This window comes from Tachypleus tridentatus, chromosome 13 (assembly GCF_004210375.1).
Source record: "Tachypleus tridentatus isolate NWPU-2018 chromosome 13, ASM421037v1, whole genome shotgun sequence".
Classification (NCBI taxonomy): domain Eukaryota; kingdom Metazoa; phylum Arthropoda; class Merostomata; order Xiphosura; family Limulidae; genus Tachypleus; species Tachypleus tridentatus.
Genome location: NC_134837.1, coordinates 39,499,654 through 39,571,742, shown reverse-complemented (window position 1 = coordinate 39,571,742; position 72,089 = coordinate 39,499,654). Strand labels below are relative to the sequence as shown.

The window sequence follows — 72,089 nt, the reverse complement described above, 5'->3', positions numbered from 1 at the left end:
CCTACTGCCAAACAATGTATCAAAAACATCCTACTGCCAAACAATGTATCAAAAACATCCTACTGCCAAACAATGTATCAAAAACATCCTACTGCCAAACAATGTATCAAAAACATCCTACTGCCAAAAAACGTATCCAAAACATCCTACTGCCAAAATATGTATCCAAAACATCCTACTGCCAATAAATGTATCCAAAACATCCTACTGCCAATAAATGTATCAAAAACTTCCTACTGCCAATAAATGTATCCAAAACATCCTACTGCCAATAAATGTATCAAAAACTTCCTACTGCCAAAAAATGTATCAAAAACATTCTATTGCCAAAAATGTATCAAAAACATTCTATTGCCAAAACATGAATCAAAAACATCCTACTGCGCTAAGAAAAAAGTATGATGGGTTCCAAAAGTGTATTTATTTGTCAGTACCTAACGAGCACCCTTATTCAGATCATCTAAAGAGGTTTCTAGTTTTGTAAATAAAAAAATATCCCATTTAAAGGATGGCAGATAGCGTGTCATGACTTACTAGTTTCACTGGAACTTTACATAAACTTTGAAGTTTTTAAAACTCAACTTATACGCTTCATACAAAGAAAGAAGTTATGGTCTTCAGTCCAAAAATGAAGCTTACTGTTTAAAACATATATTTTAGAATAGTGGTTATCAAATACTTTTCGTCTATGGACAATTTCAGTAGAGGCGAAAGACCCCTTGGAAAACCTCTTCCACCTGCTTTCACTTGCCACAGCAAACAACAACAAATATCAGAGTTAACGATATGATGCGACTTGTGTTTTGGACCAGCCCACTGACCACCTGTAGGATGTTGCGGAACATACCTTGAGAACATACCTTTAGTATGTGTGTTTTCATAGCAAACCCACCTAGAGCTATCTACTGAGTCCACCGAGGGGAATCGAACTCCCTGATTTTAGCATTGTAAGTCCGTAGACTGTTTTAGAGTTATCAGTTTAAATTTGGTTAAAGTCTAGCGTTATAAACCTAATAAATGTTACTGCTATAAAAATCTTTATAGTGTTTCAAAATAACAGGAACTAATAGTATTTTCTAGAGAAAGTCATTTGTTGTGAGTCCAATAATGTGATTTAAACTTTTACGTATTCTGAAAATCTTAATTTATAATAATAAATCTAATTTTGTGCTAGAATTGTATTGAATTTTGTTTCAAAATGTCAAAGTTCGAAAACAATTACTGGTCAAATATTTGGAATTTTGAACGCTAGTTTTCCATAACTACGAACGTTTTGTTAAGCGTCAATTTGATGTAACATGAATTGAAACTAGATGAAGATATGTAATCGATTAACGGTTAATTCTAGTTTTAATAAATAATTTAAATCCTTTCAATTCCTAATATTTGAAATTATGCGCATTAATCCAAACTTCTATAAAGTTCTGATGAATTAAGTTGTATTGTTAAACATTAAAGCTAATTTGTTAAATTAAAAGTCCACGTAGATAGTTATATATGAAATATAGTATTGAATCTTCTGCACCTAACATCTCTATGAAATTTCACTTCAGAATTATTTCTACACTTTTTACGCCACATTCGTAAAACAGTTAAATTTATTCGTAGAGTAAATTGGACATGTTAGTTCACATTTTGTATTTCCAACATCATTCGTCAGTGCTATTTCGTACACATTATAGTATAGTATTTAATGTTTATTTAAAAAAATATTGCAAATAGTTCGTTATGATTTTCTTTACGTGTTATCAAAATATATACATAATCCTGAAAATAAGCTTTCAAATCACTTTAATCACAATTTAAGAAGAACTTCTCACATTTTCGGGACAAATGTACAAATAATAATTTTTTAACATATCAGGGAGTTTCTCATACTCATTGATGATTGAAGAGGCTTCAAAAAGGTTATTTTTATTATGTGCTTTAACAAGTGCTACATGTTACGTAAGCACACGTCAAAGCTCTTTCAAGACTTTCTTTTTATCGCTTCAAGTTCTATAGCGTTGTAATCAAGCTGCTCAGAAATAAAACCTTTAAAAATCAGAAGAAAAATTAATTTGTCGCATATATGCCTCAACAGTAATTACGTCCTTAAAAATCAAGAAAACTTCTATGTACACGTCATCAGAAGCATAAAACCTTATCATTAGTTGGATAATCACTAGTAATAAACTGTCATTTATTTCACCTTACATAATGGACTTATTACTCCTTGATTTATAAAACTACTTTGCTCATATCTCTTTTTAATTATATTTTTTTTTTAGTATATTATTTGATTTTGTTTAAACATAACGAAACGTACCCTTGCGGAGGGTGGATGGTAGAGTACATATAACCCATTGTGGAGCTTTGTGCTCAACTTTAAATAAACAAAACGTATCCTTGCAAATTTCGTTTCTCATTAACTATTTCGCGGACATTTTCAGACTATCGTGCATACTTATATATATACTCCCTCTGGAATTCTTGCAATATTTTACTGGTACGTACACATGTATTAGAAAGAAGAAACTTAATACGATATATATTTGAAAATCGATACAGATGCTTTCCATGTGATGGATAGATAAAGCATTATCATACAAGTATCAGTTTATCTTTCCTATAAAAAATATTCTAATAGTAATGTTACAGAGTTGCGTAAATGGCATTTCTCTCATTTGTTGAGGAAAAAAAACTTTCTATACAAAATTCCATTAGATACAAAATTTGGTGGAAGCAGCAATAGACACGGGTGAATAGCCGTGTAAGGTTTCTTCAACGTCAGCATTGGCGTTTTAATAGAACCCATGCTTAGACTGCATGAGTCGCAGTAGAATAAGTCGAGTTGGGTTTCTGTCGTGAGGGGTTTGGTGATTGATCCGCCCTGTTTTCTTTTTTTCTTCCTGTTATTGCCAAAGGCTTCATTGTGCTTCGGTCATTGTAAAACTGAATTTTCAAATAGCCACTCTGGCAGAAAAAAGTGAAGCTTTAATACGATATAACTTCACATATTAAAGATTAAGGGAGCTATGACATAAAAATCCGTATTGAACAATATTGAAGGAAAAGTGCAAAATACAACAACAAAAAATGTAAATACTGTACCGTTAGTCAGGTTAAAGTATTTATGTCCATGGTTTAAGTGCCGTTATTGAAAATATACATATATATCGCGCACCGCACTTTCAGATGTGGATGCGTTATAAGGGTGACAGTCAAATATTGATATTCTGTTTAATAGGTGAGCAATGTTCACTAGCTGTTTTTCTTCTAGCCTATTAGTTCAAACTTTGAAACGGCGAGCTCAGGCAACCCTCGTGTAACTTTCAGCAAAAGGCAAATAAGAAGTCTCATGATCTTTAGCAAATAGGTTTACCAGGTCTTCGTTTTCCAACGCCCCCAGTGGTACAGCAGTATGTCTGCAAACTAACACCGTTAAAAACCGGATTTCGATAGCCGTGATGGGCAGAGCACAGATAGCCCATTGTGTACCTTTGTGCGTAATTCCAAACAAACTTTTTCCAAAGTCGTGAGAAATTACTTGATGGATAGCCATCACATAGAATATAAATCTTGGAAAAAGTGGATTAGATGACTTAAACGTAGTTTATTTAGCATGAAAACAAAACCTTCATAAACGTGTGACGTCACTGTATGACCCGAATGGGTTTTTGTCCCCTCCCTCAATGGTTAATGATGAGAAGTGTCTTTTAAAGCTAAATTTATCCCATTTAACCACCTGGCGCCGGAAGTAATGTGAGATACTATTTCTGCTTGCCCTCCGTAATTACCATTAACACAAACAATAAACAGTAGAACACTGATGAATATAAAAACTTGTATGATGTTAAAGTTAAAATTCTTGCTTGAAATAGTTCTACACGTTTTTCCCGTTTATTCATAGTCTTCTACAAACGTCCACTCTGACAATCATTATATCGCTACCTTAACTTCCCCTCAACAAGAACGATATATATATACATATATCCGTTGTTTTCTACGCCTCAAACTAAAGAGGTCCGGCATGACCAGGTGGTTTAAAGCGTTCGATTCGTAATCTAAGGGACGCGGGTTCGAATCCCCATCGCCTCAAACATGCTCGCCCTTGCAGCCGTGGGGGCGTTATAATGTGAAATTTCAATCTCACTATTCATTGGTGAAAGAGTAGCTCAAGAGTTGGCAGTGGGTGATGATGACTAGCTGTCTTCCCTCTGGTATTACACTGGTAAATTACGAATGGCTAGTGAAGATAGCCCTCGTTTAGCTTTGTGCGAAATTCCAAACAACAACAACAGTTTCATTAACGCAAAATAATTGACGTTCAGATGTTATTTCTTAACTTGTTGCTAGTGGCCAGTTCTTCCATTATGTAAATATCCTGTTTCTTTTTATCTGACGGGCAGAAGAACTTAAAAAAACGTTTCTTTAAAACTTTAAAAACTAAAAGAACTACACTCATTACATTTGTAAAATTTGCGATTAATTTGCAAAATTAAAAAACAATCAAACTAAAGCGAGCAGTATTGCTCATAAAGTTTATGCGTTTGACGTTTACATAACGTTTTTCGTTTGCAAACCAGACACAATGGTCTTCGTTATGTAAACATGAGATTAACCACATAATATTTTTTGTTTAAGATAACAAGTTGTATCTTCTAATCAGTAGTTAAATAGAAAGTTATATGCGTGGCTCTATACGTATAAAATTTGCATATGTTAAACAAGGGGACTTTCTAGAATATTCCAATATTGCAAAATAACTTTGAAAACGTCATACTTAAGAAAGAACGCTATGCTAATCTATTTAGATATATCGATACTGTTGGTTGTAGGTCCATGTAACTACTTCGCAGGTTTCATTGGGTCCATGAAGAGATAAATAACAAATTTTCAGTTTTGTGTTTTGAAGTTTTTATCGTGTTTTTTTTTCTTTTACAGTTACATATAAGGGAATCAACTTTTCATGTCCAAAAATAATCTTTCAGTAATCATGGATTTACATAACTTTCCTCCAAGATACTCCAGCTAGTGCAGTAATAAGTTGGCTGAAACGAGTTATAAATACAACAAAGTGATTTATTTATGAAGGAGCATATATTGTTTCGAAAGGGCATTGGACTATCTTCTTCATTATGAACTTCATTATGCTTATAAATCGCTGTTTGCCAGAGTTATTCTTGTTTAAAGCGAAAACCTCAACATAATTTGAAAATAAAGTTAATGATAAGAGAAATATTTCTTTATTTAAAACTTAAATGAACAAGAAATGCACTGATATAATAGCTGTAACATATGCATCAATAGTATTTTAGAAATTAGATTCAAACAACAGTGGCGTTAAGACACAGACATAAAAATTACATGACATGAATGTTATCTGTATGTAAGATTAATCTGTTTTCTGTGATTATAAGTGACACTTGTGAGCTATCTATTTGGCGAGCAGTCTCTGCAAGACCTTAAAGAGGATGGTTAATATTCATTTTGTTTGGTTCCTCGAATCAAACAGCCTCCTCTCGTCCACCCAGTGTAAACTTCGAGGACAGCACTCAACCGTGGACCATCTTATTTAACTAGAAACGTCGATCAGAGAAACTTCTCTCAAGTGACAACATCTTGTGTTTGTATTCTTTGATCTGCTTATGATATTACATGGAGATATAATATTTTGGGAGACCTCCACTCATATGGATTGCGTGGTCATTTGCCCATTATTACTAAACATTTTTTGATGAACCGGCAATTTAAAGCTCTTATAGGATCGACACTTTTCTGTTCCTTCCTACAGAAACTTGGACTACCTCAGAGCTGCTATTAATGGCATCACTGGATGACTCCCTTCTGCTGTTGCAAACAGACTCTATGTCGTCGACTTCAATATCTCGTGTCAGTCGTCCAGTATGAGGTTTATTGAGCGGCAGCTACAGACTGCCCTCAGTCGTTTACTAAAATGGACCGCAGCAAATGGTTTTACCTTTTCATTGTCTAAACCCGTTTGTATGCACTTTTGCCGCCAACGGGGTATTCACCCCGATCCTAAACTCCGTGTCGGTAAAGTTGTCCTTCCTACGGTCCCTGAAACGAAGTTCTTGGGGCTTATCGTTGACCATAAGCTATTTATACCACACATCAAGCAGCTACGGGTCAAGTGTACAAGGGTACTGAACCTCGTCCGTGTCCTCTCTTCCACGTCTTGGGAAGAGGATCGATGTTCTAAGCTGAAGATATATCGTGTCCTCATTCGATCCAAATTGGACCATGGGTTTCTTGTCTATAGCTCTGCCAGGACCTAGGCCTTGAAGATGTTGGACCCTGCTCATCATCAGGGGCTTCGGCGCTGCATGGTGGCATTCCACACTATTCCAATCCAAAGTTTTAAACAGATTATCATGAACCTCCTCTACAACCCTGCCGTTTGCATCTGTCTTTATGGTACCCTTCAAAACTTTGATTCTTACGACAGCATCCCACTTGGGATTGTGCTTTCCTTTCTCAATGGGTCAAGCTTTTTTAGAACAGACGATCTGCTATTGTTCATTTTGTCCGTCGTATCCAGGCACAGTTGGATGAATTGGATCTGTCCTCCACTCATAACACTGTTATATCCACTAGTCAGGCCATCTCACCATGGCTTTTTACCATTCCCAAATGTGACCTTTCTTTGAGTCATCTGAAAAAGGCGGATCCTCTCGATTGGACATACCTTTTTCTATTTGCCGAACATCCTCCCATTCACATTTATATGAATAGGTTGACTGTGTGGGCTCTGCAATGGTTTCTTATGGTTGGGCACTGAACACAGAAACGTTAGAGGAGATTCTGTATGCAACTACTGCCATTTCCCGACTTTTACTATTTATACCGACTCGCTTAGCTTCACGTTAGTTCTTGACCTGTTCTCACCGACATTCAAAACCGACTGGCCCATTTCTCTTTAACATCTACTTCTATCTCGTTTTGCTGGATACCAGGCCACATTGATATTTGTAGGAACTAACTCGCTGACACCGCATCTAAGTCTGTCTGCCCTGGCGCTATCACTACCACGTCTGTTCCATACATTAACTATGGTCCTGTATTCAAGACTCGGCTCCGCCCCAGTTGGCAGTCGAGTTGAAGTGAGCAAAGTGATATGAAGCTTTCCCAGATAAAACCTTTTATTGGACTTTGGCTGTCTTGTTTCCATAAGGATCGGAAGGAGGAAGTTGTCCTAACTAGACCACGCATTGATCTGGTCACAGCTCTTTAGCTCATCTTTTACTTTTATCTGGGACTGATGCACCAATGTGTGATCTGTGTGACACTCAAGTCACAACAGTCTACATTTTACTGCCGTGCCGTTGTTACGACTCTGGGCGACAGCACCATTTTAGACATGTTTCGTCCACAGGTTTACCCCTGATGCTGGACAGTATCATTGGTGGTGATAATACTGTCCACCTTACAAATGTTTTTAATTTATTAAGGGTGATTCGCTTTTTAATGCTATTTAAGTTTCTAATTAAGGGTTTCGATAACCCTTTATGCACAACATTGACAATACGCTGTGTAGCTCTTGCTAAACATCAAAACAAAACAAAATCATCAGTGGAATACATGATTACAAAGAATTACCGAGAAAGCGTAAATAAGTTATACAATGTACTAGCAGTAAGCACTAGGTTTCAACAGAGCAATGCATCTTTATTTTATAATCATTGTGTGATTATAAAATATTGTGTGGTCCCTATGGTTCAAGTATCACTTCACCATGTTAACTGCATAATTGGAATCACTGTCTTACTTACAGATTAATACCTGTACCACAAATATTGTTTCTGGGGAAATGGGGCCATGGGTAAGACTGTTTGTAACAGCTACACGTCCATTAATGCTGCTTTATGCTAATATGTATCTTACTGTTCTTGTAACATTTACATCTGTACTTATAGCCATATGATACTGGAAAGATCTCTAACAGACTGTTGTGTGTCTAGTTATCATTCACTGCACACTTGGGATCACTGTCTTGCTGGAAGATAAACCCCTGTCCTGCAGATAATTCTTTTGTGAAATGGATAAGACACTGCTTATATCTCTCTGTGGTCTGACTCTATCTATTTTGTCGTGATCTTCAATACTGTTGGTTGAGATATAACCCACACTTGTAATAGTCCTCCAACAAGTTTCACTGTAAATATTGTGTGTTGACTGTAATAGCGTTCTCCTTTCAGTAATCGAACAAAACTTTGTCGATTGTTGTCACACAATTTGAATTCGAAGTTACCCATAAACAGCATTGTCCCTTAGCTTTGGTAATATCATTGTTTAAGTCTGATATCTATTTCAGCCATTTGGTTTGGTAAATATCACTCCTAAGCAGTAGTTTCAAAACAGCTACACGTCCTTTGAAGCAGTATCATGCTAATGTGTATCTTACTGATCTGTTAATGTTCACATTTATACAGCCATGTCACCAGGAAGATCTCAAATGGATTATTGTGTATCCCTTAATAAGTATACCCTGAGTTACTTAATATCGCTTTTAAATACACTGTTGTTGTTGGGATTTTTTTTTGTTTTTTAATCTCAGCTACTTCTATTGTCAAGAGTACTAGTTTCAAGTACCCCTTTCAGAGCTTCATATAGCTCCTAATGAAATAAAATCCTTCGTTTCAATCTCTTAGATCCAGTCAAAACTAATTTGTACACATTTGTCACCTAGTACTTCTAACATAAATACATTCACGATACCGCTTCAGGAAAAACAGTATGTCTGCCTATACTTTTATAAGCATTATACCGGTGTGGCACATGCTGATTGGTTGGACGATAGCCTGCCACGATTTAAGTTATCAATGTTTGACTGTATTTTGGTGCAGTTTATTGTCATATATTAAAGGAAGCAGCAATCCCAAATACTGAATTTCATACAATTTATTCACTATTTAGACAATTAAATTTCAGTAATATATATTTTGTTTTTCTAATCAACTGTCAAAATGTTTGAATAATAGTTCCATAAATTGCAAAAAGAAATATATATATATATATAATGAAAAATCCCTTTAGTTTAATTTAATGAATCAGAAAAAGGTGTTGGTCATATTGGAAAATTGGGATATGTGTTCTTGAAGAAAGAATAGCAATTATTACTTTTTTCATCAAATAATCCCCGATGGCTCAGCTACAATTATTGGATCAATCAGTGCGAAAGGCGAAGTGCAGATATACAATTGTGTAGCTTCGCACTTGATAACCTATAACAGGAATAACATGGCAGAAGTAAAGTTTCCGGTGTGGCGTGGCTTAGTGGTTAAGTCACGCAACTGGGAATCTATGAGTTGCAGGATGGAAACCCGTCGCCGATTATGTTGGCCCTTTCGTACGTGGTAGGGTCATAATTTGATTTGCTATCAGTTCCTTCAGTCTTTGGTTAAAGAGTAGCCCAGTAATCGATGGTGGGTGGTGTTGAATACCTGCTTCCTGTCTGGACTATCACTTCAAAATTATGCACGACTAGCGGCGATAGTACACGAGTATCTTTGGGAGAAAACTTAAAACATTACAATTTTCATTGAGATGGTCCTGCCATCTATTAAACAATTTTAAAGTACAAGTGTTTCGTATCGATTAGAGACAGAAATTTTATTTAGAATTGTTACGATGCCGTAATTTTATAAAAACTTACTTGTTAGGTGCTGCAGGTGTGTGTTTTCCTCTGGCAAAACCACATCGGGCTATCTGTTGAGCCCACCGAGGAGAAATCGAACGACTGATTTTAGTGTTGTACACTTGCCGCTCTATTCAGCATGGGCAAACAAGTGTATCGTCTGATCAGTGACGCAACTTATAATTTTTTGGCAAGAGCACTGGGTTTTTAGGGTTTCTGTATAACACCTTTCACGTTTCCGTCACGTTTGTTTTAAGTTTCGCGCAAAGCTGCTCGAGGCCTACCTGTACTAGCCCTCCTTAATTTAGCAGTATAAGACTAGAGGGAAGGAAGGTAGTTATATCACCACCACACCGCCAACTCTTGGGCTACTCTTTTACTAAAGAATAGTGGGATTGACCGTAACATTATAATGTCCCCACGGCTGAAAGAGCGAGCATGTTGAGTGCCACTGGGATTCGAACCTGCGACTCTCGGATTACGAGTCGAACGTCTTAACACACTTGGCTATGTTGGACCTTTCCGCTATGTTTAATTTAGTTTGAGTATCTAATACAGAGATTTTCTGTATTAAACTCAAAATAATTTTTGAATATAGATATCAATCGTATTTGTTTGTTATAAGCTATTATTATTTTTTTGTTTACGACTCTAAAGAATTAACTAGTTTAAGATTTATTCATATTTTTTTCTAATTTCTTTAAGCCTTGTGCTTTTTAAAAACTGTTGAAACCGTTTTCAAAAATATCAACAAGTTCTGGTACAACTTACATTAGAACACAAAACTTTAGTAACTGCACATCAACCGTGAATTTCAACATACTAGGTTTGTAGTGAGTTAGAGAGACCGTTGCTAAGTGAATCTACCAAAAAGGAGTGGTTATTTTTTGTTTGTTTGTTGTTGTTTTTTGTATTGTACACTTTTCTAAATTATTGTATATAAGCTAATATTTGATGTTGGTGTTTTTTTTATGTTATAATATACATCTATAAAAGTACAAAACAGCAGACGTGTTTTTATTTACGAATTATACTATAAGGAGTCGTAACAAAATATATTTAACGCTTTTCGATTTTTTACTGCACACTAATACAATAAAATTTGTATCTATAATTAATTTTTCATATATCTTTCAACAGTTCCCTTGGAGATTATTGAGATTGTTTCATTAATGGGTCTGCTCATTTCAAGTTTTTATGTTATTCTCATAACAAATACTCCCAGGGGAAAGAAGAAACCCGTATTTATGAAATTGACGAAATAATTGTACATGGGTACATATCTTTTTTTTTTTGTTTAGAATTTTCGCGCAAAGCTACTCGAGGGCTACCTGTACTAACCATCCATAATTTAGCAGTGTAAGACTAGAAGGAAGGCATCTAGTCATCACCATCCACCGCCAACTCTTGGACTACTCTTTTACCAACGAATAATGGGAATGACTATCACATTATAACGCCCCCACGGTTGAAACGAACGTCTTACGAGTCGAACGTCTTAACACACTTGGCCATGCCGGGCCAGGATACATATCTACTTTGCAGATTTTCGAAGTTAAATAGGAAGGAAAGAAGTAAAAAAAAAAAGACTCTTCAACAGCAGTATTTGAATTATTATTAATTGTAATTTGATCAAAAAAATATAAAAATATACAACCCAAAACACATAAATATATTTTCCATTCTTTCATTTTTTAAGTAGAAATCGGACAAATGAAAACAACAACTAAAAAAGTGCCACATCCTACTTTACGGCACAAAGAAAGTGGATCTGCAAAAGCAACGTTAAACAAGTAAGAATAGCAAGACAGAATAAAAATCTACAGTCCATTCACACTATAGTAACAACGACGAAAAATGCTGGTGACTTCGACTTTTTATTGGAACGAACATGGAAAAGATTGCACTGACGAAAATGAGCTAGGACAGGCTACAACGCGTCGAAAGTAACTTGTCAGAAGTAATATAAGTCATAAAGGTAAGTGCATCATTCACGGATATGTTTATGAAACACCATTTTGGAGGTGGGGAGAAAAAGGAAGAACGGAAAAGTAACAGGATATTCCAAAAGGCATGTCGGGAATGTCAACTGGAGCGATACACTGTCATGACTACTCAAATATTTAAGAAGTAACTAGCATACGAAAATATGTCAAAAACCTGTCATTCCATTTCCATGAATAAAGAAACTACCTAAAATATTTTTCAGAGGTTTTACAACATAGAATGAAAGAAATGTACAAGACTTGCATAACCCCGAAAAGAATGTGTGCCCTCGAGATTACCTTATTCCTCATGATGATATTAGGCCCATTTTCCCAATCATAAGTTAAACAATATAAAACCTGAGTAAAGCCAGAAAGGATTATTCCTTGCCTTAAAATGCAGAATCGAGTCCCTCAAAAATTTTTTGATTCCAAGTATTTTCCCCATTTGTTCTAACAAAATAAGAAGGCGGCGGCTGGTTCAAACGCTTGGCTCATTTTGCTTACTGTTACACAACCAGTAAAATGTCAAAGAAACGTAAGTCTACAGTTTAAACATTTACCTCAGAATTTTTTCTGAAATCTATTAATTACCTTTCTCTTTCGAAACTTTTGTAATTTGCTATAAACAAAGAAGCCAACCAAGAATCCTTAGTGACCCCTTAACTGTATGATTTTAAATTTACGCAATTCCGTCTTTGTAATCAAACATTCAGACAAAATAAGTATCATACACGAGATAAAATCCTGAAAAGCTATCCTCAGTAATCTAAATAAAAGTAACAGCTAGACCTTCTCTCAAGTTGTTCCAAGCCGTAAGTGATTCAAATCATGTTTTGTCTCGAATGTATGAATTTGCAAACAAACTTTTCATAAACTGCACAATGTGCCTCTACTGATGACGTTCCTCTTTGGATATATTGAGCATTTGAATTGTTTGTTCTCTTATCAATGTTATTTTGGTCTGTTTTAAGACAAGAAATAAGAGGTTTCTCCAGCTGATTTCATTTTTTTCTTTTTTTTTTCCGATTTCATAAGACGTAACGAGTACAAAATATAAGAAAGAGATTAGGAATATAAAATCATAACGCAACGTTCTGCAATTTTCGTAAATCTCCAAAATGAACTCCGATCCCCAACAAACTTACTTTCTGAGCTGCATTTGATACACGATAAACAAACATCCCTTGCGACGCCCATGATGATGGACATTCATAACAGAAACAAAATTTGTGAGAGTAAAAAGACACACGAGAATGTTAGTGGTGATAACAGTTCAACTAAAGTATCCCTGCTAGTTGTGACATCACAAATAATTTATTCTCTAGTTTTGGTTTCCTATAGTAAAACTTGAAACGGCTGTCAGACTCGGACCGTTTATCCAATTACTTATTACAGTGTTGCTGGTCCCACTTTATAAAGATATTCTGCTTCAGTTAGTTGCGAACTACCGTCATACACTATATATACTTACGTGGACATGAATGGGCGTCAGAAAATATTTGAATATGGGGGTAAACATCGACGACTGTGGCACCTTATTTACCATTTTAACCAAGCTGTTGCATTAAAACATGAACGGCGACTTCCAATGATAGTTATACACAAACATCTATTCCCCCACTCAAAAGGGCACTTCATTGCTACATCAAAATTGGGGTCATGGGCACCCAGTGCCATCCGGCTCCGCCGCCTATGTGCCATTATTTGTTAGCAGGTGATACACATTCACATTCTGTAGAGAACGTTAAACGAGTAAAATTACATTATTTTCAGTTGTAATACTAAACACTAAACTTTGACGTATGTTAAAATTTACCATTGATCTAACCTTTCTTCTTTTTATCGAAAAAAATTTTCATTCACTTAAAACCGAGACGTTACAAAAGAAAATAAGAACAATATTTCGTTGAAAATCATGCTGTGATTGAACATAAAGGCAGTGAAAACTCACTACTGATCACCTCCTTGCAAATCATCCAAATTAAAACGGGGAATCGATTCCCTGTTATTGCTGTTACTGCGCATTTATTATCTTTCGCGTAAGTTAACGTTAACTACACTAATGGATGGTGTCACGTCCTTACAAATATATATATATATATATATCGTCTAATTAACCACGAGAAAGACATTAATAAGAGATGAGTGTTGAAAATGGCTAATAGAAAGTGCATAAGTGCCATTATTTTGTCACTACATACATTTTCCTACAAATCCACACTGACCATTGCACAATATATACTTTAAGTATATACATATCGATTTTTTTAAAGCTTATACAAAACCTTTGGTTTGTTTTGAATTTCGCGAAAAGCTACACGAGGGCTATCTGCGCTAGCCGTCCCTAATTTAACAGTGCAAGACTAGAAGGAAGACAGCTAGTCATCACCACCCACCGCCAACCCTTGGGCTACCCTTTTGCCAACGAATAGTGGGATTGATCGTTACATTATAACGCTCCTACGACTGAAAGGTCGAGTACATTTGATGCGACGGGGATTTGAACCCGCGACTCTCAGATTACGAGTTGCACGTCTTAACCCACCTGGCCATGCCTGGCCTTCTCACCTAAGTAATCAAAATACACAACGTGAAAATTTACTTAGGAGTAAAAAGTTTACATTTTATAAAATTTATCTCAATTTACACAAATAAGCTTACAAAAATTTAAAATGTTCCTATTATAATTTTTATAAAACTTTCTAAAGATTATTTCTTAGTAGTAATGATTTTTGTAAGTTAATTCAAGCTCCACGAAAGCACACTAGATGTTTAAGTTACATCATTTCCCTTATTCTACGTTTGCCTAAAAGTGAAAATAAAATCAACAGAACTAATATCAATTAACATAAGTGCACCAGTTTATAACCAACAACATTCTGTAAACAGTTTCATGATCAATAAGCATAAGACCATTTAGAACAAAGTTTATAGAACATTTGGTGGTAGTTGTAATGATTGATTAATTAACAGTTTTAAAACCATTGATAATATAAGTGGACTCGCAGTCCACGAGATTTAGAAGAGACAAAATATGCTGATGTCCATGTACAAGATAAACGAGCTTTATTGTAAAGATATATAAAATAAATGTATAAAACAAGGTTTCACTTAGGATATTCCATGCAAGAATCAATGTTAAGAGATATTAGCTATTTATATTTACCAGTTTCATATTTAGTTTTCCATTCAATGTCATAAAATCTGAATGCACTTTTTGAATATGTGGTAGTTTCTCTGAAACTAATTTCTAATTTTCAATTAATGTCAATCCTTCATAAATTACACAATTCTGTGCATTATTTATTAATGAAAAACTGCAGACGTAATCATGAAGATAAAGACAGTTGATGATATATAAAACATTTTATTTACAAGTTTCAAATGTTTCAGAATAACTTACTCCATCTTCATCGAAATTTGTTTTACTAAAATTATACCATAATTATCAGCTTACTTAGTTGCTAAAAAATTGGTAAATAAATGAATAAATCAATGTTAATGTATGTATAATAAAATAAACTGCATGTAATCTTGATTAGAGAAATAGCTGTACAGCCATTATTCAACATATTTGTGTAGAAGGATAATTTCTTTATGCAAAACCAAATAATTGAAACAAACATGAAAAATTCTGTTTAACAATATGACCAGATTATGTTTGAAGAAGTTAGGGATAAAACTATTTAAATTTGTGTAGAAGTCAGCAAAGGTTTTGTGATAAACAGAGGTATAAAAGTGTTCAGCTTGTTTGGTAACCCTGACATCTGGTAAAAATGTTCGGTAAAGAATCATTTTCTTTGAGTTTGACGTGAATTTGACAATGGTGTGTTGGGAATTAAGATAAGAAAAGACCTTGAAAACATGCCTTGATTGTCAAAACAAAATGTGACATCAATACAGCATTTGTTAAAGACACCTTTGAATTTGTATGGGCAGTTTTCTGCAATAATAATTTTTATAAAAATGATTCTGATTTCACCAAAGATGAAATAAGTTATTCCACAACATTATGTTTTATCAATTCTCTTGATCTTCATCATTTAACATGCAGAACATAATGTTTAACTCTTTAATGAGTCTTACTAAGACTCCTACAAAATTTTATTCAAGCTATAACATATTAGGTATAAATCCTTAACTGAGAACTTTTTCTACACTTCTAAGTGGAAAGAAGAATGCTTAATCAATTTTTTTTCACTAAAATGTTTGCAATATTGTTGCCCTTATTTGCCCTATTTGCTGACCTAATCCAGGTATTTAAGGATTCCAGAAACTATAAATCCATCAGAGCAGTCACTCTTATAAACTTAAACAGTGTTTGTGCATTTTCTTATAGAAAAGCCACATCAGGCTATCTGCTGAGTTCATCAAGGGGAATCAAACCACTGATTTTAGCATTGTAAATCTGTAGACTTACTGCTGTACCAGCAGAATGAAAAAGAAACAAAAAACAACCTGGAATTATACAGACAGACAGTGTTTATAACTCAAGAGATTTGTTTTGAGATATAAATGAAGATAACCCATCGAATTCTCAGTTTGTTGGGCATGAAAATGTTCTTGAAAATGAAATGAACTAATCAAATTTACAGTGCAAAATTTTGAAAGAGTTAAAAAATGCTGAAACTTATTATGTTGATACCTTTGCATTTCTTTGTCATATCTCTATCAGTTGACTACTACAAAAATCACTGTGGCATCCATAAACAAATTTATTATTTTTTTATGAACACAATTAAACTTCTAAACAATATCACAGAAAAAATAATGAAAAGCATGTGTTAAAATATACCCTTGAAAATTAATATTCAATAACTTAAAATGGTATTCATTCATTTAAGAAGTTTTTAAGACACTTGTGTCAAAAATCTTAAGTTTCAATAAACTACCAGAATAGATTCAACAATATGTTTAAGTTGCCTTCAATAATGTTAGAAGAATTTATGGTAATTAGCAGGCTAAATTTCATCTCTATGTAATGTTTGGTGGAATTATTATAAGTACACAGTTTTGCCGTTTCTAACAAAGTTTAATAACCATTACCAAATCCTTCTACACAAGAAACCATTCACTCATAGCAAATAATCCCTCACAGACAGCAATTTGTACATATTTTGAAAACATACACCATTTTTATCCACAATCCATTTGACTTTTGTTATAGATATTCTTAAGTATAACATCATTATTAAAAAATTCAAACTAAAAAGTCACAAAAAACTCAACAAAATTTATGAAATGAAATAGTTTTAAAATATTTGGTTTGGATTTTTTTTCAATTTCCTGCAAAGCTACACATTTCAATCTGTACTCATGTTTATTTAATATACTGAATTATTTATCCTCTAGCAGTGAAAGCTGAACAATCAAACATACCAACAAAGATTTCTTTTTGGAAAGCCCACTGAGATTTTATTATTCTGTAAAGCCTCTTAAACACTAACAGTTATTAAATGAAAGGACCTACTGACTATTCTGTTGGCAGGAGTGACAGATTCTATGTTGATTAAACATTGTCAAATACTTTCCAATTTACACAACTTCAAAAAACTATCACTTGTTTTTGAATGTGGAAAAAATTCAGGTTTTGCAAAATTACTTTCATTATCACGTGTTTGTTTTTGAATTTTTGCACACAGCTATACAATGATTATCTGCACTAGCCATTCCTAATTTAGCAGAAACAGGCTAGAGGGAAGGCAGCTAATCAATACCAACCACTGACAACCCTTATGCTACTCTTTTACCAATAAATAGTGAGAATGCCATTCACAATATAATGTCTCCACAGCTGAATGGGTAAGCTTGTTCAGTTATGAGGAAGGTATTGGGTTACATGAGAAATTTCAATATACTAGAAGTCAAAACAAAAGAAAACTGATGGTTTTATAATTCATATTTTTTCTTATACATGAAATGTTACATCAACACATGCTGAGCAATACAACACAATTCTATTTCACATAAACATTATTTTAACATTCTTCCCAGATACATACTACTTGTTTTAAAGCACTAAAAACAAAACCAGCTGTATTTTGTGAAACACAGTTAAGGATGAGATTAAATATATTCATTATTGTAATTCTTTATCGAAATGCATATATATTCATAATATATATTATATATATATAACATTCACATTTTTTTAATAAGCCATCTTCCAGCAATCATAAATCTTTCTTTTCTTGTGCTGTTACTTCTCCATTACTCAACAGCCCATTCTCTTTGACCTATTATTTAGAAAAATAAATAAATATGAACATAGTTATACAAAAATATGTACTCATAATATCCGAATCTCTCTGAAGAACTGAGTAACACTGGGCACACAGCCAGTCATTAAAAACCAGCATTATGGTAATGTATGGTAATCAAAGTTTTTTTCCTGTCTATTAATAATTTTAAATTGGTTTTCTTGCTAAGTGACAAGAACTTATAGAATCTATAATAGAAGCTATTTCATCTCAGTCAATCTTGTAGTCTACTAACTTCTCAATCTATGTCCATCATTTACAAGGTTGAAAGTAGCAAACATTCAATGAATTATTTCTTTTGAAGTGTGGTATAAAAGCACGACTTGTGTCTTCTATCTTTTTGTATTAATAAAGGAATGTTTCAAAATTTGTTATCCATGTTGTTTCCCTAACACATTGGTCCCTAAGTTTGTTTTTCTCTAGCTACCTACAACAGCACCTTTAATTTTTCCATGGGAAAGATAGCTGCTAGTTGTAGTTAGTTATCTTTGCTACTGGTAGTCAGATGACCTCTTGAATTAATTTACCCCTTATATTTCATTAAAAATGATCAGTCACATAGTTATCACTAATCACTTTCAGTTTGACATTAATAAATTAAGTAGACAACACACAATTTTAGGTGATACAGTTTGACAGAAAAGCAACTGAATTAGTCCTATCCACAGTCTCAACATCACAGTCTGTGCAACTGGACTGTGGAAATACACCCAAGAACTGTCCTCATACATAAGATTGAATATTTTTGGAAAGCATACATGGAAGAATGGTATGTTTCAGATATAACAGCATTACAAAAGAGCCTTTTTCCAATGTAAGCTGCACTTAAAGTTATTGTCAAAATGCATGGCCATCAGATACAGCATGACCGTACAAGGACTGTAACAAAAAGACGAGGCTTCAATATCACTTTAATATAATGTACTAAAACTTCTATAGATCTTTCTAATACAACTGCACACTCAGGCAATTTCTATGCTACAGTTAATATAATTTAAATTAAGAATAATTCCTACAGGCCTGTGTTTTTCTAACACTTTTGAAAATGCAATAATTTTTAGGCAGTTGAAACACTGGACATCACAGATCCAAACATTTTACATAAAAACATACAAGTGAATAGGAGAATACAAAACTTCTTGCATTTTTTGTTGTTATGATTGTCTGTATGAACTATTTGCACTCTTTACTAAATACATTTTTTTAAATTTAGATATTTCTATTGTTTGGCAAGAGGAAGTTTAAGTTACGTTATTGGCATGACTTAACTAGGAATTTGAAATTCAGAAAATGAGTTGATAATGCTGTAGCAATTTGCTGATCTTGTTTACATTCATTTCTATCTTTTCATTAAAGACACAACTGGAACAAAATCTCTTTTGTCATAAACAAAAGCAATAAATTATATTTAAATGTATTTTATTTGTGAGGCATGATTATTCAGAGACTGATGCCTAACAGTTTTTCTAGGTAACTAAATTTCTTTATATACCAAAGAGCTAACAGAATAAATGTAAAATCAATATGTTTCAAAATGTGACTGTGTTCAAATACTGTAAAATATGCATTACTTCCACTCTTTCATTGATTGGTTTAGTGTTTATTAGCACAAAGCAACTGCCTATTTGCACCAAACAATCAGTAAAATGGTAAAAAGTAGACCCCTTAAAATATGTAAAAAGGAATTATGCTAACATGAAACAGTACAATTTTCAAATTAAAATCTTAGAGTTAAAAAGACCAGTGGCCCTTAAAAACTTAAAAACACAACTGAGGTGGACAGTGCCACCATTACCAATGACACTGTCCAAACCATGCTAAAATATGTTTAAAATGGTGCCATCACTCTCAATCATAATGAAAGCATAACAGCAAAACCTTGGCTCATGTCAGTGAGCTTGTTCACGCAAATACCAGCATGGACTGGTATCCAGAAAAACTGGATAGAAGTAGATGCCAAAGAGAAATGGACCAGTCAGTTTTGAATATCAACAAAAAAAGAGCAAGGTCTAATGTGTAGGGATTCCAGGACCAATAAAGAGCTAAGTGAGACAGTATAAGTAGTACAGTTCATATAATGCATAGCTTCTATATAATCCAGGGCAAAAGAAATGGCATACATTTTGGCTATGAATACATAAACTGCAGAGGGGATTCTATGTGTAACAACTGAATTACAAAAAACCATGGCAGAGCTTACAGAGTCACCTGATTTTGAACCATCAGTATAAATGGAAATGGAAGGATGGTTTGAAAGACGTTCAGCAAATAGAAATCAATACTTCCAATTGGGAGTATCCACCTTTTTCAGATGACTTAAAAAAAGGTCATATTTGGGGATGGTAATTAGCCATGGCAGCATTGGCTGATCAACAGATACAGCTATGTCATCCAAGAACAGATCCAATTCATCCAACTGCACCTGGATACAAAGGCCAAAAAGAACAATGGCAAACTATCTATTCTGAATAGGCATGCCCCACTGAGAAAGAAAAACCCAACCCAGGTAGGATGCTGTGGTAAGGATCAAAGTTCTGAAGTGTACAATAAAAACAGTTGCAAATAGGGAAAGTATAAAGGAAGTTCATGACACTCAATATATAAACTTTGGACTGGAGAAGTGCAGAAGACACCTGTGCAGAGCTAAAGCCCCTGATGGTAGAAAGGATCCAATATCTTCAAGTATAAGGTTATGGCAGAGTCACAGACCAGATCCATTAGTCTAGTTTTGATCGAATTAGGGCACAACAGATTTTTAGCAAAGAACATTGATCCGCTCCCAAAGAGAGGACACGGACAAGCTTCATTGCCCTTGTACACTTAAAACTTAGCTATGTGTGGAATAAAGGTCAGCTTATGGTCAAAGATAAGCCCCAAGAACTTTGCCTCAGGGACCATGGAAAGCATTACTTTTCTGAGACTGAGCTCAGGATCTGGATGAATACCTTGTTAGTAGCAGAAGTGCATGCAAGCACTTTGTAGCAAGATGCCATACCTCCGAGATGTATCGTAAGCTTTCTCAAGGTCAAAAACTACAGAAACAAGATATCACTTGAGAAAGACTTCCCTGATTGACACTTCAAGTTGAATCAGGTGGTCCATGGTGGAGCTCTGTCATCGGTACCCACTGAGTGAGAGGGAGGATGTTGTTTGATTCAAGGGACCAGACAAAATGAGCATTAACCATCCTTTCTGAGATCTTACAGAAATAGCTCATCAAAACAACTGAACAGTAGTTTGAAGGAATCTTGGGATTCTTCCCAGGCTTAGTAAAAGGATGTACAATAGCATGGCACCAAGCATCAGGAGAAACATTCTGCTGCCAGATTAAATACAAACAGAATACTAGTAAGAGAGGCAAAAGAGTTGGTTGGTTGGTTTGGTGTTTTATGGCACAAAGCTACTGGGCTATCTGCACCAAACATCTGGTAAAATGTTAAAATTAAAGTTTGTAAAAAGGAGTCATAGTAAAACAAAACAAAGTTTAATTTTTCAATTAAAAAAACAAATATCATTAAAATCAATTTTACTTCTAGTCTACAGCAGTAAGAGAAAAACCACAGTAATACAAGCTGTAAAGGACTAACAGCCGCATAACCGAAATTGTCATAACCCACCAGGAAGACTAACAGATAAGTTCAAAAACCACCGTTAGTCACCTGAAGTTGGCCTTTCCAGTCCTGATTCTGAGTTATTTGATGTTGTGGCCATTTTTGGAAAGTAAAGTAATAAAAGTTTTAAAAGACTTGGAGTAAAAATTTAATTATAACTCGCCAGGATGGGTAGTTCAAACAGTAGTGTTAGTCACCTGAAGTTGATCTTTCCAGTGCTGGTTTTCAGTTACTTGATGTTACGGTCATTTTCTAATTTCAAATCAAACTAGATGTACTTTGATTCTTAAAAGGGAATCACATTAAGAAAGTCTGATGTATAAATTAAAAAACTTAAATAGCATTAAAAAGATTAATGGCCTTTAAAAATCTAAAAACATTTCTAAAATTGGCAGTTTCACCATCACCAATAACAGTCTAACGTTATGGATAAACCTTGGGACAGAACATGTTTAAAATGGTGCCGTCGTTGATAGTCATAATGACTGCAAGAAGTAAAATGTGGCTTATTGTGACTTGAGTGGTAAACAGACAATACATTGGTACATCAGTCCCAGATAAAAGAAAATGAGTTAAAAAACTGTGACCAATATGTAGTCTAGTTACAACAATTTCCTTTTTCCAACCCTAATGGAAGCAAGACAGCCAAAGTCCAATATAGGGTTTTATTTGGAAAAGCTGTTTTCACGTTGCTCACTGCAGATGGCATGGAGCCAAGCCTCAAATACACGACCATAGTCATGTATGGAACAGGCACAGCAGTGATATTGCCAGAGCAAATAGATTTCTTTGTAGTGTCAGCGAGCTCATTCTCGCAAATACCAATGTGGCCCGGTATCCAGAAAAACTGGATAGAAGTTGATGTTAAAGAGAAATAGACCAGTTAGTTTTAAATATCAGTGAGAACAGGGTGTGAATTAACATGAAGGGATTCCAGGGCCAGTAAAGAACTAAGCAAGTCAGTATAAATAGTGCAGTTTGAGTACTGCTTAGCTTCTACATGATCCAGGGCAAGAGAAATGGCATATAGTTTAGCGTATAGTACAGTTTACAGAAGCTGTAGAGGGGATTCTGAACACAACCATGAACCACAACAAACCATGGAAGAGCCCACACAGTCACCTGATTTCAAACCATCTATATAAATAGGAATGGGAAAATGGTTTGAAAGATGTTCAACAAATAACAGACAGTATTTCAATTGGGAGTGTCTGCTTTTCTCAGATGATGGGATGGGCTGACCAGTGGATAAAGCAATGTTATTCAAAAACAGACCCAATTCATCCAACTGCACCTGGATACGAAGGCCAAAAGGACAAAGAGCAGATAGTCTGTTCTGAAAAAGTATGACCCACTGAGGAAGGAAAATATAACCCCAAGTGGGATGCTTTGGTAAGAAACGAAGTTTTGAAGCATATAATAAAGACAGTTACAAACAGTGGAGGTGCAAAGAAGGTTCATGAGACTGTGTACAAACTTTGGGCTGGGGAAGTGTCCAATTCTTGATGGCTAATAAGATGGAGAAATAAGTAGAAGTGCTAGATACCCTGCAAAAGCTTTCACCAAAAGTATCAGTGATACTCAGAGTATCAGCTACTTCCTGGCCACCAGAGAGCAAGATCGAGAGGGGGACAATTATACTGCCCACTGACCTTTCAAATCTTTTTTAATCATGGAGGTCAAAAGACTTTTCATTTGATTTGAGAATGATTCTTTTGAAGGCAGAGAGATGTCCATTTTCACTCCCCCATAGTAGTGAAATGAAGTGCAGCACCATACATCCAAGATGAAGTGGTGGACAGCAACTTTTGAGCCCCATTGTAAGTAATGTTTTGAATAGTTTTGAAATGCTGCACCTTTTTTCTTCCAACCATTTAGAACAAGAACAAAAGTAGAATGGGTGAGAGCCATTGCAATTGACACAATGAGGGCCTGTTTCACACTCATAGGCATCGTGGTCCTTGCCACCTCAACAAGCACACGTCAAGGAACCACGACGTCTTCAAGTTACCAAACCCTGATACTGGAAACACCCGAGAGGGTTTGAAATGTATGGCCATACCCTGCAATTAAGATAACCTGCTTTGATGGTGGCAGGTGGATGTGGTGATGTAACTGTCAGAATGAGGGCATTGTTTGGCATCATAATTCCATCTTTGCAAGTGGAGATACACCGTACTGCAGAAACTCCTTGGGTGGAGAAACCAGCAAGAATCTCTGACTCTGGGATGTTCTTCAAATCCCTCTCAACAATAACTCCTCATAATGAAATCAAAGTAGCATGAGGTGTAACCTCAAAAGATATATTTCCAATTGCCCTTGAATGCAAGAGGAGTTCACTGTGTTGAGATGTGGATGTTTCCACCAATATGTCACCAGAGCAAAACTTCTTTACTGACTTTGGAGAGCCAGCAAGTCCCTCTAGTCCCTCCTTAATGAAAAAAGGGAGGTATCTACCCTAAAGGTTTGTTTGAAAGAGAATGCAGTATGAGAAAATAAAGTGCAACAGGTATTACAGATGTTGAAGATTGCTGCTCAAAATCTTCAAGACACGGCCATTTACCTATGGATTGTTTTTTCCTATTTTATTAAGATTTTTAATAAAAGTATTCATAATAAAAAATGGAATATTTTGGTGCCCAATGACCCCCACCCACCATGGACCCCTATGAGGGGATGCACTACAGTGCCAAACAAGGACACTGCAGCAACGCCAAGGTTTCGTGAGCACTACTCAAACACTAGCATCAGATACAATTTCCACAACACCTGCTGAGAACATCCAACACTGGTACTTGGTTGACCCTAGCCCAAATGAACCAGCTGACTGACCCAAGAGGGCCACCCTAAGGCCAAAGTGGTGTGTTAGTGTTGGACCCCTCAACTGCCAGGATCCTCTCCTCCCCTTCACGGGTCACCATGCATGTCAACACATGGGTTGATGTTTAGATCCCAGAGAAGGTAAACTGAAAGAACAAAACCTTCCCTGGGAGGTCCCCTCACCACATACAGAAATCCACACCGAGGGGAGAGGCAGAAGAGAGATGATGCAGCATCTTGTAATAAACATTATCAGGTCATACTGATGTTCTGCCAGACTGATAAAAAGCAAGCTTGGGTTCCATCAAGGTAAAAGGGAAATTACAGTCATAGAGATGATCAGCCCAAAAGAAAGAGATGATCACTCTGGCTGTGTCTTGATGGCTAAGGAAGTGGAGGATGAAGCAGAAGTGCTAGATGCACAAGAAAAGCTTTTGCTGAGAGTACTGGCAATTCTCCATGCATCAGCAACTTCCTGGTCATCAGAGAGCAAGAATGAAAGGGAAGAAAATGTATACTATCCACTAACCTTTCAAATTTGGTCTTATGTGACTTTGGAACTGCTGGTGGAAGACATGTTAGAGGTGTATTTAATCCAAGATTCCTTCTGGTTTTGATGACTGACTCATTGAGCATGCGTACAGGCCCACTGAAATGCAATGTGATTTAAAAGTGTGGAATATACCATGTGGCAGGCAGGATCCACAAAGGATGAAAATGCTGTGGGAAACACACTTGAGGTTTCAGGAACACACTGAGCAGCTGCCTGGACAATACAGTCAGTCATTGCTGCGATACATTCATCTATCAGTGGTTTACAGACAATAACAGGATTAAATTCTTAGAGAGCAGTGAAAGAGGGCAAATTGGTCCAGTCCAACTTCCATCCAGGCACACAGGTCAGGTGGCTTCAACTACAGCCAGTCTATCTCAAAATGATAGGAAAATGATCACTGCCCTGTGAGTTATTGTCAGCCCTTCAAAAAAGTAAGAAAAAAGTGAAGGGAAGCAGACAGAAAGATCAATAGCAGTAAAAGACTGACTAGATGCATGAAAATAAGTATAAGAACCAGTATTGAAGAGAGACAGGTTATGATCCAAGAGTATATGCTCTAAGGAGTGACACATACCATCAATATCAGCATCACCCCAGAGGGATTATGTCCATTAAAATCCCACAGGAGTAAACAGAAATATGCTAACTGCTCAATGAGGGCATCAAAGACTAACTGATCACAGAGCTCTTCAGGAGCCAGGTAGAGAGAACAAATAGTGATGGTACAACCCAAGGAAGAATGGATGGCTCAAGCCTCCAAGGGTGTATTAAGTGGCAAAGACAGGGTGGGCACATGCTGATCAACTAGCAGAACCACCCCATCATGCACTTGTCCAATCACATAACCTGTCATTTCTGTACAAAGAAAACTGCCAAAGGGTGACTGCAACAGCAGTTTCAGAAACATTTCCTGTAAGGAGACAAAAGGGATGGTAAGAATCAATCAAATCCTCAATGTCATTTATATTTGAATGAAAACCCTGACAGTTCCACTGGATCAGAGTGGCCTGTTTTATTTATGTGGAGGAGAACATGGCATGTACCCCTTTTCTTTTCAACCATGTTCTTTTTCTTTATTAGACAAAGTTCTATCAACCTCTATGGATCCTGCCCATGGTTGAGTAACCAGGTTTTTGTCTGTGGACAAAGATTTTAGTGACTGAGAGTATGAATGAATGGTCATTTTACTTCTCAGGGCTGTAAAAGAGGATGGACTCATGGAAACACCTGAACCCAAAGCCAAAGGAAGTGGAACGAAGCAGTTACAGGAAGGAGTGGCAGGGACAGAGATGGAAGTGGACATATGTTCATCAACTCTTAATTATGAAGAGCAAGAGTTTCTTCAGATGTTCAGCAAATGACTCTGTTAGAGATATGTAGAGGTCTGTCTGCACTCCCATTGTGGCAAAGGAATGGAGTACAGCAGCATATATCCGAGATGGAATTGGAGAAAATAATTTCCAAGCCTCTGGGTAGGAGATATTATTTATAGTCTTCAAGCATTGGACCTCTTTCTCTTACACCTACATATGGCAAGAAATAGAGTAAGAGGGGTGTGGACCACTACAGTTAACACATTGTGGTTCTAGTTTGCACTCATATGCATCATGGTCTCTGCCACAACAACAAGCCCATGTTAAAGAGCCACAACATGATGTTTTTGAGTGACCAAACCATTGATACTGGAAACATCTAAGAAGGCTGAGAATGTACAGCCATACCTTACAGTTCAGATAACCTGCTTTGACTGTGGCAGGAGGATGTGGTGATTTGAACTTTAATATCACAACATTAATAGGCACCATAATTCTGTCTTCACAAGTGGAGATTCAGCATACCACAGAAACTCCTTAGCTGAAGAAACCAGTGAGGATCTCAGACTCGGGAATGTTCTTTAAATCACTCTCAGCTATAACTCCTCTGAAAGAATTCAAAGTTGTATGAGGAGTAACCTCAATGGGTATATCCCCAATGGCCTTCAATTTCAAAAGGAGTTGGGTATGTTGCAGGTGAAGATGTCTTCACCAAAATGTCTTCAGAGCACACTTCTTTACTAATTAGGGGAGCCAGCAAGCCTCTCTAATCATTTTGAATAAAAAAGGAGGACATCAGCTCTAAGGATATCTTGGATAAAGAGTGGATAATTAGAAATCAAGCTACAGAATCTGACTCTTATGGTGACTGTACAACAGAGTTGTCCATGTGTGCTTGTTTTCATTTTATTCATTTTTTCATAAGTAGGGGTATCTATAATAAAGATGCTATATTTCAGTGCCCCCTGACCCCACCCACCACAGAGCCATAGAAGGGGACACAGTATGATGCCAAACAAGGACACTGCAGCAACACCAGGGTTTCATGAGCACTAGACCTGAACAACAGTATCAGACAGTATGTCCACAACACCTATTGAGGATATCCAACACTAATAATCAATTGACCCTGGCCCAAGTGGAACAATAACCCTTGGGGGGTCACCCCAAGGCTGTCCACCTACAGGAATTCAAGGTTAAAATGGTGTTGAAGTTGGATTGTCTTCTCCCCTTCACAGGCTGCCATGCACAGCAAACACGTGGGTGGATATCTATATCTCAGAGAAGGTAAATAATGTACAGAACCTTCTCTAGGAGGTCCCCTCCACACGTACAGGAATCCACCTCAAGGGGTTCCACTCTTCTTTTTTAGTTATTAATAAGATTCTAATAAAGCTCTTTAACAAAAGTAGATGTTTTCTTATCTGAATCTTATGAAATACATGAAAACTACAGAAATTCAAAAAATTATCACAATCAACAATGCATTATAACTTTTGGTATAAAAAATATTACAAAACTTAACAGGAAAGTTTTAAAATTCTTTCAATAACTACAAGACACTAAAAACTAAAACTTGGGGAAATCCAACCAAACACTTGCAATGTCCTAATTTGTTTCTTTTTTAAGAAACTTACATCTATACTTTAGTAACAGCATATGTACTATGGAAAGGATATCCACTTGTTTATGGGGGCACATTTTGGAAATGGTAACCAAAATTAATCAGCCATAATCACTAGTATTATATGTCACTGTAAATTATTATAATATTTAAATTTTTAATTTGCATTTGTCAGGATTTTTACAACAATTCAGAAGCTAAAACCAGGAAGAAGGGAGGGGCACAATCTAAACTGGGCAGGCAACCCCCCCCATTACCATGATGCCACCCCTACTGCATTATATTATCTGTTAATACAAGTCCAGCAAAATAGTTACCACTTTCAGATACTGAACTTTATATTTAAATAAACAATACTAACCTCCTCTTTTTTTTCAGTTGCAACTGGACACTGGAGTTCTGCTTTAGGCTTACGTACAAGTTTACAGCCTTCTGGAGTGCATTCAATAGTTGCATCAGCTACTTTAGGGTTCCAGTATTTGGCTATAATAGGCTGAATAAAGCGATACCATACCCACAACAAGATTGGTGCTAAAATACATGGCACACACACCATCTCTTCAAATTCAAAAAATACTTTCTACTTTTCAGATCTGAAAAGATATACTTGAATAAGTACATTGTTCACATTGTAACCTTGTTATATAAAAATCAGTCTGTTTCACTATAAAGCTACGAGTAATGTTCTATGATAATCTTTTCATAAACAGCTACACATAAAACTTCCTCCTCTAAATTTTAAATATTTCAACAACACAATTAAAGATGACTGTATTTTAAAGTACAGATAAACATATGCCAGGTCTAGATTCAACACGAGTTGTCACAGTTACTCAACAAAACAAAAAGTATATACATTTTATTTCTTTTGTTACTTCCACCTCTGAAACATCACCATGTTTTACAATAATCAAGAACACTGAAAACATTTCAGAGAACTCAGCTAGGTTCTAAGGTTTTCACTTTAACCACATCTGCCCAGTCATGTATTCAAATCCTACTTTTGTAAAGGATATTGATAATGTGATACAGTTCAAATTACAATTCCAAACCACTTGTGCAAGACACAAGATTAATGTTCACTTTATTTTCTATAGGTAATACATAAAATGCTCAAAAGCTCATAATAAACATGCTTATATTACAAAACCAATGACAATGTAGATAACTCTAGTTATAATGAATAAAAATAGGAAGAAATTGTGATTCAAGCACAAAGTTAAATCCCTGGGATTTGATTTCAATCTATTATGGCAATGCATTGTCAATAGTTTATACACACATTGATTATAATTTGAAAAAAAATATATTTATATACAATTCTCTGTATGTAGTATAACTAGTTTGAGCTCCTTTTGGACAGTTTTGGTTTCCTTATCTAAAAAACGATATATATTAAATAGAAAAGTTTCACAGCTGATTTACTAGGAAAAAGATTACTGTAAATGGGATAGGTTAAAAGCTCTTATTTTCTCTAGAAAAAGAACAAGGATAATGAGACTATCTTCTTGAACACTGCACAATTATCCAAGTGGTCAAAAGGATGCAGATTTCCAACTTCTTTAACCTAAAGCCAACAGAAAGAAATGTCACCTGTTTAAGATTTGATAAAAAGATAGGCTAGACTCCAGTTAAGAATTTAACTTTTCTAACCAGCTGATTGGCTTATGGAACAAGTTGCCATTGGCAGTGATGATAAAATAAATATTAAAAAGGTGTGGATTTAAGTGTTTAATTTTTCTCTAGGGTAGGTATAAATATAGGTAGGTAGGTATTTCATGTTTATTGGCACAAAGCTACTAGGCTATCTGTGCCAAACAAGATGTACTTGTATATGCCATTATATACTATAATGGTATATGGAAATGATGGTAAAAATACATAAAATATGTAAAATTAAGACCTGCCAGGAAGACTGAAGCATTAAGTTCAAACTTGCTGTCAGTCACCTAAATTTGGCCTTTCCAGTCCTGGGTTCAGGTCAAAATAAAACTAAAATGTGTAAAAGAAATCATGCTTAAACAGTGAATATATTCCAATAAAAACCTTAAGTTAAAAAACTCAATGGCTCTTAAAAATGTAAAAACATGAGTGAAACAGCCAGTATCACCTACGACAATGGCAAACCTACCTTAAAAATATGTTTAAAATGGCATCGTCATTCTTGGTTGTAATGACAGCATGATAATACAATATGTGTAATTGTGACCTGAGTGCCACACAGACCACACATTGGTGCATCAGTACCAGATAAAAGGAAGTGGTAAGTTAAGAAACTGTGACCAATGTATAGCCTAGCCAAAACAACTTCCTCCCTTCAATCTTTACAGAAACAAGATGGCCAAAGAGCTAAATAGGGCTTGAATTGAAAAAGGTCATTATTTTGTTGCTCAATCCAGGTCAACTGCCAACTGATGTATAGTCGAGGTTTGATAACTGGACCATAGTCCATGTATGGATCAGGTACAGTGGTGATAAAGCCAGAGCAGATGAACTTTGCCCATCTGTCAGTTAGCTCATTCCCATGAATACCAACATGACCTGGTATCCAAAAAACTGGACAGAGATAGATAATAGAGAGAGTTGGGCCAGTTTGTTTTGGATATTGATAATAATAAAATAGTAACTAGCATGGTATGATGTCAGGGCCAATAGACAGCTGAGTGAATCAGTATAGATCATACAATTCGTATATTGCATAGTTTAAATATAATTCAGGGCAAGAGAAATGGCATACAATTTGGCAGTGAACACAGAAACTGTAGAGGGGATTCTGTGTGCTACAACCAAACTGTAACAAACCATGGCAGAACCTACAAAGTCACCTGATTTTGAACCATCTGTATATATGAGAATGGATAGATCATTTAAAAGATGTTGAGCAAATAAAGAACGATATTTCCAATCTGGAGTACCGACCTTCCTCAGATGACTCAAAGATAGGTCACAGTTGGAGATAGTAATTAGGCATGGTGGAAGAGGCTGAACTGTTGATACTGCTATGTTTTTCAAAAATATGTCCAATTTTTCTGATTGGGCCCAAAAATGAAGACTAAAAGGAACAATAACAAATTTTATTATTGAAAAGTGTGGCCCACTGAAGATGGAAAACACAACCCCAAGTAGGATGCTGTGGTAAAGAGCGAAGCTTGGAAGCATACATAAGACAGTTGCAAACAGCGAATATAAAGAGGGGGTTCATGGGACTCCACATACAAACTTTGGACTGGATAAGTACGAAAGGCCCCAGTGAAAAGCCGTGCAGCATTTTTAGAGCTGAGGTTCTGGCAGAAACGTAAACCATAGACCCATAGTCAAGTTTGGATCAGATAAGGGCACAATAAATTTTAAGCATGCAGTATCGATCCACTCCCCAAGATGTAGAAGAGAGAACACAGAAGATGTTCAGTGCTCTTATACATTTGACACAAAGGTGCTTGATATATGAAATAAAGTTAATTTACAGTAGAATATTAGACCTAAGAACTTTGCCTCAGGGACAACAGAAAATACAACATCATCAATACGAAGTTCTGGATCCAGATGAATACCCCGCTGGCAACAGAAATGTATAAAAACAGTTTTAGAGAAAGTTGAAAACCACTTGATGTGGTACACTTAAGTATATGATTAATTGCAGTTTGTAGCTGCAGCTCAATAAACCTCATGTTTGATGATTGACATGAGATGTGAAGGTCATCAACAAAAAGGCTGTTTGCAACTGTAGGGGGTAGTTGTTCACTGATGGCATTAATCTTTATAATGAAAAGTGTGGCACTCGGAACACAGCCCTGAGGGACTCCAAGTTCCTGTGGGAATAAACAGGAAAGTGTTGAGCCCACACAGACCTGGAATCAGCAGTTAATTAAAAAATGCTTAACAAAAAGTGGCAAATTGCCATGCAATCTCTGCAAGTGAAGGTCTCATAAAATGCCATATCTCCATGTTGCATCACAAGCTTTCTCTAAATAAATAAAAATAGAAACAAGATGTTGCGTCAAAAAGGCTTCTCTAAATGTTGTTTCAAGGTAAATTAAGTGGTCTATCATGGAGCATTGTCTTCAAAACCCACACTGAGTGGGTGAGAGAAGGTTGATTCAAGGAAACAAACAAGACGAGCACTAATCATCCACTCTAAGATCTTACTGAGACAACTCATCAAAGCAATTTGAAGGAATCTTTGGATCCTTCCCAGGTTTAAGAATAGGGGGTACAATAACTTGGCACCAAGCATCATGAAAGACATTCTCTTGCCATATCCAGTTAAAGACAGCCAGGAGAATAGTAAGAGAAGCAGGAGAAAGGTGGCATAGTATCTCAATGCATATCATCAGTTCCAACTTATGTATTACCAGACCAATGAAGTGCAAGTATTTCCACCAGTGTAAGAGGGCAATTGTAGTCATAAGGATGATCAGTCGAAAAAGAAAGAGGCAGATGTTCAACTCATCTTTTAACAGCTAAGAAGAAAGCAGATGTGTTTGAAGAACTAGATACATGTGAGAAACATCCACCAAAAGTATTAGCAATGCTCTGAGCATCAGCAACTTTATGACCATTGAATATTAAGATAGATAGGAGGGCAGAAGTATACTCTCCACTCACCTTACAGATCTTGTCCCATATGACTTTTGAACTGGTGGTTGAAGAAATACTGGAGGTATATTTAATCCAAAATTCCTTCTGGCTTTGACATCTAGCTCGCTGAGCCTGTGCATAGGCTTGCTGACATGCAATGCAGTTTGTAAGCATGAGATATCTACAAAATTTATCCCAAGCATGTTTCTCAGCTTTTAGTGTTATAGAACATGCAGAATTCCACCAAGGGCAGAGATGCCGTGGGAAAGATGTTAAGGTTTTGCGGATGCATTGAGCAGTCAGTTACTGCTGCTACACAGTCATCTATCAATGATTTACATATGATGGCAGGATCAAGTCCCAAGAGAGCAGTGAAAGAGGGCCAGTTGGCTTGGTCCAACTTTCACTGAGGCACATGGGTCAGGTGGCACTGACCACAGCCAATCTCTCTTAATATGATGGGAAAATTATCACTATCCCATGGATTGATGCCAACCTCCCAGGAAAAGCAAGTGAAAAGCAAAGGGGAGCAGATAGAAAGATCTATAGCAGTAAATGACTGACTGGGTGCATGAAAATAAGTGTTAGAGCCAGTATTGAAAAAGACAGGTTGTAATTCAGGAGCACATGCACTATAACACGACCCCTCACATCAATACTAGAACCACCCCAGAAGGGATTATGCCCATCAAGATCTCCCAAAAATAAAAAGGGAGTTGACTGCTGCCCAATAAGGGCATCAAGCTCTGAAGGATGATAATTTTTTCCTGGGGTAAGGTACAGAGAGGAAACAGTGATGGTACAACACAAGAAAATATGGATGGCCACAGCCTCCAAAGGCATATTCCATGATAAGGACCTGCTGGGCATATACTGATCAACCAGCAGTGTTACTCCTCTATGTCCTTGTCCTACACATGACCTGTCATTTCAGGATAAGAAGTATTGTTGAATTGTGTCTGTACTAGTAAGTTTTCAAAATGTTTCCTGTAAAGAAAGACACTTGGGATGATAAAAGTCAATCAAATTCTTGATGTAATTCACATCTGATTGGAAATCTCGACAGTTCAATTGGATTAGTGTGATCATTTTTATTTATTTTGGAAGAGAATATGGCATGGAGACCTTCTGCTTGCAACCACATTTTTTTCTTTATTGGATGTCAGTCGGTCACTCTCTAATGATCCTGCTCTGCATCAATTAGACAGGTCAGAGTTTGTAGACATACATTCCAATGACTGAGGATGTGAATGAATGGGTTGTTTAATTTTTGGGATGTCAAGAGAAGAAGACCCCATGGAAACACCTGGGCTTGAACAAGATGAAGTTGGGCAATGACTGGAAGATGTGGTAGGGACAGAGAGAGAAGTAGATACTGATTTGTTAACATTGTTCATTTTAGAGGGTACTAGATTAAGATGCGCTGTTAAGGATTCTGTAGGAGGCACGGAAAGGTCTGTCTGGACTTCGACTGTAGTAGTGGAATGGATTACAGCAGCATAAGTCCGAGATGGAATTGGGAATAGTAATTTCCAAGCCTCTGTACAAATAATATTATGAACTGTCTTGAGACATACTTCTTTCTCTTCGACCCATTTAGGGCAAGAAGTAAAACAGGAAGGATCTGGGGCATTACAGTCAACACAATGTGGTTCTAGTTGGCATTCAAAAGCATTATGGTCTTTACCAGCACAATGTGCATATGTTAAGGAACTAAGGCAAGATATTTTCAAGTGACCAAATCATTGACAAATAAAACATCTAATAGGGTTAGGAATATAAGGTCGTACCTTAGAATTCAGATACCCTGCCTTGATTGTGGTAGGAGAACGTGATGTTGTAAATGTTAATATTAGAACATTTGTTGGCTCCATATTCCCATCTCTACAATTAAACACCTGGCACACAACTGTAACACCTTGGCTTGTGAAACCTGTGAGGATCTCTTACTTTGGAATGGTCTTTATATCCCTCTCAACTGTAACTCCTCTGGAAGAATTCAAAGTTGAATGAAGAGTATATCCCCAATGGCCTTTGACTTCAAGAGGAGTTTGGAATGATTGATTGATTGATTTAGTGTTTTATGGCACAAAGCAGCTAAGCTATCTGCACCAAACATCCAGTAAAAAGGTAAAAATAAATCAAATGTAGTAAAATACATAAAAGGGAATGAAGGTAAAACAAAACATCATTGAAAAACAGAAAAAGCATAAAATCAATGTTGATACCTAGTCTACAATGTTAGGAGAGAAAAAAGAGTAAGAGAAGTTGTAAAGGACTTTCTCAAGCAAAATGGTAATGATTATAACCCGCCAGGAAGACTAACGGGTAAGTACAAGAACCACCGTCAGTCACTTGAAGTTGGTCTTTCCCGTCCTGGTTCCGGGTTATGTTGTCATAACAGCCAGTATCAAAAGGTAAAATAAGAAAAGTGTTAAAAGACATGTAGCAAAATTGTAATAAAAATTAGCCAAATGTCTTGTAAAAAGATAAAAGTAAATGTAGTAAAATTCATAAAAGGAAACAAAGGTATAAACAAAAAAGCAATTAAAACATAAAATGGCATAAAACCAATGTTGACATCCAGTCTATAAAGTTGTAAAGGACTTCCTGTAGCAGAATGGTAATGATTATAACCCACCAGGAAGACTAACAGGTTAGTACAAAAACCACCATCAGTCACCTGAAGTTGGTTTTTCCAGTCCTGGTTCTGGGTTATGTGTCATTATGGCCAGTAGTAAAAGGTAAAGTAATAAAAGTGTGAAATGACATGCAGCAAAAGTGTAACAACAACTCGCCAGGATGACTAATGGGTAGTTCAAATAGCAGCATTAGTCACCTGAAGTTGGCCTTTCCAGTCCTGGTGTAGAGTTATTTAATATTCTGGCCATTTTACAATTTCAAATTGAACTACAGAGATTGAGATTGAAAAGGGAACAACAATTAAAAAGGTGTAATGAATAAATATCAAACACTTAAATGAGGTTAAAAAGATTAATGGCCATTAAAAAACTAAAAACTTTATCAAGGTGGACAGTGTCACCATCACCAATAACACTGTCCAATGTTACAGACAAACCCTGGGACAGAACATGTTTAAAATAGTGCCGTCGTTGAGAAGGATAACGATGGCAGGAAAGTAAAATGTGGCTTACAGTAATTTGAGTGTTACACAAACTATACACTGGTTCATCAGTTCCAGATAAAAGAAAACGATGAGTTAAAAAACTGTAACCAATGCATAGTCTAGTTAGAACAACTTCCTCCTTCCAAACCTTACAGAAGCTAGACGGCCAAAGCCCAATATAGGATTTTATTTGAAAAAGCTTGTTCTCACGTTGCTCACTCCAAGTGGACTGCCAGTTTGCACGGAGCCGAGCCTTGAATACAGGACCATAGTCCATGTACGGAAAAGGCACAGTGGTGATAGTGCCAGAGCAGATAGATTTAGCTGCCATGTCTGCAAGCACATTCCCACGAATACCAACATGGCTTGGTATCCAGAAAAACTGGATAGAAGTAGATGTTAATGAGAAATGGGCCAGTCAGTTTTGAATATCAGCGAGAACAGGGTGTGAGCCAACATGAAGTGATTCCAAAGACAGCAGAGAATTAATGGAGTCAGTATAAATAGTGCAGTCGGAGTACTGCTCAGCTTCAATATGATCCAGGGCAAGAGATATGGTGTACAATTCAGCAGTGAACACAGAAGCTGTAGAGGAATTTCTGCGCACAACCACCGAACCACAACAAACCATGGCAGAGCACACACAGTCACCTGATTTTGAACCATCTGTATAAATTGGAATAGAAAGGTTGTTCGAAAGATGTTCAGCAAATAAAAGACAGTACTTCCAATCAGGAGTATCTGCCTTTTTCAAATGACTTAAAAAAAGGTCACATTTGGGGGCTGTAATAAGCCATGGGGGAATGGGCTGACCAGTGGATTCTGCAATGTTTTCCAAGGGCAGACCCAATTCATCCAACTGCCAATGGATGCAAAGGCCAAAAGGAGCAATGGCAGAATGTCTGTTCTGAAAAAGTAAGGCCCACTGAGGAAGGAAAACACATCACCAAGTGGGATGCTTTGGTGAGGAGCAAAGTTTTGAAGAATACAGTAAAGACAGTTGCAAATGGCAAAGGTGCAGAGAATATTTGTGAGATTCCACATATAAGCTCTGAAGTGGGGAGGTGCAGAAAGCCCCAGTGCAGAGTCAAAGTTCTTGATGATGAATGGGGTCCAGCATCTTTAAGGCCAAGGGTCTGGCAGAGCCATAGACCATTGATCCATAGTCAAGTTTTGAACGAATAAGAGCATGATATATCTTTAACATAGAACATCAATCCACTCCCCTACTGGCAGTAGATAGAACACAGAGGATGTTCAGTGCTCTTGTGCATTTGACCCGTAGCTGCTTTAAGTGTAGTATAAAGGTCAGCTTAGGGTCAAAGATAAGCCCCAAGAACAGTAGTCCACTTCAGTACATGATTGAGGGGTTTGTAGTTGCCACTCAATATATTTCATGTTAGACAACTGATATGAGAAAGTTGTCAACATAGAGCCCGTTTGCAACAGTGAGAGGAAGTTGTTCAGTGATGGCATTTATCTTTATACTGAAAAGTGTGACACTCAAGACACAGCCCTGAAAATCACCAAGTTCCTGAACAAAAGAACGGGAAAGTGTCAAACCCACATGAACTTGGAATCTCCTGTCCATTAAAATTTTTTTAATAAACATAGATAAATGGCCAAGTAACCCATATGAATGAAGGTCTTGCAAAACGCCATACCTCCATGTTGTGTCATAAGCCTTCTCAATGTCAAAGAATATTGATACCAGATGTCGATGATTGAGAAAGGCTTCTCTGATTGATGTTTCAAGTCGAATTAGGTGGTCCGTGGTGGAATGCTGTCGTCGGAACCCACACTGGGTGGGCGAGAGGAGGTTGTTTGATTCAAGGAACCAAACAAGACGAGAATTAACCATCCTCTCTAAGGTTTTACAGAGAATGCTCGTCAAAGCAATTGGACAGAAGTGTGAAGGAATCTTGGGATCTTTCCCAGGTTTAGAGATAGGTAAGATAATAGCCTGGTGCCAGGCATCAGGAAAAACATTCTCCTGCCAGATCCGGTTAAAAACAATTGGAAGAAATCAAGAGAAGCAGGAGAGAGATAGCACAGCATGTCATTGTGCACATCATCAGGTCCAACAGAAGTACTGCCAGACCGATGAAGGGCCATTTTCAGTTCCACCAGTGTAAATGGACAATTACAGTAAAAAAGACAGTCAGTTCGAAAGGAAAGAGGTGAACGCTCTGCCAGAGTCTTGATGGCCAAGAAGGTGGAGGAACAAGCAGAAGTGCTAGATACCCAGCAAAAGCTTTCACCAAGAGTATCGGCAATGCTCTGGACATCAGCTACCTCTTGGCCATCAGAGAGCAAGATGGAGAGGGGGACAGAATTGTAGTGCCCACTGACCTTTTGAATCCTGTCCCATATGACCTTGGAACTGGTGGAAGAAGATATGCTAGTTGTGAACTTAATCCAAGATTCCTTCTGGCCTTGACGTCTTACCCACCTAGCATGTGCACGGGCCCATTGGAAAGCGATGCGGTTCGAAAGTGTGGGATATCTATGGAAAGTATCCCAGGCCTGTTTTTTGAGCCTTCCGTGCCAAGTGGTAAGCAGGATTCCACCACGGACGAGGATATCGTGGAAAATGTGTCAAGGTTTTAGGAATACACTGAGCAGCTGCTTGTATAATACAGTCAGTTACCGCTGCAACACAGTCATCTATTGATGGCTGATTCACGATGGCAGGATCAAGTTCTGTGAGAGCAGTGAAAGTGGACCAGTCTGCCTAATCCAGCTTCCACCGGGGTAAGAGGGTAAGGTGGCATCAACTGTGGACAATCTCTCTCAAAAGTATAGGAAAATGATCACTGCCTAGTGGATTACTGTCAACCCTCCATGAAAAATGGGAAAATAATGAAGGGGAGCAAACCGAGAGATAAATAACAGTAAAGGACTGATTAGGTGCATGAAAATAAGTGGAAGAACCAGTATTGAAAAGAGATAGATTGTGATCGGAGAGTATACGCTTTACAGAGCGACCCCTCCTATCAATAAGAGCACTTCTCCAGAGGGGATGACGTCCATTAAAGTCCCCCAAGATTAGAAATGGAGATGGCAACTGTTCAACAAGAGCATCAAGGTCTGATTGATCATATGTCTCTCCAGGGGACAGGTAGAGAGAACAAACAGTGATGGTATGACCCAAGGAAACATGGATGGCTACAGCCTCCAAGGGTGTGTTGAGTGACAAAGACAGGGTGGGCACATGCTGATCAACCAATAGTGCCACCCCTCCATGTACACGTCCATCACATAACCTGTCATTTCTGTACAAAGAAAACTGCCGAATGGTGACTGTATCAACAGGTTTTAGAAATGTTTCTTGTAAGAAAAGACATACAGGATGGTAGGAAGCAATCAGTGTTTTGATATCATCCAGATTAGAATTTAAACCTCGACAGTTCCATTGTATCAAGGTGGCCATTTTTAATGACGGATAGGCAAAGTGGCTGGAGAACCCTTCTGTTTACGACCACATCTTTTTTCCTTACTGTCCTTATTCGGAGGAGGCCTATCAACCTCCATGGATCCTGCCCTGGGTTGATGGGGCAGGTCTTTGTTGTTGGAAGAGGATTCCAGGGACTGAGGATGCAATCAAATGATTGTTTTGCATTGTGGGGTTGGAGAAAAAGATGTATCAGAAGAAATGCCTGTATCTAAAACTGAAGGATGTGGACTGTATGGGAGGCACAGAGATGGGTGTAGAAGTCGATTCATCAACCTTTTTAACCATGGAGGTCAAAAGGCTATTCATTTGTTTTGAAAACAATTCTCTTGGAGGTACAGAGAGATCTGTCTGCACTCCCACTGTAGTTGTGGAACGAAGTGCAGCAGCATATGTCTGAGCTGGAGTGGCAGACAGCAATTTCTGAGCCTCAGGATAACTAATGTTATGGGTCGTTTTCAAATGCTGTACCTCTTTTTCCTCCAACCATTTTGACAAGAACAAAAGGAGGAAGAGTGGAAACCATTGCAGCTGACACAATTTGGGTCTGTGTGACACTCATGGTCATCGTGGTCCTTGCCACCACAACAAGCACGTCAGGGAACGACGACAGAACGTCTTTGAGTGGCCGAACCTCTGATATTGGAAACATCGAAGAGGGTTTGGAATGTACAGCTGTACCCTGCAAATTAAATATGCCATGATGGTGGCAGGTGCATGTGGTGATGTAAATGTCAAAACAAGGATATTTGTCGGCAATGTAACTCCATCTTTGCGAGTGGAGAAGCGCCTCACTGCAGAAACTCCTTGAGTGGAGAGACTAGCGAGAATCTCCGACTCTGGGACATTCTTCAAGTCCCTCTCAACAATAACTCCTCGTGATGAATTCAAGGTAACATGAGGGGTAACCTCAATAGGTACATCCCCAATTGCCTTTGAATTCAAGAGGAGTTCACTGTGTTGGGATGTGGATGTTTCAACCAATATGTCTCCAAATCGAAGTTTCTTTTCTGACTTTGGAGAGTCAGCAAGTCCCTCTAGTCCCTTCTGAATAAAAAAATGGGGTCATTTACCCTAAAGGTTTTTCTAAAAGAGAATGTAATACAAGAAAATGGGGTACAGGTGTTACAGGTGTTGAAGATGGCTGCTCAGAGTCTTCAAGACATGGTCATTTATCTATTGACTGTTTTTTCACTATTTTATTTCAAATTTTTATTGGAAGATCCATAGAAAAAAGGAAAATTTTGGTACCCACTGACCCCACCCACCATGGAGCCTTACAAGGGGACGCACTAAAATGTCATGCAAGGACATAGCAGCAACGCCAGGGTTTCACGAGCACTATACCCAAACACCAGCATCAGACACAATGTCCACAACACCCATTGAGAACTTCCAACACTGGTACTTGGTTGACTCTAGCCCAAGTGGACCAGCCGATTGACCCAAGGGGGGCCACCCAAAGGCCGCCCGTCTACAGGAATTCAAGGCCAAAGTGGTGTGTTAGGGTTGGACCCCTCAACCACCAGGATCCTCTCCTCCCCTTCACGGGTCGCCACGCATGGCAAACACGTGAGTGGGTGTTTAGATCCCAGAGGAGGTAAAGTGAAAGAACAGAACCTTCCCTGGGAGGTCCCCTTACCACATACAGTAATCCACACTGAGGGAAGTTTGGAATGTTGTGATGAAACTGTTTCCACTAAAATGTCTGCAGACCATAATTTTTTTACCAATTTAGGTGAGCCAACAAGCCCTTTTAAACCCTTCTGAATATAAGATGGAGACATCTGCCCTAAGAATTTTTCAGTTAAAGAATATATAATTAAAATTCTCAGAACAGATTCAAGTTGCGAGTTCAACCGTACACAGTCATCAATGCACAGTCATTTGCCAGTAGCCAGATTTTTCTCTACGCTGTCATGCTTAATTTTTTTTTATTTGAGAGGTATCCATAATAAAAAACAAAAAAATATTTCAGTGCCCACTGATCTAACCCACCATGAAGCCCTACCAGGGTATGCACTATAGTGCCATATAAGGTCACTGCAATGAATCCAGGGTTTTGTGAGCACTATACCTGAACACCAGCATCAGACATAATGTTCACTACACCTGTTGAGGAGGTCCTAAGTTGGCACTCAGTTGACCCTGGCCCACATGGACTAGCCAACTGATTTTCAGGGGGCCACCCCAAGACTGCCCATCTATATAGAATTCAAGACCAAAGTTGTGTGTTAGAGTTGGAACATTCAACCACCAAGATCCTCTCCTCCCCTTCATGGATCACCACGCACAGCAAACATGCAGGTGGATGTTTAGATCCCAGAGTAGGTGAACTGAAAGTCCAGAACCTTCTCTGAGAGGTCCCCTCACCACGTACATAAATCCACATCGAGGGGATAAATATAGGTAGTCTTATATATGTAAAAACTGCTCATTTGGGTTGAGAAAAGGTTTTACATAGAGAAGCAAACAACGTTTCGACCTTCTTCGATCATCGTCAGAGTCGTTTTTACATATATATTTTTCTCTACAAGTGGGTTTTCTCAACCACACTGATAGGTAGTCTTGTGGAATAAAATGTTTCCTTATAGTCCATATTATATGATTATGTATTATTAGTTTATTTGTATTTAAAAATGTTATGTTTATTAAAAAATGATACACTGTACTAGCTTTTGTGTATATTTACAGTTAAATGCTAAAACATATGAAATGTGAGAGAACATCAGCAGATGAATTACAATATCATCTGTCCTAAGAATTATTAATAGTAATAATTAATTATTAACTTTAGTCTTATAAATTTAGGTTAAGCAACCTGTTACAAAGCACTTGCTACTAATGAGCGATAGCAAATAAGTGAAATAGATAGGATCACAAGGGATGATAGTGTAAAGGATAAGCATATAGATACAGTATTATGTGGAATAAATAAGATCACAAGAAATGATAGTGTAAAGGATAAGCAGCATATAGATACAGTATTATGTGGAATAAATTGGATCACAAGGAATGATAGTGTAAAGGATAAGCAGCATATAGATACAGTATTATGTGGAATAAATTGGATCACAAGGAATGATAGTGTAAAGGATAAGCAGCATATAGATACAGTAGTATGTGGAATAAATTGGATCACAAGGAATGATAGTGTAAAGGATAAGCAGCATATAGATACAGTAGTATGTAGAATAAATAGGAACAAAAGACACTAATAGTAATGCAGTTTTTGTGGTACATACCAGAGCTAAGGGTATAACAACAGATAGATCTAAGGAGCTTATTGGAAAATACCGAACCCTGATTAGAGCATTTGATGAAAGGGATCATTCACTGGGACTGAATACCAGGCTTAGATCTAGAAGTAAGGATCAACAAATAAGCTGGTTGGATTTGTGAGACAAATATAATGGGAAAGTTAGTATTTTCAGTATGGATGTCTTACATTTAAACAAAGCAGGGGCTAACATGTTAACATAGGCACATTAACTCAGTTGTAGTAGTGGATTTAATCTAGGGCTAGACAGAGATGAGGATTATGATATTAAAACAGGAAATATAATTGACAGGAAAACATATTCAGCAGGCATAAAACAAATATATTTTAAAATCTATGATTAATTGTTACTACTATAATCCTAGAAGTATTAAAAATAAAACTGATGAGTGAGTTTGAAATGGTTGTGAAAACAACATATTTTGATATTATAGGTATCACTGAGACATCCTTGGATTTGAAAAATTTTGATTTTTTTTTTTTTAAAATACCAGGTTATAGATTATTTACTTTGAGAAAAAGTTGAGAAAAAAAAAGGACAAGTAATTTTATGTATGAGGAGTGAACTGTATCCCACTGAGTTACAGCATATTAAAGAAAATAGCACTGAGGCTGTCAGTTTCAGTTAGTGTTAGGGAAAAGGGTTATAACTAGGATTTGTTATAAACCACCAGATCAGAATGTAGAAGTTATGCAGAAATTGCATAATGATATCAGACTAGAGACTGAAAAAAATGTTATGGAAGGTTTTAATTTCAAGAGTATTAACTGGGAGAATTTTGAGTCTGACAGTAAGGACAATAAGTTTTTAGAAATTGTTTAGAATACTTTTATAGACCCGACCAGTGATGAAACCTACAATAGAGGAAGCTACATTAGATTTAATATTAGCATCTGATAATAATAATATAAAAGTTATGGTTGGTACGAATTTAAATATATACAATGATTTTACTATTAGAGTTGAGATCTCACTACATGTAGAACTGAAGAATAGTACTCCAGTTCCACATTCTAGGAAAGTCAATTCTGATGGAACAAGACACAATATGAAGAATACTACTCCAATTCCAAATTCTAGGAAAGTCAATTCTGATGGAACAAGACACAATATGAAGAATACTACTCCAATTCCAAGTTCTAGGAAAGTCAATTCTGATGGAACAAGATACAATATGAAGAATAGTACTCAATTTCAAATTCTAGGAAAGTCAATTCTGATGGAACAAGACACAATATGACTTCTGTAGATTAGAATAAAGAGTTGGGAAGGTATCTTGAACTGATATGGGAAGCATTTAGGGGAAATTGATATGCATACAAAACATACACATTTCCTAAAGAAAAAAAAGACAAAGGAGCAGAATAATCCAGAATGGTTTAGTAAAGGTTTAAGATTTATTGCAGCTAGCAATAGGGCAGATAGTATGTTAGGTAGCATTTACAGAAATATTGAATACAAGGGATATTATTCATCACTGTAGAGACCACTTGTAAGGCCTCATTTAGAGTAATGTACAGGTTTGGACCACCTTCCTAAAAAAAGGAGACTGAATTGTTGTAGAAGGTTCAGAGAAAAGTGCCTGCAATACCCAAGATTGTCATATGAGAAGAAACTGAAATATATTAACTTACTCTCTCTAAAGAGGGGTCAGAGGGAGCTGGATAGTGTCATTTACTTTTAATAAAAAGTATTGATAATATAAATCCATCAGACTTTTGTGTTTGGCAGTGAAAACAAGAGAACAAAGTATTATAAATTCAAATTCAAGCAGTGCAGGAAAAGTTTTCAGTTTAAACAGTATTACTTTTCAGAGTGCTTAGCTTTTGGAATGAGCTGCCTTCGTGGAGGCAGAAAATTTAATAAAAAAAAAAGATTAGATGAATGTACGAGTAGTAAATGGTGGTTATATTTGTGAGCTGGAAGGAACATTCTAGATGGATTAATGAGATCATTTTGTCCCTTTAAACTTTTATGCAAATTATAAGTACTAAAATAAATAGTGCTGACGTATATAATACATACCTACAACTTATCATACTCAGAATAATAGAACTATAATTATAACTATAAAAATAATTATAATTATTTGTAGTAATACTAATGATAATAGTACAAAATACTAATAGTAGTACTCGGTAGTAGATTAGCCTTACAATTTCACGTTTATGTACAAATAATGTACTAATAGGAAGTACTAAAAGCTTAAGCCTAATAATATAGTCTAAATATCTAACTACTACAAGTCTAATAACAGTGGGTAAGTGGTAATATAATTTTTTGTACTACAAGTTACAAATTAGTTCTCATACTTGTAGTGGTACTTCTAGTGGTAATTCTCTACCTGTAGTAATAGAACTACTACTAGTATTAGTCTAGGGAGTCAAAACTAAATGTAAAATTCAAATTCCTTCTTCAATACATTTACGAAACATAGCTTTATCAATTCCATATTTGCATACAGAAAATACAACTTCCTTTTTTAGAAAAATACCTACGTTATACTATAAAATGTAATTAAATCTTGACGGAATCCCTTCCACTTCAGTCAAGAGTTCAGTACAAATTTCTGAAATTACGTAATTTTAGAGGTCTATGACGATGACAGCTTGCGCCCCTATTGCAATGAGAGCAAATAATGAATTCAAACTGTTCGGGGTTTTTTCGTGTGTTTTTTTTTTCATATGTTATGCACCGAATATAGGATTCTTGTTAACGAACCATGAAAAGATCGTAACACACTAAATTATTTGACTCTGATAAAGACTGCATAAGTTAACGATTACAAACTTATGTTTCGACAGTAAATCAAAACTTGTCGTGTCTTCACGTGTACGTACGTTTTAAAACAGCCGTCTCTCAACCCCAGCAGTGTGTTAAAGCAATATACACAAGGAAGCTGAGGACATTAAATAGTTCATCCAATGATTCACATTCTATAGCACTTGAAGATTACCTAATCTAATAACTTATTAGTAGAGGTAAAACTCGAGAAGAATGTATGACAATATACCAACCACACTATATGTGCTATATTTAGTGCTGACGACTCCTTTCATGTAATGCATCTGCTCATCGGACTCTCTGGAATACAACTATGTAACGGACATTAATTAACTCCCGTATCTTTAAAAACTGCAAAGGCTCATTTCAAAACGTATTCATCCCCTAGTAATGCAACAGTAAATCTGAAGGCTTATATCTCTAAAAACCAAGTATCGATGTTCACTTATATCAGCCTCGTGCCAGTAGCTTTACTCGTAGAGTCGCAGCAAAAAACTCTGTGCCGCAGATAGTGAGCGAAATAGTTGAATGACACTGTTTTTCGTTGCGAATAGAATTTATATATCTAGTCATTTGTGTTTGTTTCTTTCCTTTATTGTCCATGTTAGATTTATTCTCTGCGTAACATTTCCTAAATATGCATTTTGGGATATTTTGTAGTTGTCCGTCAGTTACTGAAATAAATGATAGCACAGGACAAAAGAAAAAGTGCTATTGAAGAAAACTGAAGTGGTTCAATGGTGCTGATTTAAAAAATGTAGTCAGAATTTATCAATCACCTGTTGATTTTAAGTTACTATAATGTATTAATATTTTATCAGCACTGTAAAATTACGATGCAATGAATTCAGTACACTAGATTTACGTTGTGAAATTAAATTCACCTGGACAACTTAATGAATAAAAGGCTTTCATGTTTGATAACTTCAAACATTAACTTTATTATATTATTGTGAAATTCCAGATATATTGTTTATATGTGCTATTTATTCTTGATATAATTGTAGCATATTGCATCAATTTTACTTCATTCCCGCTCTAGCGTAATCTGCACGGAAATCTAGAAACCCTCATGTACTAGAACATTCGAAAAGTCCTTTAACTGAACATAAAATGGGCTGAGTCAAACGCCTCTTTGTATCTCAGTTGTCTTTTACTCACTCAGTTGGTTACTTCGCCTCGCTCCATTCGCAGTCAAAACAAAATCAGATCTTCTCCTTCACATCTGTTACATATTATAATTTATTTCAAACGAGTCTAAGATATTGTACATTACGTATTACTATTTCAAATAACCGGAAATGTGAATTTATACTTACAAATTAATTAAATGTTAATATATATTAAATTTATGATATCTGTCAAAAAGATTGATACACGCACATTTCTTATTTAACACATACATATTTTAATCTCCAACAAAACAATACAATATAAATTAACGGTTTTTACTAATAGTCATTACAAATGATGGTTTACATACGAGAGTTCTACAAACATAGAAACTATACAGAGTTTTCTATCTGATCTTGAACTTAATCTTTTGTTGACGTTTATGAAAAGTAAATTAATTCTTTGTTGATACACCTGTACACTTCTTTTGACGGCTGACTAAGCTTGAAGTACCCGTAAGGTTTTGTTTGTGATAATATTTAATATCATCGTAGAAATACTAAAGTCCGAAGTTAATCTACTAAAGTTAAACAGTTCGTAATGTTCAAAATCTACAAATTTTCCTTGTCCATTTCTGTGGTTTTCCGATTAATAGGCGTTAATCACAATTATAGCTTCTGAACCTATAGCACATTGACTGTAGCTGTCCAGTAATAATGTTCCTCTTGGCTAGCTATATTTTATTTAGTTTAAGGCAAATTTTTAGAATGTTCACCAAAGTTCGAACACGCTAACGTTTTGTAAAACAAGCATTATTGATTCTTACTCTCAAGAATCTTTTACAAAGTTCGAGAACAGGCGGGACTTACACAATACAAGTCAACAATATACGTCATATGCAAAAATAAAACTATACTGAAAGAAGCGTAGATATTAAAATAAATGTAAAATGATAAATCTGTTACGCATCATATCTGTGATATAATCAATTTCTTTAAAACTAGTTTTTAATCTTTTAAACTTTGTCTAGTTATGTAAATATAAATTATTATATATATATTTAAATTAAACTATTTCAAATGTTGGTTGCCTCCTGTTCAAGTAAAATCTGTAAATGAAAAAAAAATCATCCAAACAGTTTATGCTACATTTGTGAAAAATATACGAAAGAAAACCAAAGTTAAAAATAGTTTACTAACACTGTTTTTTATGTAAAGTTGGGTATCAAGAAAAACAATGGGCTCCATACATGTGTCGTAAAGTTTGCACATCTAGCATGATACAGTTGCTGAATAAGTTGTTGTTTTTTGAATCAAGCACAAAGCTACACAATGGGCTATCTGTGCTCTGCCCACCACGGGTATCGAAACCCGAATTTTAGCGTGTAAGTCCGCAGACATACCGCTGAGCCACTGGGGGGCTGCTGAATAAGAAGAGAGCAAACATGCCATTTGCAATTCCGATTACTTGGCATGAGCCCAAAGATTATTTAAGTGACTATTATTTTTATATAACTAATGGTTTTGGATACACAGGTAAAACTATACATTAAATATCCGGATATTGCTTTGCCAATGAAATTAGTTTCTCATTCATTAACGAATTCGAAAACAGAAGAATTATCCTTCAAAGAAAACAATGAATCATCTTTATTTCCTTATTCTAAAGTAATTTTCGTAAGAAGAGCTAAATAATCTGATTCGGGGCTTATATATATCAAAGCAGTATGAGAAACGTTTTGGGTTTTCTTTACAGTAATGGAATTTATGATCTTCAGGAAAAAAGTTTCAACTCACCAAAGTCGCAGTCAAAGTCTTGCCTCTCACCACAACAAGCAAGATACTTTGTGTTTTTGTACGCATGTTGATGCACTAGTAGAAGAATTAGCTATTGAACATTATTTTCAAGAATGGAGACTTTTTATTGACTAGTTTAATGTTAATATGAAAGTTGTACTGTAACACAATGGGAACATTAAGCTGTCGATGAACATTAAAGAAATTTATCAAAGTAGATTACACTTTATGCCATTAAATATTATTATCATAAGAGAAACACGCGTGATGATGTAAAATTTATTACGCTCTGGCATTTCCCTACATATTGGGTATATCAATGATTATGGCTCTATATATCACTGGGACTGTTAAGATGATAAAAATAATTTCAAAAAGGAGCTACCAGAGGCAGTGAGAGAGAATTATATATCAGTGAAACATAATAACCAGTATCAACCTCAAAATGTGTTTTGCCCCACTTCATGTAAACTTAGTCATGAATAATTTCGTGAAATGAATGAACAAATATGGTAATAGCTTCAGACATCTGTTAGACAATTTTCCAAATATCAATGAAGCACAAATGAAAGGAGGTATCTTTGTTGGGATACAGATTCTAGAAATGATGATGGATGATGATTCTGAAGAAGTGCTAAATCAGAAAAAGGTTTCTGCCTGAAAATCATTCATCTTTGTTGTCAAAAATTTCTTTAAAAATCACAGAGATGAAAACTATGTTGTGATGATTGATGATATGTTCGAAGACTAGAGAAAAATGGGTCTAAAATAACACTAAACATGCATTTCTTACATTCCTATTTAGACTTATTTCCAAATGACTTCAATGCAGTGAGTGTGGTGAGCTCTTTGATTGAAATATTTCTGCAGTGAAACACAAAAGATGCAACAAGTCAAGCAGATATTTTGTAAGAAAAAATAATGCCATGCTAAAAGTTTTAAACATAGCCTGAATGTAATTTCATTATATATCTTATTTTATTCGTTGGTTTTTAAAATTGGTATTAAACATTCTTAAATGCAATTTTCAATAAATAAAGTTGTTAAAAATGTCATTTTCACGATATGTAAGAACATTTTCAATAAATGTATCATAATTAGAAAACTAGAAGTGTTCAGTATTGTTCAACATGCCTTTCATAATCAGTATCGTCAAATTACAAAGAAACTTTTGTATTGTTTTTATTAGCAAAAAAATTTGTTAACCAGTGCAATGTAAAGTTTAAAACTCCAAAATTCAATATTATTTACGATTTTTTATTTCCTTATTTCCTGCTGTTGACCAACTCTATTGATCATTTATAAATCTTCAAATTTTCCATTTTTCAGCCACTTTAATCTTCTCATATTTATAATGATTTTCTTTCATTTTATCCTCTTTTATTTCTTTGTATTTTATGAGTCATCTTGGCTATTTCGTGGCATTAACTTTTTTCTATAACGTTTATGTCTTATCTTAAATGTTTAAGATTTTTATAATTTTCTACATTCATTCGGTATCTGAAACCGATTAAGCTGCTCAATTCAAAATAGATAGTTATTGTTTCACATCTTTAAAATTTGCGTTTTTGAAAGTGGGAATAAAAGTCTCTTTATCTCTTATGTTAATATAGAACAAAACATCATATCTAGTTGAGCCACGATCGCTTGCACCAATTTCTCCCCATCTTATAAATACTTTATTCATTAGAACTTAACAATGAATCTAGAACAGCATTATTTCTTGTACGTTCCTTAGCCAATTGACGAAGAAGGTTATTCTAAACAGTTTCTAAAATCTTTTCCCCTCGTGATTTAACTGTAACATTTTCCAATCTATTATATATATGTTTGAAAAACTAATCTACCTCAGATCAGCCTGTACACATTTTTATATTGCATATTTAAATAAGCTACCTTTCTAAAAGATTTTATGAAAACACGTACATACTAGCTTGAAAATTAATAATAAAAATTTCAAGTGTACAGTTTTTACCTGCGTGGAATGATTAACACAAGTTTATAACCTTGAGACATTTGGTCGGCATGGTTTACATAAACATGCATATGCTAATCATCTGCAGAAAAATTAGTTGAATGTCTATGAATTAAAATATATTCTATACCAATTATGGAAAGGTGAAATTCATAGTGTTTCAGTTATGACATTCTACTGAAGCAGAATTAGTTTGATTTTTTTAAACAATGGATCACCTCATGTTAAAAGCTTTTTGTTGGTTTATTTATTTTCAGCGCGACGCTTTAAACTGTTAAACTAAAAAATAACTGTTGACATGAACAGTGACGAAGCTCTTCTATTTTTGTGAGAAACAAAACGAAATTTAAAGCTGATCAGTTACACAGCACAAAAATAATATAATACATATATTATTTTTCTATATACAATATACTATTAAGCACTAGGTGGGAATACTGTATTATACAGCTGGCGTGATGCTATTGGTACGGTTAGGGTAACCAGTAATTCTTGAGTTGAAAGAGTGTTTAGTGTATGAAATATTTACTGGACACGTATATAACTATCATGGGTAATATTTCAAAACTAACTTATCAAAATATACTTTTATTGTGTTATTTATGAAATTTTTCTCACATTATATGAACATTCGTTAATGTTCTTTCCTTTAGTCTGCTTAACAATTAGGTTACATACATTGGAAGTAATAGCACTACGAAGTGTCGGCCTTGTTAGTATTACTGCTTCTAGTACTAGTGTTATCAATACAAAAGATTTGTACTACTGTTAATAAGTTGTAATACTAATAAAGTTATAGGAAAGTTTAGGTATGCGATCGCAAAAATGTTGAATTTTATTTTTTCAAAAATTATTTCTCTTTGAAGTCAGAATATTAGTTTTTAATATAATGTTTATCTTTGAGTATATTTTAAATTTATATTATAAATAGAAGTAACATAATTCACAAATTTGCTCATTTTATTTCTGGTAAGTATCGATTCTTGTTAAAAAAAACTCTGAAAATGGTTCTTTTTAATATTTATTATAAAAGTAATATTTGACTGAAAGTATTCTTCACATTATTCTTAATTTATCCATTCAATATTTCTAATAAAAGATGTGTAGAATAGCAATTCAAATATGTATTTTATATTCCTGCTTCCAGGCATGTTTGAGCCCAGAATAAATCTTATTTACCCACTGTACCCACAAAACTTTCAGTTAAAATTTTTAATCAGGCAGTATTCTTTTGAGCTTTCCACAGCAAATGTATTATTGATAGCATTATATAACTTGTCTTAAAGAACCCATTTTTTCTGTAAAAACAAGAATTTAAAAGCACCTAGTGAAAGAAAGTTAAAATGTGTACATTATGACATTATTTCATTTATACAAACATAACTTGCATTATAGCTGTTCTGATAAACTACAAGTTTATGTATTTTGTATATAATTACTCGTGCTTACAAATGACTTAAAACCCTATTTATATTTATATATTTACTTAATTTTCAGCTGTATCCAGTGGAGTGTCATGCTTGTTGTCTCTCTGTCTGTTTTTCCTTCTTTTTGCTGGGATGCAAGTATACAAGACTCAACTCTCAGCAAGTCAATGGATGACTGTATTTGGAGGATATCTTGGTTCACTTCTTTTCATTCTAATTCTTACTGTATCTTTAAAATGACAGTTTTGTACATAAAAGTAAAGTTGAAAAACTTTTGAAATAATTTTAGTACTGTTCCATCAGAAACTATTTAGACTAAACATTTGTATTTTTATGTGATAATATGTAGTCATTTTAGTATAAAAAAGCATAATTTGTATTTCCTAAATTTATTATGATTACAAAGTCGGTCACATGACAGACTCCACGCAGTGAGGGTATAGAAAATAAAATAGTCTTACTGAAAACAAATATTTGAAATGTATTTAAGAGGTTTTAGAGATTATACAAATAATATAAGGTTTTTGGAATGAAGAATAGTTTTTAATCATAGCATGAAATCTCCTTGCACTCAGACTGGTAATGAAACAGTCTCTATTTTCACAAACAAATCTTTAGTAAAATATTACATTGAAAAATTTGATATTTTGTGAAGATACACATGTATCAAAAGTTATAGTGCAAATACCTCATGCACAAACGTGTAAACAAATATTACACCGAGCTTATTTTGCCCCCTGGTGGGACAATGGTATGTCTGTGGACTTTTACTGTTAAATACTGGGTTTTGATACTCATGGTGGACAGAACACGGAAAGTTCTTTGTGTAGCTTTGTGCTTAATAACAAAGAAACAAACTGAATCTATTTTGAAAAGGTTAATAGAACTGTAATTTCTTCAGTTATGATTAGTACTTGACATTTTAAGTTCACCTGAAGATGTAATAAAAGGACAAATTGAACAAAGTATATTGAACTTCTTTACTTGCCTTACAAATCTTTGATTAAACTTCTAGGAGAGGAAAAAAAATTCAGTTAACTTTTGAAGGTGCAATTTGTATAAGTATTAATCCAATTTTAGGTCTTCAAAACTTACTCTGTATGAATACGTTCATATTTCCAAGCTTATAATTCACTTAAGTTGTCCTTTTATTGTCAATTTATTCTAATCTGATAAATTTAAAATCTGAATTAACTGTTCTCTAGGTGTACACAAGAAAGACAGTAAGCAAAGTTATCTTGGATAGCTTTCTTGTGTGAATGTGTATGTAGTGCTACATATCTGGACTGTACATTTTTAAATTCATTCAGTAATACAAAAATCAGTGTCACATAAATTACTCTAAAATTGTCCTCATCAAAACCCTAAAAGATATAAAACTTACATATAAACAAATCATCAAACTATAATTCTTATTTTTGCTACAAGTTTTATCGAAGTATTTAGGTGTTTTTATTTGTTTTGTTTCTCTGACATCATTTTTTTTTTACATTAAAACCTTACTCCATATTTGTCACTTTCTGTATTTTCTTGTCAACTTGCTTTGAGTTCTTCTGAATTAAAAAAACAAAATGAAAAGTTGCTATGTGATTGGCTTTTTCCTATGGTTATAATGGATAATTTTGACTTAATACTGAACATCCAGACAAGTTTTTTGATCATGACTAAACTAAATAATTTGCTTCTGAATAGATGGGGTAGTTAAACAAGTTTGTTTTTTTTTAGTTTCAAAATGCACTTAATACCAGGAGAGATATAATAACTATGAAAATGTCCAAAGAGATGTGTGTATGTATATTTTAGACTGGTTAGTATGCAGTAGCAATTTAACAAAGCAGCATATAATAATATTAGGTAGATGACTATGTCTTGTCAAACTACAAATAATGTGTTTCTTTAGAGAGAAAATTATTTTATCAAGAACCTTGTCTAAACTTTACCAATACATTTTGAGATCTCAATGTCTAGTGTAACTTACAATATATGAAAGTTGTAACATGTGAATAATGACTTAGCAATTGTTAGTAAACAAATGATAAGTACACACCTGGAATTCTGAGACTCATAGGTCATGATTGGTGTTAGTGCCATGAAGGGTGATTTCTTGATAACTTTTGTGTTCGTTGACTATCATTAGCAGTTTGAAGAGACTCCTGTGTGGAATTACTTTGAAATAAATGGGGATTTCAAAGTGCAAATTGTACAGCATGTGAATCACAAGAGGTAGCAGAGAGAAAATAACCTTTACCATTGTACAGCACAATGACTTGAAAATAATTATACTTCAGACTGAAATAATTTGCAAATTTGACTTGTACTTAATCTAATACTGTAAGTGAGAATGTGGACTCAAGTTTCAGAAATTTTACTAAGTTCAAACTGTTGAAGAGTGTTACAAAAAAAGGACTTCAGATGGTCTTTATGCTAAAGTTACATTGCAATTAGGAACTGCCTACATTGGATTAACCATCTGTGTTCAGTTGTTACTGATGAGAAATTTGTTGACTTGATTAAAGTAAAACCACATTACAGATTTCAAAGCAAAACTTGTTATTCTAAAAAATGTGAACCTGATATATGTTAATGCCACTTTGTTAACATATCAGGTCATACACATAAACAGAAAATATCCATTAGGATGATATATCACAAAATATTTTTATTTAGAATATGCTTCTCTTAATAATACAGTAGAGAACTTGTGGAGGACGTAATGCATATATGGCAAATCAAAAAGAAACATCCATGTGCTTACAATAGATAATGGAGCAAATATTGCAGAAAGTTTTAACAATGTTTAATTTTTAAGTTAACGACTTTCGTTCACACATTACAACTTGTCATGACCATGCTCTGGAATACAAGTGTACTGTAAGTGATTTCATTACAGCTACTAAAGGATTGTAGATTTTGACTTATTGTTTCTATCATACTCAGATATAATTGCCACACCAAATGACCTCCTCATGGCACAGTGGTATATCTGCAGACTTGCAACACTAGAAATTTGTTTTTAATATCTGTGGTTGGCAGAACACAGGTAGCCTATTGTGGAGCTTTGTGCTTAATTCCAAACAAATGCAAACCCATATAAAATGATTTTAATATACCTCAAGAGAAACTTGTCTGAGATGTACAAATAAGAGGAAGTTCAAGATACCTTGAACTTTCCTTGAAAGGTGTTTGAAAAGAAAGACAACAGTCAGTATGTCACTTTATTGTGACAGCAATAAGCTGTGGTCTGTAGTAGAATGCCTAAGATTCTGTAAAGAATTTCCTAAACGTTTAGCTTTGGAGACTCAGTAATTCAAAAGTTATCTTTGGATATTTATCTCTATCTGTCACATTGGACTGGGAACAACAATAAAAGTATTCTTGATAGAAATGCCTGAAGTGAGATTTGGTAAATAAAAATATCACTTTAGTTACTTTGTTGGATACTTGCTATAAAGTATCATTTTCATTGAAAATAGAGTGCATGTGAAATATATGCAAGTACATGTTTCATTAACAATATTGGTCATGGCAAAGAAGTTACTTTTTATCTCTGACACTTGTAATGTGACACTAATCTGTTGCTGTAGTCCTGGGCAAAGACACATTTTCACAATTACTTCAGTTTGTGTGAAGATTCCTTCAGCCAGCAGTGTGTATAAAGAATAGGTGATTTCTCATTCTCAGAAACCAGTAACATTCATGAAGCAAAAATAAATTGGTTGTTTCTACTACATACAGAATGAATGTGATTCTTCTGTAACAACCTTAGATTTTTAAACTTTTAAGTATTGAATATGGATATCTGAATGAGGAAGTGAACAAAATAATGTGCTTTTAGTAAATGTTAAGTTTACTGTGAAAAACTGAGATTAATGTTATTTTCAATAATGAAAGATTAAAATATTTAAGCTACTGAATAATTTTCTTGGCAACAGATTGAAGAATGACCACTGTCATGAAAATGTCATAATCCTTTTAAAGAATTATCTTGAGATTGATTAATCATTAGTAAAGACTGATTATATCAGATCCAATTACACTGATAATGATTGCTTAGAAAACTGCAAATATTCACTTATTACTAAACTTGTTTCAATTCATTTTATTGGTTTTGTTTGTTTAACATAAAGTACAAAGATATATTTTGGAAAGTATTAAACTTTGGTAGACTTGTGCACACAGACAACTTATTGATAACTGAGAATATTTGGTGTTTTTTTCCATTTTTACTAAAAGTCAAACTTTGTGTTATTTGTTGGTATTCGCATGAATAGAGCCGTTAATTAATTGACCTTCTGTGTATATACCAGTTTTTATTTATTATAAAAACTTCTCATTTCCTAGAAGATATAACAAATTGCAAGTTATATTGTTCCTGGTAAATTTTGAGAAAAATTCAATTGTTTGGCTGTCATATGGATACTGATTTCCAGCTAACCATTAACTAGATTGTAAAACATTCATTACAACCCTATATTTTTTCTAACAGTATCATTGCTTTAATTGTAAATATATCCTAAGTGGTTAATTAAATTATTTATATACACAATGAACAAGAAAAATTCCAAAATGGACTTGTGAGAGTGACTACTAGGAACTAAGGCAAAAGTTGTATGAAACTGTATTGTTTGTAATCATCAATAGAATATTTTTATTGTAACCTTCTCTGGTGGCTTGAAATGATGTACCAAATTGTCACTTTTTAAAAATGTTTTGTTGTTTTTCCTGGTAGTGTTTCTATTACAAGTTGCGTATAGCTTAAAGGGACTCTTTGAACATAAGTGGAATAACTTAACTATATACCAGAAGGGGTTTTATTTAATAGGTGGATTTCCAGTAAGCATTTTATTTTTATAACATCTTTGAATTTACTTCAGTTTCAATCAACCATCAACGTAACATTAATTCGTCAGATTGTATAATGTAACAACTTTTTTTAAATAAACTGTTAATTATGCATTTTATTCTTTTTTTATTATTCAGAGATTTCTGTTACTTTATTCTGTAGTTCAGATACATTTATTGTTTCCTTACTTTTGTACGGCAGGGATATTAGGGTTCTTGACTTGTAATCTGAGGCTTGCGGGTTGAAATCCCTGTTACCCCAAAAATGATTGCCCTCTCAGTTATGGGGGTGTTATAATGTTATGGTCAGTCAAACTAGTTGTTGGTAAAAGAGTAGCCCAAGAGTTGGAGGTGGATGGTGATGACTAGCTGCCTTTCTTCTAGTCCTTTTCTTCTAAATTAGGGACAGCTAGTGCAAATAGTCTTTGTGTAGCTTCGTGCAAAATGCAAAACAAAACAAACCAAACCTTAATATGCTCTGGTTTATAAACTTATCTATATTATCTGTTCTTTCATTCACAGATTTTTATTAATTTGCTTTAGAACAAATATGTACTAATGTTACCTGCTGATTATTCACACCTCTACTAAAACCTAGGTTTACCAAGGTTGTTAAAGTGCTTGATCTATCTGGTTAGAAAATCAAAACAAACTACATTTTTTTTTGTAGATTAAATATTTTTATTTTATACAAAGTTATGAAAAATATTCAAAATGTTTGTTAATGTAACAGATTAAAACAAGAAACCAAACTGGCTTAAAAAGTTCTAAATTTGAGTTCATATTTTTTAGAAAAAAATCTTGTATGGCTTATGTAAAACAGATATGTAATCTATTATTTCTCTTGAATAATTCAATCTTATTTGAAAGTGTAAGTTTTTAAAAAACTAGCAGGTTTTTGAGAATGCTCTTTTGTTTAGTCTTGTGATCAGTTTGCAAGATGTTAAAAAATATTAGTATATAATTTTCTTTGTAAGTACGTCTCCTTAACTTCAAAACCAGGCCATTGGAAATTTAGAAACAAGTCTTTTTGGAAAAAATTTCCAAACAAAGCTATTTCCTGAAGGTGAGTTTTTACCTTTGTTTTTATTTCAAGATACAATTACCAATATTTAAGATATAATTTTCATTTCCTTTTTATTAGCTCCTCATACAAAACGAACAAAAGGAAGCTAATGTCATAGTTGAGATGTAATTTTGTGTAAAAGTTTTGTACTAGCCTATGAAGATTTGGTAATACTATTTATTGGATTATTTTCCATTCCATACCTGATTCGTTTTAGGAACTGAAAGGGGTCCACAGTTGGTTGTATGTGTTTTTGAAATAGGATAACTTTTAAATGATGAAGTAGTGAGACATGTTAAGCAGCTTGTTGGGTTTGTATCCCTAGTTTTTACTTCACCTCCTCATAACCTTTGTCACTTCAGAACATTTTTAAAACATCTTTACCAGTCACAAAATTTTCATAAACACACCTTTTAGAATTGCCTCAGTTGTTTTCTTAGTGTTATCTTTAATTCCAGTAAGCAGCTGGATGTGGGTTGTAAACTAGACTTCAAGTGTCACCCTCATATAACATTTGTGGCATGAAGTACAAGATGCAGTGTGTGTGGAATAACAACCCTGTATGATTAGTTGAGCTATTTGATAGCTGTTGTTAAGTGCCACATAAACAAATTCAAAGTGAGTGGTGCCCCACACTAATAACCAAATGTCAGTAATAGCACAAACTTTCAGATATGTGAAGGTAAAGTTCTAAAAATTTCCAGCATATGAGTACACTATTTTCTCTTGGAAGGAAAATGAGCCATAGATCTTTCATTGTAAAACACTGTTTAAAATATTGATTTTTTGCAATTTCACACAAACTCATTTCAGACAGAGCAAAGTGTTGCCTCAGAGAAATTGCACAATTTGTCTAGTGAAGACACATAGCACTCATGTTTTTACCCATAAGCATACCTTTTATCTTTGAACAGCTGGTATTGCATCTGATGTTGTGTGCATGAAATTTCAGGTGTATTTTTAAAAAATCTTAAAACAGTAGCTCTTGGAATGTGAAATTGAAAAGAATTATTCTGAACAGATTTTCTTGGTGTAGGTAGAAGGACCATGGTTACTAAAGTAGCAGTCATCACTTGATGAAGTACTTCCTTTTGATATACAGATCCTGGGTTCTTAACCACTTCTGGCATCCCTTATTGCATTCTTCAGTAGTGCCCATGCATAATAGACTTGCTGGAATTGGTTTTGCACAAGAGTAGCAGACATTATCTTAAACAGTTACTGCTTTGTTACTGTTTGCTGAATAAATGCAGAATTTTACAGGGTTTTGACAAAAAAGTGGCCTCCTCTTGAATATGCTGTTAATTTGTATTTTATTAGATAGCAGACAAATGTGTAAAACTATTTTTTCATAGCTGTAATAAATTTCACCATTGAACCTTGTTCACTATTTTCTGTAAACCTGAGTTTTTGTTACATTTTTGGTACAATCTGTGTACATAATACAACATAAAATTTAAATAAAATATTTACTCACATAAATTGCTAGTAAAATATAGTATCACTTTTTGGATTGTTTAATTTCTTCTTCACATAATTACTTTAAGCATTCTGATGTCACATTCAGAAGGGACTAGAGGGAGTTGCTGGCCATCCAAAGTCAGTAAAGAACCTTTGATCTGGTGACATTGGTGGAAACATCCACATCTCAACACAGTGAACTCCTCTTACATTAAAAGGCAATTGGGGATATACCTATTGAGGTTACACCTCATGCTACTCTGAATTAATCATAAGGAGTTAGGATGTTGATTGTGTTGTTTGATATTTGCTTCAAGATTTGTGAGTTTGAACCTTTATACAGCAGAAAAAATTGTTGCGAATAGCTTTGGGTCATTGTAGTTCTAAGATTTGAATAGATGCAGTCATTGAATGGTTTTATTAAGGATACAATCTATGAACTCCTCTTACATTCAAAGGCAATTGGGGATATACTGATTGAGGTTACACCTCATGCTACTCTGAATTAATCATAAGGAGTTAGGATGTTGATTGTGTTGTTTGATATTTGCTTCAAGATTTGTGAGTTTGAACCTTTATACAGCAGAAAAAATTGTTGCGAATAGCTTTGGGTCATTGTAGTTCTAAGATTTGAATAGATGCAGTCATTGAATGGTTTTATTAAGAATACAATCTATGAAGTTGTTCAGAAGGGAGGTAAGTTTTAAAATGACATTTTGTTTTGAACAGCTCTTGCTGTAAGTATTCACAAGAGCTTGTGATTTTCTATATATGAGATACAAGACATTTCATATTTTTGTTTTTAAATGGAGTCTGTTACAACTGTCAGAGTGGATTTATGGTATGGTGGATTTCTGATAACTGTCATGAAAAATGTCTTAGTTTAAACTTGGGGGTAGAGAAAGGGTAGTGCATTATATTGTTGGCATTCACAAGTAAACTTAATGTTAATAGCTTTAAAATTCAAATATTCTACAACTTTTACCAACTTCATTTTTGAATGTTGCAAATATTTCATCAACATTGGAACTTTGTATGACAATCACTCAGCCAACTATTCTCATAAGTGCACATGAAACCATTAGCAATTACATAAAATTCACCATTAACCTTAAAAAGAGTATTTTGTCTGGCAAATTCTTTCAGTTGTCTGAAAGATTTCCTTTATCCATTGGCACATAACAAGATTAACACAAAAGTTAATAGTCTTATTTAAGGGAAGGTTAGTGAACAGAGATTCAATATCTTGACTGGCTAATTAAATATCTTCCTTACATCTCAAGTCATTAATGTTGTAAAAATTTATAAAATGTAAATCCAATAAAAAATTAGCATAAGAATTTGATCAGTTTACAGTTAAAACAACTTAGGTTAGAAACAATGAGTCTACTGGGGACATAAGATTTGTAACTCTTGGGTAGCCCAAAGTTGTCCATCTGATATCCAATTGGTCATTTTAATAATCATAATTTTCTTGAAATTTAATGAAGATTCAATCATTTTGTTTTCTTCTGAAATAGTGTTTTTCCATAATTTAGAAAACTTGTTAGTGTTGCTTTATTTCTTACCAGAAAAAGTGGTATTGAAAACAGTTATAATGCCAAATGAATGTAATAAAAAAAATTACAATGCTCAGGTAAACATATAACGTTGAGTTCTTTAACTATTACATTCAGACATTTATAGTCAATCAGATTTTGTGAAGTTTTGTGTTAGATACAAAATAATTGATTTATTAATAGCATTGTCTAAAGTATTTTATGGAGATTATAAAGCTACATATATGTATTTATATCATCCTTGCAGTGGCTCTGTGTCTCCTAATAGCCATGTTTGCTTCTGGGATGGTACATAGGGTTTGCATCACTACCTGGTATGTTTTATAGTTTTGTCTTTCACATTGGTGTGTTATATATAACAACTGTGTGGAGGTTTGAAGGTTTTAGTTTTGATTTCATACCAAAGTTAATTGTGTTTTATGAAATGTGTATGTGTTTGTCTACTTGGATTTGCACACAAATTATTGGATTGTGACTTCTCTTTAACTATATTGTACTTTTTTATTTGTTTGTAAACAAATACATATCAGTTTTTATTTTTTATACCTTTTAGACTGCTTTCATGTAATAGAGTTAAACTTGTTCAATCAACAGCAGATCTTATTATAAGACAACATTTATAAATTTAGCCAATGAGGACTTAATTTCATCCTCCTATAGTTTTCTACAGTTTGGATATTTACCATTATTTACTTTTTTTTTACCATATATTTCCCAGTCAATGAAAGTTGCAGATTCTTATGTAATTTAAATAGTAACTTTTTAAAAGTTTGTCAAAATGGTGTTAACCTTTGTTATTGTGGTAACAGACAAATTGATTTGTGTTGTTTTCTACCTTTTTTTTCTTTGTCTCTCCAGTGTGTGGGATTTCGCAATGATAAAGAGGTTAGATATGTTTTGGGATTATATATTCGAGAGACAAAAGAAAAACATTTTTAATCTTATTAACTTTAAGATAGTTACTTAATTCTTTATTACTTGTGATATAAAACATAATTCATACTTGAAAATAAGTTCACTTTTCTACTCTCTATAAAATATGAATTTTCATTTCCCCCAATCCTTTTAAATTAAGAGTATTTACCTCTTCAGTACTTATAACAATTTTTTTTGCTAATGGGTGGTGATGTCCTATACCTTGTATGTGGCTCAGGTGACTCAGACCACTTGGAAATGAAAGTGATTAATGGAAAGTAATTTTACACTTGTCTTATTGAGAGGTATTTATGAAATAATTAGAGAGTTGTGTAATTTTACTGAATATTGTTTTAGTTTTGAAGCAGTGTGAAAAACAAAAGTGTTCAAGTAATCTGTTCATTCAGTGATATTAAATAAAATATAATATTCATTTACTCTGCTGTAACCTGTAAGTTCAAACAAAGCACATTCATTAAATTCTTTCTATATTTTAATGTTTGGCCATTTCATATTCTGTGGGTATCTTACATTATTTTAAAAACACAAAACAATTACCCCTCGGTGTGGATTCCTGTACATGGTGAGGGGACCTCCCAGGGAAGGTTCTGTTCTTTCAGTTTACCTCCTCTGGGATCTAAACATCCACCCACATGTTTGCCGTGCATGGCAACCAGTGAAGGAGAGGAGAGGATCTTGGTGGTTGAGGGGTCCAACCCCAACACACCACTTTGGCCTTGAATTCCTGTAGACGAGCAGCCTTGGGGTGGCCCTTTCTGGGTTAATTGGCTGGTCCACTCGGGCTAGGGTCAACCATGCACCAGTGTTGGATGTTCTCAACAGGTGTTGAGGACATTGTAAATGATGCTGGTGTTTGGGTATAGCGCTCACAAAAACCCTGGCATTGCTGCAGTATCCTTGTTTAATATTGTAGTGCATCCGCCCATAGGGCTCCATGGTGGGTGAGGTCAGTGGGCACCGAAATTTCCCTTTCCTTATTATGGATACTCCAATTTAAATCTAAATAAAATAGTGAAAAAACAGTCTATATGTAAATGACCATGTCTTTAAGATTCTGAGCAGTAATCCTCACCATCTGTACCACCTGTTGTACCTCATTTTCTTATATTGCATTAACTTTCAGAGAAACCTTTAAGGAAAATTGCTCTCTTTTTCATTCAAAAGGGACTAGAGGGACTTTCTGGCCCTCCAAAGTCAGTAAACAAGCTTTGATCTGATGACATACTGGTGGAAACATCCAAATCTCAATATAGTGAACTTACATTCAAAGGCAATTGGGGATATACCTATTGAGGTTACACCTCATGCTACTTTGAATTCATCACGAGGAGTTATTGTTGAGAGGGATTTGAAGAACGTCCCAGAGTCGGAGGTTATCGCTGATTTCTCTGCCCAAGGAGTTTCTGCAGTGAGGGTTTATATCCACTCGCAGAAATGGAATTGTGGTGCTGACCAATGTCCTCATTCTCACATTTACATCACCACATTTGTCTGCCACCATCAAAGCAGGTTATCTTAATTGCAGGGTATGGTCATACATTCCAAAGCCTCTCAGGTGTTTTCAGCATAAGTGGTTTTGCCACTTGAAGACTTCATGTCATGGTTCCTTGACGTGTGCTCATTGAGGTGGCAAGGACCACGATGCCTATGAGTGTGAAATGGACCCTCATTGCTTCAATTGCAATGGCTCTCACCTGTCCTACTTTTGTTCTTGCCCTAAATGGTTGAAAGAAAAGGAGGTGCAGCAGTTGAAAACAATTCAAAACATTACTTACCCTGGGGCTCAAAAGTTACTGTCTACCACTTCATCTCGAATATATGCTGCTGCAATTCATTCCACTACTACAGGGGGAGTGAAAATGGATCTTTCTCTCTCCCTTTTCAACCCTGAGGGACTTTATTGGACATCATCCCCTCTGGGGAAGTGCTGAAATTGATGGGAGGGGTTGCTCTGTTGAGTGTATGCTCTCTGATCACAACCTTTCTCTCTTTTCAATAGTGGTTCTTCTACTTGTTTTCATGTGCCTAATCAGACCTTTACTGCTATTGATCTTTCAGTTTACTCCCCTTCGCTATTCTCCCACTTTTCATGGAGGGTTGACAATAATCCACGAGGCAGTGATAATTTTCCTATAATTTTGAGAGACACTTGCTGTTATTGACACTCTTGCACCACATTGCTTTCCAGCAGGCCTGTACACATGCTCAGTGGGTGAGACGTTAAAGCCAGAAGGAATCTTGGATTAAGTTCACAACCAGTATATCTTCTACCACCAGTTCCAAAGTCATATGGGACAAGATTCGAAAGGTCAGTGGGTAATATAATTCTGTTTCCCTCTCGATCTTGCTCTCTGATGGCTAGGAAGTAGCTGATACCCAAAGCATTGCCGGTGAAAGCTTTTGCTGGGTATCTAGCACTTCTACTTTTTCCTCCACTTCCTTAGCCATCAAGACTCGGGCAGAGCAGTCACCTCTTTCTTTTTGAACTGGTTGTCTCTATGACTATAATCGTCCCTTTACACTGTTGGAACTCAAACTGGCCCTTCGTCTGTCTTGCAGTACATCGGTTGTACCTGATGATGTACACTATGACATGCTGCAACTTCTATCTCCTGCTTCTCTTGCTATTCTCCTGATCATTTTTAACCAGATCTGGCAGGAGAATGTTTTTCCTGATGCCTAGTGCTAGGCTATTGTCCTACCTTTTTCTAAACCTAGGAAGGATCACAAGATTCCTTCAAACTACTGTTCGATTGCTTTGACAAGCTGTCTCTGTAAGACCTTAGAGAGGATGGTTAATTCTCATCTCGTTTGGTTCCTTGAACCAAACAACCTCCTCTCACTCACCCATTGTGGGTTCTGACAACAGCGCTCCACCATGGACCACTTGATTCAACTTAAAATGTCAATCAGAGAAGGCTTTCTCAAACAACAACATCTTGTGTCAATATTCTTTGACATTGAGAAGGCTTATGATACAACATGAAAGTCTGGTATTTTGTGACACCTTCATATATATGGGTTATGTAGCCATTTGCTCATTTTTATTTAAAATTTTTAATGGACAGGAAATTCCAAGTTCGTGTGGGTTTGACACTTTCCCTGTCCTTTTCTATGGAACCTTGGAGTCCCTCAGGTCTCTGTTCTGAGTGTCACACTTTTCAGTATAAAAATTAATGGCATCACTGAACAACTCCCTCTCACTGTTGCAAACGGGCTCTATGTCAACAACTTTCACATCTCGTGTCCGTCATCGAACATGAGGTATATTGAATGGCAGCTACAGACTGCCCTCAATCATTTACTGAAGTGGACCACAGCAAACGGCTTTAACTTCTCTCTCTTTCTCTAAAACTGTTTGCATGCACTTTTGCTGCCAACGGGTTATTCACCATGACCCTGAACTCCGTATCAGTGAAGTTGTGCCCCTGCGACAAAGTTCTTGGGGCTTATTTTTTACTGTAAGCTGACCTTTATGCCACACATAAAGCAGCTAAGGGTCAAATGTACAAGAGCACTGAACAACCTGCATGTCCTCTCTTCCACCACTTGAGGAGTGGATCAGCATTCTATGCTAAAGATATATCATGCTCTTATTTGATTGAAACTCAACTATGGATCACTGGTCTATGGCTCTTCCAGGCCATCAGCCTTGAAGATGCTAGACACTATTCATCATCAAGGACTTTGGCTCTGCACTGGGGCTTTCCACACTTTCCCAGTTCAGAGCTTATACATAGAGTTTCATGAACCTTCTTTGCACCTCTGTCATTTGTAACTCTATTATAAGTTTCTAAACTTCATTCCTTACCAAAGCATCGCACCGGGGGTTGTATTTTCCTTCCTCAGTGGGTCGTACCTTTTCAGAACAGATAGTCTATAATTGCTCCTTTTGGCCTTTGTATCCAAGTGCAGTTGGATTAATTGGGTCTGTCCTTGGATAAAACTGCTGTATCTACTGGTCAACCCATCCCACCATGGCTTCTTACAGTCCCCAATTGTGACCTATCTTTAAGTCATCTGAGTAAAGTAGGCATTCCTGATAGGAAATACTGTCTGCTATTCGCTGAACATCTTTCAAACAATCCTTCCATTTTGGTTTATACAGATGGTTCGAAATCAGGTGACTGTGTGGGCTCTACCATGGTTTGTTGTGGTTCGGTGGTTGCGGGCAGAATTTCCCCTCTACAGCTTCTGTGTTTACTGCTGAACTGTATGCCATTTCTCTTGCCCTGGATCACATAGAAGCTGAGCAGTACTCGAGCTGCACCATTTATACTGACTTGCTTAGTTCTCTACTGGCCCTGGAGTCCCTTCACATTGATTCACACCCTATTCTTGCTGATATTCAAAACCGACTGGCCCATTTCTTTTTAACATCTACTTCTATCCAGTTTTTGTGGATACCGGGCCACGTTGGTATTCACGGGAACGAGCTCGCCGACACCACAGCTAAATCTGTCTGCTCTGGCTCTATCATTGCTGTACCTGCTTCATACATGTAGTATGGTTCTGTATTCAAGGCTCCACTCTGTGCCAGCTGGCAGTTGACTTGGAGTGAGCAACATGAAAACAAGCTTTTCCAAATAAAACCTTATATTGGACTTTGGTTGTCTTGCTTCCATAAGGATCGGAAAGAGGAAGTTGTTCTAACTAGACTACGCATTTGTCATGGTTTATTAACTCATCGTTTTCTTTTATCTGGAACTGATGCATCAGTGTGTAGTTTGTATAACACTCAGATCACAAGAAGCCACATTTTACTTTCTTGTCATTGTTATAACTCTCAACGATGGCATCATTTTAAACATGTTCTGTCCCAAGGTTTGTCCATAACATTAAACAGTGTTATTAGCGATGGTGACACTGTCCACCTTAATGATATTTTTAGTTTTTTAAAGGCTATTAATATTTTTAATGCCATTTAAGTTTTTTAATTTATACATTACACCTTTTTAATGTTGCTCCCTTTAAAAATCACAGTTCATCTAGTTTGATTTGAAATTAGAAACTGGTCTAACATTAAATAACTCAAAACTAGGACTGGAAAGGCCAACTTTAGGTGACTTATGCTGCTGTTTTAGCTACCCGTTAGTCATCCTGACGAGTTATTATTATAATTTTGCTATACTTCATTTAAAACCTTTTTATTACTTTCCTTTTTGAAAATGGCCATAATGTCAAATAACTCAGAACCAGGACTGGAAAAGCCAACTTCAGGTTACTGATGGTGGTTTTTGAACTTACCTGTTAGTCTTCCTGGTGAGTTATGATAATTACAGTTACACTGCAGAAAGTCCTTTACAACTTGAATTACTGTAGTTTTACTCTTGACATTGTATATTTGGTGTAAACATTGGTTTTATGCTATTTATGTGTTTTTTAAAACTTTGTTTTGTTTTACCTTAATTTCCTTTTATTAATTTTACTAAATTTACTTTTAACTTTTTACTGGATATTTGGTGCAGATATCCTAGCTGCTGTGTGCAATAAAACACTAAATCAACTGACCAAAACAACAAATGAACTTATAATTTTATTTAAGGACTAGTTAGTGAAATGTACTGAAGTTACTGTTATGGCATGTATTTAAATTAAAGTAGTTCTTTTATACAAATTACAGAATTTTTTTTTATTTTATTTCAGCTTTCTCTTTTCAATTCTGGCTCTTTATTATCTGAATCGAATTTCCATAAAGGCTTATGGACAGCCTGTATCAAATAAACCTGCACCCATTATCAATTCCAAGAAAAAGAAACATTAGTTTGTGTATGAGTTGTTTTTCATTGTTTGAATAAACATTATTAAAAAGAAAAATGTTTTTGTCCATTTGTGTATATATCTTAAATATTCTCAGATAAAATAAGGTAGATTTAAAAATTATACTTAACACTGGGTAAAAGATGTGTCAACATAACTTCCGTCATCATTTAAGTGGAAGTCAGTTCTTTCAACTTGGGAATTAGCCAAAATAATTGTATTTTTAAGTTTGTGAGATAAAAAATTAAAATAGTGTATTCATAGATTTTCATTAAAATTCAGTGCCAATTCTGTATTTTTTTAATAGATTAGTTTGTAAAACTATATGAGGTATTAGTTGTATCTCATGTTTTATTGAGTGTCCACTTGAAATAATTTTGTTGTTTTGAGGTTAGAACAGTACATTTTCTGTTCACCATGAGTTTTACAAGTGAAAAGTTTGAAACTTGTTATTTACTGTAGTGACCAGTAAGTTATTTCAAAAGAAACTGTTAATTCATCTATATCTTACTTAGGTGACAAGTTAGAACCAGTGATGCTTACTGTAATACCAGGCCCTTAGTGGGTCTGTGTTAAGTTATGAACTTCAAATGGTAAAATCTGAGCTCTGATTTCCTGTGATAAATAAAATTCAGATTTTGTATCTTTACACTAATAATCAGTAAGAACTACTATAAAACAATGCAAGTTTCTTCTGAAAGACATGGTCAATTTACCTTTATTTCATTAGGGCAAGGAATCAGTAGGAGTGATGCTTACTATTATATCAAAGAAAAACTCATTAAAGTAAGCAGCCAGAACCAGTCATGTTTACAAGAATATCCAGTGAGAGTATTTCAAAAAGGAATCAGATTAAAATATAGAACACATTTCTTTCAAGAATTTTTTTAATTAGTGAAAACTTAGAAGATAATAGAAGTTACCTGCATTCAATTTATATGAGGTACCATGTAGTCACTGTTAACGTTTTTAATTTGTTCCATTATGAAATTACTATATAGCACTGCTTTTCATAAATTTCAGAATGCAATGTTTACAATGAGATTTCAGTGGATTTTTTTTAATCAGTTACCTAAATCTATGTTTCAGTTAGATAGCCTATAACTATAATTTGGAATATTAAATACTATTTTTTCTTGAAAACTAATTTAGCATTGTGTACAATTTACATATGTGTTACTGTTAGTTTGTTTATAAATAAATGCATATTTTTAGCCTCAAAACACTTTAATCACAGAATTTTGAATACAAGTTATACAGGAAATATGTGGATATGTGTAGCACACTGTTGTTGTACTGACTCAAGATTTTTAGGGAAGTTACTAATTGACTGTACCATATGTTTAACAGTTTTATTTTTGTATTGCACACAAAAATATATTTTCCAGTACAAATAAAAGCAGAAAAATCAAATTTACAAATGTATTTTTTCTTTGAGCATTTTATGCATTTCAAGTAAAATATTCCTTTTAATTTTTCTTTGTTTTTAGTTACTAAAATCTTGATAACAAATGAAAATGATTATTTATTTTCTTTAAAATTAAAATCATGTTTTATTCATGCAGTTTCTTAGTTTGGTAAGTAAATAGTAGAACTTTATAAGAGAACCAACAATAGTATTGTAGAACATTGTTTTTTATGTTAGACTTCAAATGAAAATTCAAGTTTATTTACTTACCTATTCATTTAAATACTTCTCAAAAGTAAAAATATCTAAGCTGCCATCGACATATTATGTGAACATCATAACTATATGTTTAATAGGTTTTTCCTTTTGTAGTTTTTTTTTTTTTAGGTGAATTTTTAGTTTAAAGAATGTTAGTTTATATTCTAATTATTACATTTTTTAGAAATAAATGAATCTTGGGGAATATAATTATTTAATATGAAACATTCTTTGTTTTATTAGAATGAGGAAATATTTCTTTAGATAAAAACAATTAAAAAATGAATCAAACTGTATTAACTGAAAAACATATGATATGATTACCTAAAGTGACAAAGTAAGCTTAGGAATATGTAATATTTGACACTTGTATTTATTATATTCTATACAGTTTGAACATTTTCAGAATGTGTTGAACATTCAATATCCTGATTTTTCTCTCGGTATGTTCAAATGAATCAATTCACCCCTTTGTCTTTAAGCTGTCTTCACAATTTAGTATAAGCTGAAGTGGTTCATAACTATAATATAACTATATTTTGGTATGTTACAATGGAATTTTTTTTAAAAAGAAATTACTAAAATGTGTTTGTCTTGAACCTTTTATCAACAAAATTTACTGATAAAGAACTTGTGCTGCTTAAAATTTGTTAACATAATTTTTTTAGAATAAGCTCAAATTTTTAAAAAAATATATAATGTTCATGAGGTATAAATGTAGTGATAATTTTATACGAAATATAATTTAACATTGTAATACTTGTGTACAATGTATAAATACTGAAGTGACACAAGTTGTGATACTTTATGATATTCACTTATTTGCAATTAAAGAAATAACCACTTGTAACTAAATTTCTAGAAACAGTATTTCAAATAGTACTTTGTAAGTGTTAAATTTGCTTAATATTTAAGAAAAATATTAAATGCGACGTATTAAATAATATGATAAATCTTTTATTATGATATACATATATATAACTTTATAAACAATGATAAAAGAACCGAGTGTTTCACAAAAGTTAATTTTCCAGTCAAATATAATGACGCAATACATGTGTGTTGATAGAACTGTTTAGGGTTAGCTGTTAACGCATCATCATAACTGTTTATTCTCCCATTAATAAATGTAAGAATTATCAAATTAATATTATAATTATGCAAGGGACAAAATATAAGCATTAATAATTATTGAAAACTACTTTTAAAATTATCAGAACAATATTTTTTACAAACATTGATACCAGATGGCGAAGCTGTATTCTCTTCCCCTTGGCTCTTTCATGTAGACTATATAACTTTGTTTTCACAACCAAGTATCATCTTGTTTAATTGAAGCGAATTCAAAAATCAATAAAAGTACATTTTGCCATATTAAATAATGATGAAAAATGAATACGGTATTACTAATATACATAATTTTAATTTGAAAATTTTCATACAACGTTATTTAAGCGATTTCAGTTAGCGAAATAAACATCTCGCTCGCAAGGCCTGAAAAAGAATGTTTTGATTACGGTCTTTTGCTACTTCCGTAGAAAAATGAATAAATAACAAAACTTATCATAGCTATCACCAGAATCACCAACATTATGTACATTTTCTTAGTAAATCTTTGAAAAAGAGCGTCTTCCTCTGATTGGCTTAGCTGCTTCTTGCTCTTGGCTCCCGAAGTGCCGTTGCGGGTTTGATTACCGCTAAAGGAAAGAGATCTGACCCTTCCCACCAGTGTATTAGATCTATTTCCTGCGAGACCACCACTGCCTAGCACGGACAAAGATCGAGATCGGCCGTAAGGAGGCGGATTTCCAATAGAGGTAGAACTATGACCGAGACCTCTAATTTTGGAGGGCGAACCACTTTTTATTATGTGCCCATTAGATATTCGTTCGCGTGCTGCTGTACACCTTTTATGAAATAATCGCATGGCTGGTCACAATTGCCTCAGTAATCAAAACGAAATTTTTTACAAGTATCTGTGGGAATTTGATTTGAAAACCATTTCCTTAAAAGCATGCCCGGAAATGACTGTTAGAAACTCTTTTTTCAGGCGTTGAAATGCATTCTCAAATAAAACCTAAGGAAGAAAAAATGAGTATTAGACTGGACAAAATAAAATTAATTTCATCATTAAATATCTAAACGAAATAATTTTAAAGTCATGTTCACAGAAAAATTTAAAATGTACACTAAGTTTTCCAACTAAAGTGGTAGGATATAAAATGTTTTTATTCTAAACTTTTGCCTACAGTCCTGTCACTAAATTACACCGAGGAGGTTTTCACCGTCTTTTCCTTCTGGTTTAAGAACGCAAAGACATTTTCTGGAAAATTTAATTTCTTCAAATAAAGGAAAAACGAAATAAAATGTCTAGTTCTACGATACTAAATTCTATAGCGTACACTGATTAGTTATAAAAACACACACACACATATGTATATATTTTTTTCACTGAGGATTGTTCTAAAACTTAATAACATAGATTGCATGCTTGGTGTGGCTAATTTCTTAACATAGATTCTGGTGTGCGCCCAGTTACCAATGTGTTTCCTGAACAGAGTCCTACTCTGTGATGGTGGATGCCTTGTAAGGGTGACAGCGAAGTCTCACTATTCGTTCAGAAAAGTTAGTGTTCAGTATTGTTGACTAGCTGTTTACCCTCTAGTTCGGAACTGACCTGGTAGTTAAGGTGCTGGATTTGTAATTGTCGAACTCCGTCACCTAACATAATCGCCTTTTAGCTGTAGATGCGTTATAATGTCATGATTAATCACCCATTTTTAGTAAAAACAATTGGCCGTGGGTGCTGTTACCTACCTGCCTTCATTCTAGCCTAACAATTCAGAATTACGGACGAACAGCGAAGATTTGTTTCCTGTAGGTTTGTGCGAAATCCAATAAACAAACAGTGCAGTTTTTATTTACAACTAAATGGGAAAAGAAAATTTCATTACATTTTTAAAATTCAAATCAAGTGTTTGTTTTTTGTTTTGAAATCTGTGTAAAGCTACACGAAGGCCATCTGCGCTACCTGTCCCTAATTTAGCAGTTAGTCATCACCAGCCACCGACAACCATTGGGCAGTTCTTTTACCAACGAATAATGGGATTGATTGTGACAGTTGTACACCCACACGGCAGAAAGGGTGAACAGATTTGGTGTGACAGGGACTCGAACCTGGAACCCTCAGATTAAGAGTCGAGTTTCCTAACTATCTGTCCATGCCGGGCAACCAACGAATAATGGGATTGACTGTCACATTATAACATCCCTACTTCTGAATGGGTGAGCAAGTTTGGTGCGACGGGGATTCGAACTCGCGACCCTCTGATTACGAGTCGAGCGCTCTAACTACCTGGCTATGTCGGGCCCAAAATAAGTGAAGAATACAATTACCTAGATTACGTGCCACCTATTATTACAACGTTACACAGAGATAAACCTAAAAATAA

The 72,089-nt window shown here is 35.0% G+C and overlaps 2 protein-coding genes across 3 annotated transcripts; one reads left to right on the top strand and one right to left on the bottom strand.

Moving 5' to 3' along the window:
• Positions 1-14,975: 14,975 nt before the first annotated feature.
• LOC143236731 (UPF0729 protein C18orf32 homolog) lies at positions 14,976-44,889 on the bottom strand. The gene is made up of 3 exons (XM_076475186.1): positions 44,751-44,889; positions 28,174-28,405; positions 14,976-17,864 (listed from the first exon to the last, which is right to left on the bottom strand). Exons 2-3 carry the CDS (start codon positions 28,366-28,368, stop codon positions 17,802-17,804), a joined length of 258 nt encoding a protein of 85 aa, XP_076331301.1. The 5' UTR covers positions 28,369-28,405; positions 44,751-44,889; the 3' UTR covers positions 14,976-17,801.
• Positions 44,890-50,338: 5,449 nt separating this feature from the next.
• LOC143235995 (protein KRTCAP2 homolog) lies at positions 50,339-68,384 on the top strand. 2 transcript variants are annotated; one of them, XM_076474153.1, is made up of 6 exons: positions 50,339-50,473; positions 51,418-51,572; positions 57,192-57,255; positions 60,523-60,589; positions 66,858-66,980; positions 67,702-68,384. In XM_076474153.1, exons 1-5 carry the CDS (start codon positions 50,437-50,439, stop codon positions 66,973-66,975), a joined length of 441 nt encoding a protein of 146 aa, XP_076330268.1. In that variant the 5' UTR covers positions 50,339-50,436; the 3' UTR covers positions 66,976-66,980; positions 67,702-68,384. The 2 variants fall into 2 exon arrangements, with proteins under 2 accessions (XP_076330268.1, XP_076330267.1); XM_076474152.1 differs by lacking the exon at positions 67,702-68,384 and having other exon boundaries at positions 66,858-67,028.
• The last annotated feature ends 3,705 nt before the right edge of the window (positions 68,385-72,089 follow it).

What these genes read in the sequence shown, in the direction of transcription:
- LOC143236731 (XM_076475186.1), bottom strand. Translation starts at nt 28,368, where the DNA reads ATGGTGTGTGTGCCATGTATTTTAGCACCAATCTTGTTGTGGGTATGG. An exon ending in CAACTGAAAAAAAAGAGGAG is followed by an intron (nt 17,865 to 28,173) that starts GTTAGTATTGTT and finishes TCTAAATAATAG; the next exon opens with GTCAAAGAGAATGGGCTGTT.
- LOC143235995 (XM_076474153.1), top strand. Translation starts at nt 50,437, where the DNA reads ATGAAATATTTACTGGACACGTATATAACTATCATGG. An exon ending in TTTTCATTCTAATTCTTACT is followed by an intron (nt 51,573 to 57,191) that starts GTATCTTTAAAA and finishes CTTCAAAACCAG; the next exon opens with GCCATTGGAAATTTAGAAAC. An exon ending in AACAAAGCTATTTCCTGAAG is followed by an intron (nt 57,256 to 60,522) that starts GTGAGTTTTTAC and finishes TCATCCTTGCAG; the next exon opens with TGGCTCTGTGTCTCCTAATA.